This window comes from Eptesicus fuscus, chromosome 3 (genome assembly GCF_027574615.1).
Source record: "Eptesicus fuscus isolate TK198812 chromosome 3, DD_ASM_mEF_20220401, whole genome shotgun sequence".
Classification (NCBI taxonomy): Eukaryota; Metazoa; Chordata; class Mammalia; order Chiroptera; family Vespertilionidae; genus Eptesicus; species Eptesicus fuscus.
This window is the reverse complement of record NC_072475.1, coordinates 105,580,561-105,652,649: the sequence shown is the minus strand read 5'-3', so window position 1 is coordinate 105,652,649 and position 72,089 is coordinate 105,580,561. Positions and strand designations below refer to the sequence as shown.

The 72,089-nt window shown below is 42.0% G+C and overlaps 1 protein-coding gene and 1 pseudogene across 1 annotated transcript; one reads left to right on the top strand and one right to left on the bottom strand.

Annotated features, from left to right (window-relative positions):
* Positions 1-10,042: 10,042 nt before the first annotated feature.
* On the bottom strand, positions 10,043-16,384 carry LOC103302963 (zinc finger BED domain-containing protein 5-like). The gene is given in 5 exon segments (XM_028136981.2): positions 10,043-10,664; positions 10,666-10,920; positions 10,922-11,925; positions 13,831-13,867; positions 16,358-16,384. Coding segments are annotated over 5 exon segments (1,857 nt in total). The 3' UTR covers positions 10,043-10,130.
* A 44,199-nt stretch (positions 16,385-60,583) lies between these two features.
* On the top strand, positions 60,584-66,532 carry LOC103302965 (40S ribosomal protein S2-like; annotated as a pseudogene).
* The last annotated feature ends 5,557 nt before the right edge of the window (positions 66,533-72,089 follow it).

The window sequence follows — 72,089 nt, the reverse complement described above, 5'->3', positions numbered from 1 at the left end:
GGAGGGAAGCAGGGCAGGGAGATGTGGCGAGGACCCCTGCATTGGGACGTTCTTAGCTTCCAAACCTAAGTGGCCATTTCTCCTGCGAAGGGCTAGCCCCTGCCAGTAGCCTCAAGGCAGGTAATACAGCCTGCCACACCCTATCGTGTCTTTCTATGTTGTATTTTGTGCTATTTGGTCAGTGCCTCCACAACTAAATACACCCTGCCTGCATTTTGAGGTATACAGAGGAAACAAAGGCAGAGGCCAAGTTTATGGGTCTGAATTGGCCTAAAGAGCCCCCAGTGACTGGATTGGAAGAGGGGCCTGTCAGCCCTAATATTCTGGGACCCAGACTGATAAAAACTCCAGGTTGCTAGCCAACCTCATGGTCTCCATATAAGAATCTCTGACCAACCAAGGCAAAGTAATATTTTGGGCCACTTGCAGAGGAGTAGCTCTGGGTCAGGAAAAAAACACCCATCTTACTCCCTGAAAGCCAAACAGCACCAACCCCACCTAAAGCCCAGTCAGGAACAGACGCTTGATTGACAGCTGAGATTGACAGCTGGCAGACAGACAAAGAGGGCAGGTTGGCCTCGCCTGCTTGCAGCCAAAGCCTCTATAGACAGACACAAACAGAGGACCTGTGGATCGCTTGGAGCTTCAAGCAGGGTGCTAAAAGCCAAAAGACAGTGCCTAGCACCTAAGTACCTACCAGGAAGCCCAGCATTAGCAGACAGAACAAAAGTGTGGGGTCCTAAACCATCTCCCATGGAGCATTAAAAATTGGCTGAAGTGAAGGACACTTTACCTTTTAATTTTTTTAATTTTTATTATTTAAAAATTTTAATTATTCTTTTATTTTTAATTTTATTTTATTTTATTTTTTTTGCATCTTTTCTCCCTCACTTCTCTTTCTTTCCTCCCATTTTTCTTCTCCTATCCCCATTTTAGTTTTTCTATTTTCTTTCTTTTTTCTCCTTTTTGAAAATGGGTCTTCTTTATCTGCTTTATTGATGTATTCCTATTCTAGTCTCTATTGGTTTATTCATATGTCTAATTTTGTCTTCCCTGCTCCTACTCCATTTCCCCTTCTCTTTCCTTCCTCTCCACTACTCAATTTTTTTCTTTTCCCCCCTCTATTCTCTAGCTCTTTTCTTCTCCCAATTTTCTAACTTGTTTTAGTTCCTAAATATAGGCCTATCTGATCCCTCTTCTACTCTCCTTTTAAAAAAGAGAGAAGGAAAATGTCTTACTTTATTTTTACTTTTTCTTCTTGTCTTCTCATTTCTTTTCTCCCTCCTCTATTCTAAACCATGGTCCTTCTCCTATTCATCCAATTCCTCAACCTTATTTTATCTATTTAAGCTCTGAATCTACAGATTCTACACCCCCCCCTTTTTTTCTGGTTGTTTTTTGGTTTATTTGTTTATTTTGTTGTGTTTTTTCCCCATAGTCTTTATTTCTCTTTTTCTTTCTCACTATAATTCTTGTTCTCTTTTATATTTCCTAATTTTCTTTTCTCTGGTGGTCACTTTTATTGGGGTTACAGGTGTCTTGTGTACATTTCTGCTCTGTTAATTCTGTGTCGTGTCTTTCTATGTTGTATTTTGTGCTGTTTGGTCAGTGCCTCCACAACTATTTGGTTGGCACTACATGGTAGGGAGCAAGCCACATAATAAGACAACCTGAGAAGAGATTCTATTCATGAGAGGGGCAATAACATTCAAGACCCAACTACATCAGGAGAACACAAATATCTCAAGTAGGAGGCCTCCCTAGAACTCCCAGCCAGGAGAACTGAGAGACTACAACAATGGATCCCCCAAAAATCTACATAAAACCAATTAAAAACTCTCAGTGGCAGAGCAGTTTGATCTAATACATAGAAACAATTACAAAGAACAGCAAAAATGAAAAGACAAAGAAACAACCCCCAAATGAAAGAAAAGGAGGAATCACCAGAAAAAGAACTAAATGAAATGGAGGTGAGCGATTTGTCAGAGAAAGAATTCAGAGTAATGGTTATAAGAATGCTCAAATGTCTGGATCAGAAATTTGACATGTGTAAGAATCAAAAGGAAATGAAGAATGACATAGATGCAATAAAGAACACATTGGAAGGTTTCAACAGTAGACTAGAAGAAGCTAAGGACCGCATCAGCGAATTAGAAGACAAGGTAGAAAAAAACAAAAACAAAAACCCAAGCAGAGCAGCAACTGGAAAAAAATTTAAAAAGCAGGAGGAGAGTCTAAGGGAGCTTTGGGACAACGTGAAATGAATCAACATCTGCATAACAGGTTTGTCAGAGGTAGGAAGCTGAGAAAGGAATAGAAAGCATGTTTGAAGAAGTAATGACAGAAAACTTCCCTGACTTTGGGAATAATAAGTCACAAAAGTCCAAGAATCGAAGAGAGTCCCAAACAAGATGAGCCCCAAAAGACCCACACCAAGACACATCATAATTAAATTGGCAAACACCAATGACAGAGTAAGAATCTTAAAGGCTACCAGAGAGAGACAGAAAGTTACCTACAAGAGATCTCCCATTAGACTATCAACTGATTTCTCAACAGAAACACATCAGGCCAGAAGGGAATGGAACACAGTATGCAAAGTGATGCAAAGCAAGGCACTGAATTGAAGAATACTCTATTCTGCAAGGATATTATTCAAAATTGAAGGGGAAATCAGGTGCTTTGCAGACAAAAAAAAAGGTAAAGGAGCTTATTACCACCAAATCAGCAATGCAAGAAATGCTAAAGGAACTGTTGTAAATAGAAGAAATAGAAAAAGAAGAAAGAACACAGGCATAAAGAACAAACATGGCAACAAACAAGTACCTATAAATAATAACCTTAAATATAAATGGATTAAATGCTCAAATCAAAAGATATAAGGTGGATGAATGGATAAGAAAACATGACCCATATATATGCTGTCTACAAGAGACCCACCTCAGAACAAAGGACTCACACAGACGGAAAGTTAAGGTATGGAAAAAATTTTTTCAGGCAAATGGAAATGAAATAAAAGCTGGGGTAGCAATAGTTATATCTGACAAATAGACCTCAAAGTGAAGTCCATAACAAGAGCTAAGGAGGGCCGCTTTATAATACTAAAGGGATTGATACAACAAGAGCTAGGGCTCTTTACAGGAGCACCCAAATACATTAAAAAAACTTCTGGAGGATATTAAGGGAGAGATTGATAGCAACAGAATCAGAGTAGGGGACTTTAATACCCCACTGACATCACTGGATAAATCCATACAAAAATCAGCAAAGAAATAGTAATCCTAAACAACTCACTAGATCATATGGCAGTAATTGACAATCTTCATAACATTTCACCCCAAAGCTATGAAATACACTGACTGGCCAGATTATTATGATCTCTGAACGCATAATAATCTGGCCACTCAGTGTATATCCTATATAATAAAAGGCTAATATGCAAATTGTCCCCTTAACCAGGAGTTCGACGAGCAGGCAGGCCAGCCAACCGCCCATGTCCCCTCCCCCTGGCCAGGCTGGCCTGACCCCATATATATATACTGAGTGGCCAGATTATTATGCGTTCAGAGATCATAATAATCTGGCCACTCAGTGTATACACTCTTCTGAAGTGCACATGGGACATTTTCAAATATAGACCACACATTAGAACACAGGCTATGTCTCTTCAAATTCAAAAAGATTGAAATCATACCAAGCATCTTTTCAGATTATAATGGCATAAAATTATAACTCAACTACAATAAAAGCAATCAAAAACAACCAAACACATGGAGGCTAAGTAGCATGCTATTAAACAATGAATGGGTTACAAAAGAGATCAAGGAAGAAATAAAAAATTTCTGGAAACAAATGGAAATGAAAACACAGCAATCCAAAATCTATGGGACACAGTGAAAGCAATCTTGAGAGGGCAGTTCATAGCAATGCAGGACTACCTCAAAAAAACAACAACAAGAAAGCCCAGCTGGTGTAGTTCAGTGGTTGATCATCAACCTATGAACCAGGAGGTCATGATTCAATTCCTAGTCTGGGCACATGCCCAGGACCCAGGCCTCAGCCAGAGGCTTGGGGCCTTGGCAGGGGTGGAGCCAGCAATTGGAGGGAGCTGGGGGTCCCCTGCTCAGGCCCCAAGCTTAGGCCAGAGGCTTTGGGCCTGGGATGGGGCAGAGCCAGTGATCAGATGGAGCTGGGGGGCCCCTGCCCAGGCTCCAAGGCTTTAGGCCTTGACAGGGGTGGAGCCAGAGATCAGAGGTGATAGGTGTGAACTACAGAGGAAACACCTTTTCTGACCGCTCATTGCCTAAGCTCCCTGTATGCCACTGGTAATATTCTTAGCAACTTGGGTATAAGAATCCAAAAAGGTGATCTAGGGCTTTTCCACCATACTCCTGGAGAAAAAAAACAAAGGTCTGCTGCTGGAGGGCTAAGAAATGTCATATCCTGCCCTAGCCAGTTTGGCTCAGTGGATAGAGCTTTCATTAGATATAAAAATGAACATACGTATATATTTTAATTAACTCATAATTGAGGAACTAGGCAAATGTTATATAACCTGTTCAAGAGATCAGTAATATTGAAATGATGTACAAATATAGTCAAAACTAGTTTCTTTGACAGTGGGGAAGAGAAGTCAATTTAATCTCCACCAGACAAGACAGAATTTGGAAGTCTGCAGACAGAAATTATTTTTGCATTATTACCAGTTAGCTACATTTTGCAGAGTTGTAGAATAGCTCCCATGGAGTCAGAATCAGATAACCCAGAGGGGAGTGCTGTAGATAAAGCCCAGTTTTCCACAGAAGTACAAAATTTTCCCATATGTTATCCTTAATGAAATAATGAGACATTTGCTACTACAGATAAAAACCACACTAAATGAGGCATCTACATGGGCAGACTGACTCAGTTGGTTGAATTGTCACCTAAAATATATTGAACAGTGCTGCTTTCAGGTAGTTTCTGAAGTAGAGACCAACTCTTGGTAAATTTCCAAATAAAGTACACTTTTCTCTCCATTTTCACAGCACCTAAGCCCCTATTAATTCTTATTAAAACTATCTGAGAACACTTTGTATCTGTATGTATAATGGAGTTGGGTTCTAGGCTCAGATAATTGTAACTTTTTCAACCATATGAATATCTACCAGGCCATTCAAAAGCTGGGAGGGAGATGGCAAATCCTCTATTGGGGGGATTTTCCTGCACGTTGCAGGGGATCTACCACCCTGGCCCCACTGAATGTGGTACCCTCCAATCATGTGACAACCGGAACAGAAAGTCTCACAGGTTATCAACACACTCCCTAAGGATGGAGTTGCCTGGCCAGAGAAACACTATCACAGCTGACATGTGCCCTGGGACCCATCACTTCCTCCCCACCTTCAGCAGCACCTTTTGCTCAAACAGGCAACCATTGCAAAAGGCAGAGGAGAGGGCCTCAATGAACAGGGTTAGACCAGAAATAATTTTAATTTAGAGAATTGGCTCATCTCTAAATCCCTCTCTTCCAAGTTTAACTGTCCAACAAGCTGATAGACAAAGGTGGCCCCTAATTGAAAGTAAATACCCACTGGAGTTTGCCTCTGCCTTGCTGAAGAGTTCCTGCCTCAAGACCTGGGTGGGGTGGGGTGAGGTGGGATGGGGATGCAGACAGAAAATGGCACAAATGCCAAAAGGCTGGTTCCAGAATAAGTGAAGTGGTCCAGAAGTGGTGAGGTTGTGCCCACTTGTCACTGCAGGGGCAGTTGCCACTCAGACATAGCCCAGTGTTGCCAGATCGGATTTTGCTTTCAAAAGAAACAGAAAATTGTGCACTGACCAGTTTGCCTCAGTGGATAAAGCATCAGCCTGCAGATCGAAGGGTTCTGGATTCGATTCCGATCAAGGGCATATGCCCAGGCTCGATCCCAAGTAGAGGGTGTGCAGGAGGCAGCTGATCAATGATTCTCTTCTCATCATTGTTTCTACCTCTCCCTCTCCCTTCCTCTCTGAAATCAATAAAAATAAAAAACATAAAAAAGAGACAAAGGAAACAGCAAATCTAAAATTTTTGTATGCAATTTTTCAGTTTTAAATGTTGATCAGATATATGTATACTATTTGTGTAAATGGATAGATAGATACTTATATCATCATTTATATGCATGGCTCTTTATAGTTGGGCCCATAAATAATAGCAATTACACCTTAGGTACTGATTAGGTCCCTGCTTTGAGTAGGAATGAAACTGTTGGATATTTTTACTCCCATAGTAGAGATGAGGGAAAGGGGGCTCAGAGAAGTTAAGTGATTTGCCTAGAGTCACACAGTAAGTAGCCGAGCTGGGATTTTAATTAGGGCTCTTCTGCTCCTGAGACCAGGTTGCCACCCAGTCTGGGAGGTTGTTCTCTTCATCTTTAGTGACTCAAAGACAAAAACAAGCAACAGGAATAATTTCTGCTGGAGTTTGCATTTGTGCATTTATTTAATTTATTTAAGTAAAATCAACATTTCTTAATGCTTCTTGCTCTAAGTCCTTGTCAGGAGTGCGGGGAGCTTTCTGTAGAAGGAAGAATATCTGAGGTTTGAGAATGTTTGCAGTGAGATGAGTAAGTCATTTGCTATGTTAGCCTGCCATCCATCAGAGCCGGTCCCTGGGGGTTGCTTGTGAAAAAACGGTTAAAAGCTTTAATTGAAAGGATCTCCAACACAGGGCACAAGCAACTTTCTCATTGTGAATTTCTGTCTTGCCCCCAGATGCCCTGGGCCCCACCAAATGCCAGGTCCGGGTCATTCTGATATACTTAAGCTCCTGGCAGGGCCTTAGATGATGCTCAGCTTGGAGTCCTGCAGAGCCCCCAAGGGGAAGGACCCACTAGGAGCAATGTCATCTGTCAGGGTCTAACCTTTCTTCAATGAAAGTCTGCAAATTAAACCAGCCTTATGAAAAATGGGGACATTTAACATTTGAAATATCATATGACGAAACAGATAAGCTTGGGACTACATAGAGGGTATTATAACAAAGCCACCAGCATTCCATCAGAAGCTTTTCAGGAGTTTCATGAAAATCCTTTACCAGTTTCCTTTCCTTGTTTGTTTGCTCCTTCATTCATTCATTCATTCATTCATTACCCTAAGTTCAAAGTGTTACCCAGGCTTCCATTCTATTCAAATAGCAGAGGCATTTCTTTTTCCAGATCTGTTTCTGGGACTGTATCCATGGGTTTCCCCAGACTGCTGGCAGGGACCACAGAGCAAAAGTGGTTAAGAATTCCTGAATGAAATCCCTCCCACAGAAGCTTTTCAAACAAACAAAAAACAAACAAACAAACATTCTGCCCCAAAGGTTTTCACTACATCTATAAGGTATGCTTAGTAAAAACAAAGTAGGTAGAAAGAAAGATGAACAAAAACAAAAGTCTTGGTGATCCCACTTAACAGCGAGCGTTACTCAGGGTAAGTTGCAGAAGAAGACATCAGTAGTATCAATGAAATGTTTCTTGACTCTAAGGAGAAGTTAGGTGAGGCTGGCCCCCAAATTTGTTACACTCTCTTACTCTTACAGAATCTGGCACAAGATGATCACTCAGTTGCCTAATCTCCCTGTGGACAAAATGTCTTTTGTTGATAGATAAGACTGCTAAAACAGTTATTATCTGTATTTAGGATGATATATAGATAGTTTAACAATTACACACCAATATATACTCTGAACTTAAAATCCAAAGCAAAATTGCATATTGCATGTACAGTTATGTGGAGCCCTTAGTTTGCCTAGGGAGTGAGGCAGAGAATACAAATATGGAAATGAAATGCAGGGATGCACAATTGTGTAAAAGAGTTCTAGACTGTTTCTGGGAACATAATTTCATGAATAAAGATGATCTGGCATCTCTGAACTATGTATTTTAAGATTAATATTTCTCAATAGTACTTGTCAAAGTGAGTGGCAGTAGAATCCATAATAAGTACTTTACTGAATTACATTTAGTTTAAATGTAAATATAAAAAGGCACCATGAATTATCATGTCAAATTATGTCACCCGAAAGTTAATTAGTTTTGCCATGATTAAAAAATTATTTTTAATTTGGCAAAACACAGGTTTGTGTTTCTAACAATCCAATCATTACTTAATTAATAAAATTTATTTTTAGAGCAGTTTTAGGTTCACAGCAAAATTGAGCACAAGGCACAAAGAATTCCCATATACCCCCTGAACTCACACATGCACAGCCTCCCCCACTATTAATATCCCTCACCATGGTGGTACATTCAATACAATCAGTGAACATACATTGCACATAATTATCACCCAACATCTCTAGTTTACATTATGGTTCACTCTTGATGGACATTCTATGGGTTTTGGCAAATATGTACATCGATCCAGTCTGATAGCATCATTTGGAATAATGTCACTACTCTAAAACTCTCAGTGTTCTGCCTGTTCATTGTTCCTTCCCACACAACCAATGGTGATCATTGTTCTTTTTATTGTCTTCATAGTTTTGCCTTTTCCAGAATGTCATATAGTCAGAATTATACCATACATAGTCTTTTCAGATTGGCTTCTTTCACATAGTAATATGCATTTAAGTTTCCTCCATGTTGTTTCATGACTTGATAGCTCATGTCTTTTCAACACTGAATATTCCGTTGTCTGGATGCACCACAGTTTTATATCCACTCACCTACTGAAGGACATCTTGGTTGCTTCCAAATTTTGGCAACTATGAATAAAGCAGCTATAAACATCTTTGTGCAGGTTTTTGTGTGAATGCAAGTTTTTAATTCATTTCAGTAAATATCGAGTTCCTCACATGGTGGGCCAGGAACTGAAAGGCCTCCAAGACACTATATTTTTAAAGTTCTAGAAAACTACAGTACTGTGATCAACAGTTCTGTTGGTTCTATCACTCCCCTCTTCACCTCAAATTGAAGTCATAACAGACAAGCCCACTTTTAAGGCATTTTTCTTTCCATTTTTGAGCTGCTTTTTAGCATTCACTGAATATTATTTATCAGGCAAGGCAAGAAAATAGACTTTGGCCTCTGATTTTTTGAATCGAGTATCCACTTAGCTATTTTAATAGGTCGTTTTTCAAGAAAAAGAAAGAAAGAAATCAGCAGGTTGTGTTTCTACATTTCTGTTTCTCATTTCCTTTTATGTCTACTTCAAATTCAACTCCATCAACCTAGGATACAAAATGACACCAAAAAATTTTTCACCAAAATTATTCTCTGTCTCTACGATCTATAGAAAAAAGTGAACTCCCCCTTCTTACAAAATAAAAACCTGATCTGGTAAGCCCCAGCTGGCGTGGCTCAGCTGGCTGAGTGTTGTCCCATGCGCCGAGGGGTTGCCTGTTTGATTCCCATTCAGGGCGTATGCTGGGGTTGCAGGCTCGATCCCCTGTAGGAGGCCTGCAAGAGGCAGCTGATTGATGTTTCCCTCTCTCCTTCCCTCTCTCTCTCAAATCAATAAAAACATATTCTAAAAAACAATCTAATCTAATAAGAATCAAATGGTAGGTTTTGTATCAGTGGGTGATAAGTGTCAGTCAATATACTCATCAACGTCATTGTAATTATTTGTTTATTGCCTGTCTTTTCTGTGAGACTGTTAGTTCCCCAAGGTCAAGGACAAGGCCTGTCTGATTATTCTATGGCACATAGTCAGTATTTCAATAGATATTTGTTTAGTATCCTTGTAGCAAGCTGTCCTTGTCAAGTCATATCCCTTCAACCTCCACCTCCTCCCATTCTGGACAGTTCCCCTAGGGCAGTACTTCTCAATCTTCCTAATGCCGAGACCCTTTAATACAGTTCCTCATGTTGTGGTGACCCCCAACCATAAAATTATTTTTGTTGCTACTTCATAACTGTAATTTTGCTACTGTTATGAATCGTAATGTAAATATCTGATATGCAGGATGTATTTTCATTGTTACAAATTGAACATAATTAAAGCATAGTGATTAATCACAAAAACAATATGTAATTATATATTGTGAAATATTTATTTCTAATTACAAATAAATGAAATTTTGTCTTGAAGCATGGTGTAGCATGGGTAACAGTCTTAATATAACAACAGTAAACTACATTGCTACATTTTGCGACAGTATGCGTAAAAAGCCAACGTCAGTGTGAAGGTTGAGATTGCTTCTTTCTCACCAGATCAGAAATTCTCGGGGCAGTCTTTGCAAGAGCACAACGAAGATCATCTTCCACAACAAGTCTACTTCTGTATTTAGACTTGATAACCAACCAGCTGGAAAACCCTGTTTCACAAAGATATGTTGTTGGAAATGGAAGAAGAAGGCACAACACAGTCTCAGACAGAACAGGATATGACTGCAAACACTTGATCCAGAATTTTGTAACTGGCATTGTAGAGAAATCAGTTCTCGCTGCATCGCTGTTAATAAGTTCAATGAACTCCTCTTGTGCTGTCTCAGGAACATCTTCAACTTTGACTGTGAATGGGCTTCTGGCAAGTGCAAATGGGGTGTCAGGTAGATTTGGAAAGTACGATGAAATTTCGTCTGCAAGCATGTGCAAGTGTTCTTTCACAGAAATTATCATCGTAATCCTTTTGTCTGGTTCAATGTCATGTTCCTCAAAGAAAGCAGATAAGGTAGGCAACATGTAAATTTTATTTTCATCCAATTTTTTTTTGCCAAAGCTGAAGTTTCATTTGCAATGATCGGATCTTTTCAGACAAATCCAGGCATGTTGCATTTGGTCCTTGAACTGATAAATTTAACTCATTCAAGATGGCAAAGATGGCAACCAAGTAAGCTATTTTCTGCAGTTCACTTTTATCACTGAAAAGTGCTTCAAACTGCAGTCTTGCTTTCTGATTAAAAAACATTTTGAGTTCATCATAAAGCTCAAAAACACGTTTTAAAGCTTTTCCTCTTGAACGTTTTAAACCATCTCACTTCAGTGTGAAATAGCAGAGCATTGTTCAGCGCATCCAACTCGTTGCACAGTTGTGAAAACAGTCGACTGTTTAAAGTGCTTGCCTTTACAAAATTGACAGAACTTATGACACTTTTCATTACTTCTTGTAACTCTTGTGGCAGCGTCTTCGTTGCTAATATTTGCCAATGAATCATACAGTGAGTTCCGATGACTTTTGGTGACTCATTCAGTACCAAACGTTGAAATCCAGATCAACATCCTAGCATAGCTGGAGCACCATCTGTGCAAACACCACAAACCTTTTCCCAAGAGATCTTATGCTCTTTCAGAAATGAACCAACTGTGTCAAATACATCACGTGCAGTAGTTGTCATTTCAAGAGGTTTGCAAAAAAGAAACTCATCTTTAAAGTCGCCATCATTAATATACCTCACATAAACCAGTAACTGTGAACAGTTTGCAATGGCTGTAGATTCATCAAGCTGGATACTAAATATTGGAAGTGGAGCAGATTTAATTTCCTGGATTACCTGATCAAGAATATCAGCAGACATGTCATCTATTCTTCTGCGGACAGTGTCGTTAGATAAGGAAATTGCACTCAATTTCATAACAAATTCGTCTCCGATCATAACTCGAACAATGTCTTTGGCCGCTGGCAACAGTAAATCCTCAGCAATGGTGTGAGGTTTCATAGCTCTGGCGATTCTGAGTGCCACCAAATATGAAGCTTCAATGGCTGCTACGTTTTGTTTGTGGTTCTTGCCACCAGTGTCAAGTCTGGCTTTCTTGAGTCCATCAGCTTTGCTTCTAAAATAGTTGGTATTCTTGCCGGCAAAGCTTGGATGCTTGCTACCAAAATGGCGTTTTAGTTTGTTCGGCTTCATAGATTCGGCTGATAGAACTTCACAACAAATAACACATTGCGGTTTCTCAATTCCTGCTGTAATTATTGAGGTAAAACTATACTGTAAAAAATCCTCACTATATTTTCTTTTCTTAACGTTCTCTACACGATCCATTGTCATGGGATGGTTTGCTAATGAAAATAATATATAACAATAGCTTTAATAACACAAAAGATGATACATGGCATAGTTCAGTCAATACAGTTCATTAAAGTTTCCTATGATTTACCATTCTCTGTGTTGTTTTTTTACACGCCTGTTACTATCACAAGGGGGCAATAGTCACATCAACCACAGCTGAATATAAAAAGAACGATCAGCATCCAGATTAAGTTCCATGTTACAGATATTTTTTTTTTGCAGTAGTTGATGATTTTACAGTACATGATTTTACATTTACCCAGTAATTATAATTCATGAAGTGTCGTTTTACCTCCAATACTGCGGCTTTCAACACAGTAGCTGCTTTTAACAGAGTAGCTGCTTTCAACACAGCAGCTGCTCTCTACACATGTGTGACTGGTCCGCATAAGTACATTATGGCGCCAACCCTGTCACATGCACCTGTATTTGTACGGGGTGTATGTGATGGGGTTGGCGTGATGATGTCATCACGCCGGGTACTCGTATGTGGGCGTATCTGCATGTGGGCGGACCCGCCTGGAGACGGATAGAGGAGCGGTGTCTCGGTTCCTAAGACCATCGGAAATATGTGTTTTCCTTTGGTCTTAGGCGACCCCTGTGAAAGGGTCGTTGGACCCCCAAAGGGGTCGCGACCCACAGGTTGAGCATTGCTGCCCTAGGGGCTGTGGCTGCCAGCACCTCTGCACATGGAGCTGTTCTTTAGCCTTGGAGCAGCTCAGCAGTTGGAGGCAGATGGGCAGTGTCAGAGAATTGGCATCTGCAGAACAACTCACATCCAGTGAGGATGCCAGATGTTTGCCCTTTAGTAGGACACTTTTGAGCATGTGCCACCCGGACTCTCAGGAGGTCTCTGATGAGGTTGAGCTGAAATTGCTCACCACACTAAACTGCTCATTGAAACAACATTATTGGCTTTTCCTCTTTCTTGGCCTCACCCTACTCCCTCAAAGTGCTTCCTGGGGTCTCTTCCCAAATAACTTCTTAGACCCAACTCCCTTACTCCAGGTCTGATTTTTAGAAGCATGGACCCTGGAGTATAACAAGAGAGGCATGAAGTGAATGCCGTGGGAATGCACTGGGGTGGGGATTAATCCCAGCTGGCACAAGACTTGGCATTGTTCGAGTGGGGTCTGGGTTGGGGCGGTGAGTGCACCTGTAGGAAGAGTTGCTTCAGGAAGAGGAAGCAAAGGCACAGAGGTGCTGAAGAGCACAGATGCTCAGGCAGCTGTGGGCATTCAGCTCGGAGAGAATGTGCGTGGAAGAGCATCTCGGTTGGTCCTGGAGAGTACCCCAGACCAACAAAGAGGCAGGTCTCTTCTGCTCCTTTCATCCTAAACCTCAGCTCCAGCTGCTCACCCTTCTTATTCTGGTACTTTGAAATGTTGGTACCAGACATTGTTTTTTAGGTAGGAAGATTCAAACCTAGAAACACATAATCTGTAGAAGCAGCCTATGGTAACCTCTGGACAATCCATGGTCTTTTCTGAGCATGGACCTTTGAGCCTGAAGACTTTAACTCATGTTTGCTGAGTTCCTGTGACATAGTGAGCATTATGTGTTACATTTCCTGAAAGCTTACAGTTTAAAATAGTGTCTGTGTCTCAACCCAGACAGGGAATTTTCCTGCCTTCTGTTAGAGGCTAATATTAAACCTAAAAAAGAAAAAAGGAATAGTGTGTCATGTAGTCAAAGAAAATAAGCCAATCTAACTCCACTTTGAAATCCACTCTATTAGTTCCCAAGCAAGTACAATAAGTATGTATGTTCTACTCATTCTCTCTCCCCATGTCCTGGAAATGGTTTCCCTCGAATGAAATTTTCTGACAAGTCACTGCATCACTGGTACTCACTCAATTACAGACTCTCACCATGATCAACAGCTGCTAAATTGAATGGGAGCTAAAAACCAAAGAATAGAGGAATGGCAGGAGGAAGAAAGCAGAATAATTTGGTCATTTCCCCAGCGTAGGAAAGCCAGTTTAGGAAAGACAAAATGAGTACTTCTGGAACAGGTATACAATATTGGAAAATAACAGAGAAATTAAAGAAGTTATTAAAACTCGCAAGAGAATTTGATAAGAGAACACTACTCATTTAAGCTCAGCATGAGCTAGTTTACTTTATTATTATGCTTTGTCTATACTTAGCTTTGAAGAAAGCCACAAATTACAATGACTAAATAGAGCTTCTGAAAATGGAAAAGAGCAACTTTGCAAGTACAGAACGTGCTGGGTACAGCACCCTCCCTACCGTCCCCAAACTGGGATGGCTATGGAGAACTGCTGAAATAACTCTCTCTCTCTCCCACCCCCAGGAACTTCAGCCATGTCCTTCATGAATCCCCATTACTATTATATTGTTTGTGTAATAAATACTGCTTTGTTTTATTTTTAAACTGGATGCTTCAACCAAAGGTTGGGATAGAAAGAAAGCTGCTGGGGTACTTAAACCAGGTTAGGTAATATTTTGAGAAGAGATTAACTTAAGACTTATCTGAATCCAGAAGGGAATAATGATAATCACATTTACTGAGCTCTTTGTATGACCAAGGCACTGCTCTATAGCCATTACATGTCTTAACTAATTTATTCTCATAACCACTTTATGAAATAGATACTGTTCCTAACCCATTTTATAGATGAGGAGACTGGGGCATAGAAAGGCTAAATAATTTCCCCAAGGTCATGGCTGGTAAATGGCAGAACCAGGATTTAGTCTGTCCCAGGGCCTGTGTTCCTGATGACTGAGGAGATCATGCTATGGACGGAATGTCTGTGTCTCTCCCAAATTCATATGTTGAAGCCCTAACTCCCATTGTAATGGGATTTGAAGGTGAGACCTTTGGGAGGTAGTTAGGTTTAGATGTGGTCATGGGGGTGGAGCCCCCCAGATGGAACTATTACCCTTACTAGAGGCCCAGTGCATGAAATTCGTGCATGGGAGTGGGGGTCCCTCAGCCCGGCCTGCACCCTCTTGCAATCCAGGACCACTGGCTCCTAACCGCTCGCCTGCCTGCCTGCCTGATTGCCCCTGACCCCTCTGCCTGCCTGCCTGATCATCCCTAACCACTCACTTGCCTGCCTCATCACCCCTAACCACTCTGCCTACCTGCCTGATGCCCCTAACTGCTCACCTGCCTGCCTGATTGCCCCTAACCGGCTCTGCCTTGGGCCCTGCCACCAAGGCTTTGTCGCGAAGGACGTCTAGGAGGTCCTTTGGCTGTCTGGTCTAATTAGCATATTACACTTTTATTATTATAGATAAGAAGAGGAAAAGACACTAAGGCTTCGTCTCTCTACCATGTGAGGAGGACATGGGGAAAAGGCTGCTTTCTGCAAGCCAGGAAGAGGGCTCTCATGAGGAACTGAATCTGCTGATAGCTAGCTAGCTTAATTAGGAAGGTTTAGGGAATACAGAGGGTCCATGGGAGAGAAATGCATAGATAGGGACTTGAAGACACCAGAGTGCTTATCTTACTTGTACAGAGGATAGAGAAATGCCTTGGGAGGGAGCGGTTCAAGCAGATGGAAACATTTCTGGCCTGAGCAATTAAAGTGACCATATGTTAGATCAAAAGTAGCCCTGTCCAGGCCAGCACAATTGGAGAAAGCTATAAGATAAAATCAAAAGTGACTCCAACCTAAACAGATAAGATGACCAAATGGAGGAAAAGTGCGGACATGGGGGTCCTGGGAGCTGATTACAGGGCTAAGCTTCCACGCTAGAGAAGGAGGGTCTCCAGCCTACTTAATGCCTCGAGACAAAGAAAGCAGCGGTCATCATTCGTAGGGGCCCCTCTGTCCATCCAGGAGGGACAGACTCTTAGGATTAGGAACTTAGAGGACACTTTTCCTAGGTGACCCCTCTTAGCCCCCTGTGCCAAGGGGGACAGAGTCTTAGGCTTAGAATTTAGAAGTAAGGTTTTAGAGGTAGTATTTGCTTGCAATAAAGTTTCTGTACCCTTCACCTACCACCTCTTGTTTGTGGCTTCAGTCTTCTAATCCATCTGGACAAGAACCCGGGAAGGAAATCACCCTTGCGTCCTAAAACAACTCGAATCAGTTCCAAACTTCCAGGCTCCAGAACTGTGAGAAATAAATGTCTGTAGGTTAAGCCAGCCAGTCTTTGGTATTTTGTTATAGCAGCCCAAGCAGACTAAGACAGACCACCAAATGGTTACAACCAAGCTGTTGCCAGTGAGTCAGAGAAGTGTAGGCAGAAGAGTGTCTGCTCACATGAGGGGTTCGTTTCAGGTGCTTGTTGTGAGGACCATGCCTCCTGCAGAATGAGCCTGCCATACAGAGCCTGCTTGGCTCCAAGGTGATGTAGAGAGGGCCCAGACCAGGAGCCAGAATTCTGTAGAAAGCTGGGAAAACTCACTGTTGGTACCTTTCTGATGATCAACGGTGGCTCCATTCCTGAGTGAAACAGCAATTAAGAGCTAAATATGCAGGAATTTTTATGTGGAATCAGAATGAGGAGCAAACCAGTGGTGATCCCACCACCCTCTTTACTTGGGAGACAGTACAAATCAAGATCTGTGTTAAATAGGAAGAGAGCTATTTGAGGTGCCTCGGCATGTCCCTCTCAGCCTTTCAGAGAGTCCCAGTCACAACTGATTTGGCTCTTCTCAGTTCTCTTTATTGACTGCACATTCAATGACATAAATGTAGTAACTCTGTCTCACACATTCACTGCGAATTAAAAGACATTCACTTTGTTACTAAATTTTTGCCACAAAGAATAATGCTACTATAATATCCCTATACATATGCACTCTTGTGTATGGGTGATTTTATTTCTCTGCAATAGATACTGAGAAGTGGGGTTTTCAAGAGGAAGAGTATTTTAATTTGAGAGGTATTTTCAACCATCTCTCATTGACTCCTTCAAATGCAATCAATCATTCTTCTAGGCTTAATAAACACCATTATGATGTGCAAACACTCTCTAAGGCAGGTTTCTCAACCTCAGTACCATGCACATTTTAGGCTAGATAATTCTTTGTTGTGGGGTTGTCCTGCGTATTAGAATATCTTTAGCAGTATCTCTGGCCTCCATTCCTAGATCTTAGTAGTATCTTCCTCCCTACAGCTGTCTCCAGACATAGGTAGTCAAATGTTCCCTGAGGGACAAAATAGCCTTCCAATGTGAACTAGAGCTCTCAGGATACCAGGCACCATTTGTTCAACTTTTACAGCTTTGGGTTGAAAGTGTAAGTCTCAAAACAGACATCCCCAGGTAGAAAGATGGGAGGAAAGAGAATGCTTCTGTCTAAATAGTGATCTTGGATCTTTTAAGCCTCAGATCTTAACCTCACCAAGCCTTAGTTTTCTCATATGCAAAACAGGGATAATAACATTCAAAACTGCAGGGCAGATTAGAGAAAATGCACATAAAGTACTCAATACGTTACTTTTATTATTATTATTATTATTATTATTATTTTCAATAAGTTACTTTAATTGAACTAAAGATCTGCTTTCTTTAGTTTCTTTTGGCCAGTAACTAGTGGATGATCGAATCACATCATGCATAAAGAAAAACATGATGAAAGAGAGAAGCTGGAAATTCAGGTAGGTGGGAAGGATTAATAGCAGGAAGCTCTAAACATTCTGGGAGGCCCAAAAGAGCCTCATACTTCAGGAATGAGAACAAGTGTGACATTCAAACTGACAAGCTTATTGGCATTCTGCCTCTTATTTATTATTTTATAATTTCATGGTTTTATGAAGAAAAGAATAAAGAAAAAGTTATGCTTAAGGATCAGTTACAATCTTTAATATGATTACACACCAAACGTTAGATTTGGTGGGAGGAGGGCTGTGAGCTTCAATATCTATCAGCAATGGAATTAGGTGAATTGTCAATTGCTCACACTCTCCTTCTTCTTTATGAATTACTAGAGGCCTGGTGCACAAATTCGTGCACGGGTGGGGTCCCTCAGCTTGGCCAGCGATCGGGGCATCTCGCCCAGTCCCAAATGGGGCCAATCGGGGCCGGCTGGCCAGGGGGAGGGACCGTGGGAGGTTGGCTGTGGGAGTGCACTGACCACCAGGGAGCAGCTCCTGTGTTGAGCATCTGCCCCTGATGGTCAGTGCATGTCACAGCTACTGGCTGGTCATCCAGCTGTCCAGTCGTAACAGTTACTTAGGCTTTTATATATATAGATAATGCATTTTGATTTAGTATTTGACATATTTTGTTTGTCTACAAGATTCCTTCAAGTTCGAATAGCAAATCTAGAAAAAATATTTTCCTTCTACCATTTTTTGCTTACTTCTTACTCTGATACAACAATGCTGCTCCAGAAAATGCTTCTCAGAGAATTCCATCCAGTGTCATTGCCTGAGGCTCAAGGACTAAACCAAAGGGACAATGGAATTTCTGCTGGGAGGGTAGTGCACAGCAGCACTCTCTCCTCTAACTCCCTCTCTCCCTCCCTCCCTCCCTCCCGCTCTCCCTCTGTAATTCCCTCTCTCTCTACCTGGGACTACAGAGCTGCTTGTTCTCTTTCATCACTAGGAAGATGCTCCAAGTTGCAATCTTTTGCCACAGAGCTCGATTCTCCTACTTAGGTCTAAGGATGTCTACCTCCTGAAACTTAAACCTGAAATAGTATCAACCAAAAGACAAGCATTAAAATGTTCATTGTTAAAAACAGCTCAAACTTAGAAACTTCCCAAGTGTCCCTCACAATGGAATGGCTGGGTTGTGGTGACTACAGAGCAAATTGCCTCTTTATGCCAAGACGCGGATAAATCTACTGTTAAATGAAAGAGGGACAGCTCAAAAGACTATATCAGGTACTCTTCAGTGAAGTTAAAAAGCAGCCAAATTAATCACTGCAGTTAGAAGTCAGCCTAATAGAAGTCAGGATAGTGGTAACCCCCTGCTAGGGGGTGGTGGCAGGGAGGGTTTCTGGGTGCTGATTATGAGTGTGTTCACTTTGTGAAAGAAAATTCCCCCAGCTGTTCTCTTAGGACTTGTGCATCTTTCCATATGTAGATTACACTTCAATCAAGCACTCACTAAAGAAACAACAAAAATAAAAATAAAGAAATAACAAAGCCCTCACATTTCAAACACTTTAATCTCTTTGAAAAATCCTTTTTTTTTTTTTTTACTTCAGACCTGTCTCTCACAAGAAGATCTAGACTTACGACAAAATTGTTTAAGCTTTAGGAACACCTTTCAGAAACTAGAAGAGCCAAAAGACTTGGTTCTAGGTTCCACTTACTATTCCCATTGATTTCTGTGAACTGTGCATTAAGCACAGAATGTTATTGCTTTCATTTCTTACTACTTGAATTTCATCCTTGTCCATAGTAAGGAAACTGAGGCCTAGGAAATGAAGTGACTTACTCAGAGCAACATGTTTTATAGTAATAAAATTGACATTCAATTCCACACATAAGTGAAACCATGTGGTCCTTGTCTTTCTCTGAATGGCTTATTTCACTTAGCATAATGTTCTCTAGGTCCACCCATGTTGTCCCCTATGGTAAGATTTCCTTTTTTACAGCTGAGTAGTATTCCATTGTGTAAATCCACTCATCTACTGAGGGGCACTTGGGCTGCTTCAGATCTTGACTGTTATAAATAATGCTGCAATGAACATAGGGGTCCATATATATATTTTTTAATTAGTGTTTTGGGTTTCTTTGGATACATTCCCAGAAGTAGAATTGCTGGGTCAAAAAGCACTAACAAAGTCATGACAGACTAATGGATACAGAGAACAGACTGACAGCTGTTAGAGAGGAGGGGATTGGGAGCCCGGTGAGAAGGGTGAAGTGATTAAGCAAATAAAGAAAAAAAAAGAAAAACTGATGGACACAGATAACTGTATGGTGATTACTAGAAGGAAAGGGGGTGGAGAGAGGTAGAAGAGGGTAAAGGGGCAATAAATGGTGATGGGAGGAGATTTGACTTTGGGTGGTGAACACACAATACAATATACAGATGATGTATTATAGAATTGTACACCTGAAAACTATATAATTTTATTAAACAATGCCACCCCAATAAATTCAATAAAAAATAAGTTTAAAAAGATCTTATCGCAAGAGTGGGAAAAAAAAGGAATAAAATGAATAAAATTGGCCTTCAAATTCCACACATAAGTGAAATGATATGGTACTTGTCTTTCTCTGAATGGTTTATTTTGCTTAGCATAATGCTTCCCAGGTCCATCTATGTTGTTCCCAAAGGCAAGGTTTCCTTTTTTACAGCTGAGTAGTATTCCATTGTGTAAATGTACCACAGCTTTTTTATCCACTCACCTACTGATGCCCATCTCAGGCTGTTTCCAAATCTTGATTGTTGTAAATAATGCTGCAATGAACATAAGGGTAACAAAAAAATCTCAAAGTGAAAGTAACAATGGCAGTTTTTGTGGCCCAAAAGTCCCCATGATTTCTCCTTCTGTTTAATAATGAAGTTACTACAGAGAGGGAGAAGCAACTTGGTCAATAATTGTATAAATACAAAACTTTAATTAATTTGCTCCATTTAGATAAGAGATGATGCTCTCATTTGGTTATTGTGACTCCTAAACTCAATCCCCTTTTAATTGGCACTTATAAGATAGTTTCTACCGAGCCTTAAAAAAAAAAAAAGATGTAATAGGAGAGTGTAGGTTATGCTCCTATAACAAATAGCCCCCCAGTCTCGGTAATTTAAAACAGCTAAGGTTGACAATCATGCCATGTTTCTATCAATCATCAGCGGGAGCTTTGCTCCACTTCTTTATGGTTCTCTGTCTGGGCACCAGGCTGAAGGGAAAGCCACTCTTTAGACCGTGGCTGGTCATGAAGGCAAAGGGAAAATGAACAGGAAAAGAGAATGCGGTAATGCAACACTGGGTCTTAAACCTGTGTCTGAAGTGACACACACAACTTCCACTTCCATCTCCCTGTCACAGCAAGTCTTGTGACCACCCAGCCTTCGGTCGCAGGGAAGTACAACCCTGGAGTCTGGGAGGAGCGAGAGCTGGAATACAGTTAAGTCCTCACTTAAGCTGTGATAGGTTCTGCAACCATAAGCAAAATTATGTATAACAAAACCAGTTTTAACATAGGCCAATTGATGAAAACAAGAGTTAAGTTCTCTCAGTATCTCACCAATGTCATATTGAAAGGGTTGAACTAAAGCTGAATCCCATAGGAGTCCCATATTTCCTCATGCATTTGGCCACCATCACTGTGACCTACACTAGTTAAAGATATGATGGAGTGAAAATCAACTCTGCAGAAAGAAAAACAGCCATAAAAGGGAGCACTGACAGGTGTAAATAAAACTCTGTAACTATAATTGAAAGGATTTTTATGAAAGGCATGCAGTGGTTTCATCTGCCTTTCTGCAAACAGTTTAGTGGGTTGATTGATCAATATTCCTCTAAAGTGCCCAGGAACCATTTTGACCAAAGGTAACTAAATAAATGAATTGTCCTCCAGGGCTCTTTAAATGAAGGCAGCTTCCATGGATGCAAACAAAACACATCCCTTGTGTAAGCACTAAACATCAATGAGGACAGAGTGCTTTTAAGTAGGAAGGGAAATAAATCTATTTTGTTGGAGCTATGATATCTAATGTTAAATTGAAAAGAAAAAAATAATTCAACAGTTAATAGCTTGTTTTGCATGATTTTCTCCTTTTATTTTCTCTGCACATAAACCCAACCATAAAATCATCAATACTAATAAATTAAAGGAAGACTGTGTCAGGCCTCACTCCTCAGCCCCTCAAAACTGTCACTTTCTGCACTGGGTTTCAAAGAACGTTGTCTGGGCAAGTAGCAAATAAATATTTTATAAAACAGCATCTAATTAAAACACCAATTTAAATGGACACGGGTCAAAAAGCAAAACTGGAATAAAAGTAACACTCTATTGAAAACACACACATACAACACTACTTGGGTAGTTAGCAGGTGCCAGTGCATGGGTTTGGTCTGAAATTAAGTATCCTGTTTATGTGCTATCACATGTCAAATGACGCCAGGCTCAGAGACTTTCTTTACAACTTGAAATAACATTATTACCTGGAATACATCCTTCTGACATCTCTGTAAAAGGAATATTGTTGATGGGTGACCACCATGCAATTTGTTAGTTTCACTATTCTTGGGATAAGACCATATATGGACTATGATTACAATTGGACAAGTAATGCAATTGATCTAGGTTGTGAATTACCTTCCTATTTTTTAAAATTCTCAAAGCAAGAATTTTAGATAAAACTGTTGACTTCAATGTGGAATATAAAAGTGAAAAAGCAACATTCAGATATGATTCTGGAATATTAAATAAAGTTTCCATGCTAATGGCTTGTAATGAAGATGCAAATTTTGAGGACACACCAAGGATGTGGGCTCCTGGAAGAGAAATCCCGGTAGGGCAGACAGTCAGGGGCAGGTAGTGATTTAGTGGGCCAGGCAAAGGCTGGGGCGGCGTGAGCAGTGCTGGTGGTCAGGAGGGCTAGGAGAGGAGGAAGGGGCGGTTGTTAACTGAGGGCACTCCAGGGGAAAATCACTCTCACACCCTCTGGAGGGCTTTTGTCCTTCCCATCTTACTTGCATGCTATGGCCCCCAACAGAAATATTGTCCTTCTGGAACTGAATGTCAGCTTCATTCTAAGAGCTCTCTAGTTGGAGATAAAGGTCTTTGGCCTAACTGGGACCTTCAAGGGGATGTCTATATTCTCATTTGTTACCTCAGTGCTCCAGCTTGGCACATATAGGTGTTGAATAAATATTTGGTGAATAAATGAATGTTGAATAAAAAGTGTGAGCAGGATGGAAAGTGGAGCAAATGGTGATGGCACATCTCTCCCATCTGATGGCCCATCGTCAACAAACCTTTCACTCCTACGCTAGCACCAGGGCCATTATGGGAACCTCCTGAGCAAAGCTGGCACCTGCCAGCGTTGCAGAAGGTTCATTCTGTCCTTTGCTTGGGTGTCGTCCATATTGTGGGCCTCTGTTCTAATTTCACTTTTAGTTTTGTTGAAATAATTTCCTAGGCCCAAGACAGAGCTGCTCCTGCCAGGTTGCCACATTAGCAAACCAAAGCTGAGATAACTTTCATGTCCCTGGAAATGCTCTGCTTGACCAGAAACACAGTCTGCCACTCCCCAAACACCAAGCCAGCTCTGGGCCTTCTCACTGAAAGGTCGGCTATGTGGCCCCCGCTAATCTGATACTTTCTATTTTTCTTTCTTGTTCTTTATTCTACACTAGAGGCCCCGGTGCATGAAAATTCATGCACTGGAGGGGGGTCACTCAGCCCGGCCTGCCCCCTCTCACAGTCCAGGAGCCCTCAGGGGTGGGAGGCGACCCGGCGATCAGGGGAAGGCGAAGCCCCATCACAACTGACAGTCGGACATGCCTCTTGCAATGTTGTTGTTGCTGCTGCTGCTGCTGTTGCTCTGTGGCATCTCTCTGTACTGTGGTTCATACTCGCCACGCTGGGGTTGTGCCCCAGGTTCATGATGTTCAAGGCCTGGCCCTGGGGGTTCAGGCCTCCCATTGCCTGCTGCTGCACAGGGACAGCAGGTCGTGGCCTGCTGGCTTGCATGGTGTTCAGGTTCAGCAGGCTGGGCTAGAGCTGAAGGCCGGGCTGGCTGGCCACTTACTTGGCTGTGTGCTATTTGATGAGAGCTGCCATCAGCTGAGGGTTTGACTTGAGGGTGTTGAGCACGTGCTGCTGCTGGGGAGCTGGGAGACTTCAGGGTCCACAGCAGGTCCTGCAGGGCACCTGGAGAGATGCTCTGAGGTGGCTGCACCTTGGGTCTGCACAGACATCCCGGGTCTGGGCACGCCTCACATTGGCTGTTGCTGGGGGATGGGTGCCGACTGCCACTGCCGGGGGTAGGGGGGCAGAATAACAGGCCCACTGACCTGGTTGGGTCACATTCAGGCCCATGGGGGCCATCTGGCTCCTGGGGTCACTGTGCCTCAGGGGCATACCGTTGTTGGTGTTCACCCAGTACAGGTGCTGCTGCTGTTGCGCCTCACGTGCGATCTGCCCGGCGCCTCCAGGGGGGCGGTGGGGCTGGCACCTGGTTAGTGAGCTTCCCGGTGCAAACTGTGGTGGGGGGCTGAGTTCTGGCCACACTGGAGAAGCCGGCTAGTGACATGCTCACAGGCTGGGGCAGTCGGGGACTGTGGTGTCCAGGGTGTGCTGGGATGCAGTGTGGGGGGCTGGGGTGCTGCTGAAGGAGGGGAAGGCAGACTCTGCTGAGGCCTGGTGCGGGTGTTGATGATGGCATCCGCTGGCGCATAAGCTACGCGTGCTGCTGGGGGTGCTGTGTCTCCTGCTGGCGGAGCTTCTGCTTGATGTTGAGGCCGTAGGGAATGGGGCCTGTATTTTCTTGGCAGTGTGGTAGCAGCAAAGGGCCATGAACTGCTTGCACACTCCGCAACCTCCATTGGTCTTGTGCTGGCAGCCCTTGGTGTGCTGCACAACCCGCCTCATCTTCTGGCAGAACGGCTGCGGGCAGTTGGCGTCGCAGCACTGGCGGGCATGCCTCAGGGACTGGATGCAGCGCTGGATGGCCTGGCGCAGCCACTCCCAGAGGCTCCTGAACTGCGGCTCACCCACCGCCCTGTGGGAGCAGAGGCAGCCCCGTCTCTTCCGCTTCCGCTCCCCCATCTCCTCCACTCTGGCTCCCCCGCCTCCTTCGCTCTAGCTCCGCAGCGGCAGTTACCGTCTCCTCCCCAACGGCTCCCTTGGCAGCATCAGTGCTGTTTCCTGAGCAGCCAGCAGAAGAGCTCTCAGGACCCCCTCCTGCCGGACTCGCCAAGAAACAGGCTGTTTTGGAACCAACCTTTATTGTACCTGCTGCGGCGATGAAGCAAGCATTCCGCTAGGCCGCTCACACTGCCCACTCTCAGTGGCCGCCCCCGGGACTAGAGGACTCTGGTGGGGCTGAGAGGACTGGGCACTGCCATCTTGTGGCTATGGGTGCCGCCATCTTTGTGACGGAATGATGGTTAATTTGCATATTACCCTTTTATTAGATAGGATCCTATAAAGCTTCATACCTTCTGCCCCATTTTGCAGTTCGTTTAGTGTTAAAGTTTGTTTGAATAAAGAAGACAATCACCTAAATTGTCTTCTTTATTTACTTAACAGTTCTTACATAAGAACACAAAGCACCTTTGTTAACATTCATGTATGTTACAAGGTAGTTGGATTTAAAATGTCAACACTCTCATGACACAGAAGGAAGACTAAAGGTACAAGTATAATTTCATGGGGAGGAAGTGTGGAAGATTAGCAACCTCCTAAATTATATCAGTCTTACTGTTGATTAGTGAAGAGTGAAGTATCTAACTTTGTAAATGCCATAAGCAGCAAAAAGGCACCCATGTGTGACCTTTCAAATAAATTTGACAATGATTACATGTTGAAACTATTGTGACTCTGGCCTCAGTGACTGTGCTCACCTTCTAACACCCAGCTACAGTCTGGAGCAGATGGATGTTGCAGCTTGGGGTTGAACACGCTTAAGTTAATACTTTTTATTACCAAGAATATAATAACAAAAGGAACACTAATTTTTAAAATAGTTGTCAAATACTCCAGGCCCTAATATACACCTTTTCCCCCAAAGAACACATTAGAGACATCACAATCTAACATTAACATCTTCTTGCCTTATAAGCATCCTTGCAAGTTTATTATGAGAACATTACTTGAGAAGCAGTATTTTCAAAATGTGTTGTTCACCTCTAATGAAGCTCTTGTCCCTTTGCCCTCTGGCCAGCACTGCACATCTTTATGTTCTTGATGGGATTAATAGTGGGTGCAAACACAATACAAGACATTTCTGGGATGGAGAGAGTCTAGCAATGGGGTCAAACCAAACATCTCACCTCTAAAATTCCAGTTTCAAGAGGATTTTCCAAAGGTAGCAGCTGTTCTCACTTTGGCTATACATTAGAATAGTCTGTGAAGTGTTTTAAAAATATGGATACCCAGACCTCATGGAAGACCATTTGTAATCTTTGGGAGGCAGGGCCCTGGCATTTGCTTTATCAATACTCCTATGTGATTCTGACTGTCTGAATGTTTGTGTCCCCCACAAAACATACCATGAAATCCTAATGCTCAAAGTGCTGTTATGAGGTGGGGCCTCTGGGAGGTGATTAGGTCATGATTGGCAGAGCCTCGTGCATGAGATTAATACCCTTATTGGAGAGCCCAACAGAGCTCCCTTGCTCCTTCCACAATGTGAGGACACAATAAAAAGTCTGCAACCTGGAAGAGGACCTTCCCCCGACCATGCTGGCACCCTGCTCTTGAACTGCCAGACTCCAAAACTGTGAGAAATCACTTTTTATTGTTTACTAGACTCCCGGTGCATGGATTCAGGCACCGGTGGGGTCCCTCGACCTGGCCTGTGGGGATCGGGCTGAAACCGGCTCTCCGACATTCCCCAAGGCGTCCCGGATTGTGAGAGGGCATTTCTCGGGTAATGCACCCCGGAATCAGGCTCCCTCCTCTCTGGTTCCAGGTGCGTCACCGAGAACCACTGCTGCCAAGTGACCACAGCTCGGCAGCTCCTGCGTTCAGCGTCTGCCCCCTGGTGGTCAGTGCGCATCATAGCCATTGGCTGGTCGGTTGGTCGGCCGGTCGCTTAGGCTTTTATATATATAGACAAGCCACCCAGTCTGTAATGTTGTGTTATAGCAACCCAAACAGACTAAGATACCCATCTTGTTTTGAGAACTCATCAGGCTACAACCACAAAGAGTGAGCAGCTGATAATGTCTCTTAGACCCAACCTTCTGTATTTAGAAGGCCCAAATATCTCTTAGCCAAGAAGTAATAGCTTCGTGATATTTCTCAAACTTTTCATTTTCTCATCACCTTCATAAATTTTGCCACATTCAGGTATCATGTATTCTATTCTTTAATTTTTTTCTCTAAATTACATCTTAAACTAAAATATAAATAATTAAAAACAAAATTTCTTACCACAATGGTGACTAGAAAATCAATAACATTTGCTATCAAGAGACAGCAACTGAAGAAAAGGCATATTCAAATCAAGTGAGATAGTATTATTTTCCCAAAGGCATCTAGTCAGAGCCCTGCTCTCTTTTTTATAACAAGGGAATAAAGATCTTGTTTTAATCACACAGCACTGGGGGCAGGGACCAGATCTAATGCTTAGGGTTATTCTTGGCTATTGGGATTTCCAGAAAACGCCATGTGAGCCAGTTTGTGCTGACAAAAATGAGAGAAATTTCCTGGATGCTTTTGGGGGAAAAAAAGATTTTCTTTCTTTTGGGAGCCCCTGAAAGATAATGCATCTCTTCCTCTGGATGTTGACTGGGACCGATGTTGGGTGCAAATGCAAGACCCAGAGGTGTCTCACCATCAGAAGACCCCTTGCCAGCCCAAGAGTGAGGCCAGGATCCTAGAGGTCTCAGAGCCAGCTGAGTAGACCATGCAGAGCTCCTCCCTCCTGTCCTCTAGGCTGTTTCCATTAGTAACTGAGAACATTTTGAGTAGGGCTTTCTATTGTTAGCAACCAATCACATTCTAATATAGGGAAAGAAATTAGCGTGGAAAGACATACTAGCACCCAACAGAGATGTCCTCCTTGATATAATCAGGAGTGATATCCTTATTGATTCAAGGTCATTTAATGCTCTGTGTATCCATCAAATGAAATCATCTTAGTGGCACAAAACCCTCACTTGGGAAATATTTTTCTTAGGTTGGGAGAGATGATGGCTCAACAGAAGCAAAGCTGCAGTAAGCTGTGATTAGCTTACATTCACTTCTCAATAACTTTTCTCAATTAGGAAATCCAAAGTGCACTTTTCCAGCTGCTCTTGGACTTCTGCAGAAATCTTTGAAAGTGTGGGCTGGGAATGGGGAGACTAAGATCTTGAAATAATGTCTGTGCGTCTCCTTAAGTAGGAAGTTCTGAGCATTTCTGAGGTCACTGGGACTCCAAGTGGGACCAGCAGAATCCATAGAAGCTTGTTAAAAACGCAGTCTTAGGTCCCACTCAGAACTCCTGAATCAGAATCTGCATTTTAACCAGATGCTGTTTGATTTGTATTCTAGGTGCACATCATGGGCTTGGAGCTACGTAAACCACCAACAGCTGACTTGAGCCAAGCTTGGATTCTTAGGCATCTGCTTCCACTGGTAGAATGCCAGTTCCAACTCCAGCCCTGACTGTCTGCTGTGTTTTCTTTGTTTCCTCCACAACTAATAGGTCATTTCTACAAAAGCACCAGTTTCTGTCAATTCCTGGGGATTTCATTTAATACTAGCATATCTCAGTTCATCAACCAGAACTCTCACCTTGTATTTGTAGAAGGTATAGGTATTGAGCCAGATGAATGAACACCTTTAGTTTTCTTTTTGTTTGCTATTAAATTTCTTATATCCTAGAATTCATGCATTCATTCATTAACTCAAACTCCTTCTTTATGTCATTTTCTAAACCACATCTTCCAGATTTTTTATTTTTTATTTTTTTTTTTTTTTATTTTTTTTTTAATATTTTTTTATTGAGGTATTATCTGTGTACATATCTTACCATTACCCCCCCCACCCCACACCCACACATGCCCTCCCCCCCCCAGAGTTTTGCGTCCATTGTTTATGCTTATATGCATGCATACAAGTCCTTCATTTGATTTCATAACTCCCCCACCTCTCCCTAACTTTCCCCCTGTAATTTGAAAGTCTGTTTGATGCTTTACTGTCTCTGTATCTATCTTTTTGTTCGTCACTTTATACTGATCTTTACTATCCCTAAATGAGTGGGATCATGTGGTATTTTTCTTTCATTGACTGGCTTATTTCACTTAGCATAATGTTCTCCAATTCCATCCAGGTTGCTGCAAATGATGAGAATTCCTTCTTTTTTATGGCAGCATAGTATTCCATTGTGTAGATGTACCACAGTTTTCCGATCCAGTCATCTGCTGACGGGCACCTAGGCTGTTTCCAAATCTTAGCTATGGTGAATTGTGCTGCTATGAACATAGGGGTGCATATATCCTTTCTGATTGGTGTTTCTAGTTTCTTCGGATATATTCCCAGGAGTGGGATTACTGGGTCAAATGGGAGTTCCATTTTCAGTTTTTTGAGGAAGCTCCATACTGTTCTCCACAGTGGCTGCACCAGTCTGCATTCCCACCAGCAGTGCATGAGGGTTCCTTTTTCTCCGCATCCTCGCCAACACTTGTCGTTTGTTGATTTGTTGATGATAGCCATTCTGACAGGTGTGAGATGGTACCGCATTGTTGTTTTGATTTGCATCTCTCGGATAATTAGTGACGTTGAGCATGTTTTCATGTGTCTCTTGGCCTTCCTTCTGTCTTCTTTTGAAAAGCTTCTATTTAGGTCTGTTGCCCATTTCTTTATTGGATCATTTATCTTCCTTTTATTAAGTTGTATAAGCTGCATGTAGATGTTGGAGATCAAACCTTTATCAGTGATGCCATTTGCAAATATGTTCTCCCATGCAGTAGGCCTTCTTGTTGTTTTGTTAATGGTTTCTTTTGCTGTGAAAAAGCTTTTTATTTTGATGTAGTCCCATTTGTTAATTTTCTCTTTAGCTTCCATTGCCCTAGGTGCAGTGTCAGTGAAGAATTTCTTTTGGCATATGTCTGAGATTTTGCTACCTGTGGATTGCTCTAGTATTTTTATGGTTTCCCGTCTTATGTTTAAGTCCTGTATCCATTTTGAGTTTATTTTTGTGTATGGCGTAAGTTGGTGATCAAGCTTCATTTTTTTGCATGTATCTGTCCAATTTTCCCAACACCATTTATTGAAGAGACTGTCTTGACTCCATTGTATGTTCATGCCTCCTTTGTCAAATATTAATTGAGCATAGTGGTTTGGGTCAATATCTGGATTCTCTATTCTGTTCCACTGATCTATATGTCTGTTCTTGTGCCAGTACCAGGCTGTTTTGAGAACAGTGGCTTTGTAATACAGCTTGAAATCTGGTATTGAGATCCCTCCTACTTTATTCTTCTTTCGCAGGATTGCTGTGGCTATTCGGGGTCTTTTTTTATTCCAGATGAATTTTTGGAGAGTTCTTTCAAGGTCGGTGAAATATGCCATTGGTATTTTAATGGGGAGTGCATTGAATCTATAGATTGCTTTGGGTAGTATGGACATTTTAATGATGTTGATTCTACCAATCCATGAACATGGTATGTTCTTCCATCTGTTTACGTCTTCCTCTATCTCTTTTTTCAGTGTCCTGTAGTTTTCCGTGTATAGGTCTTTTACCTCCTTAGTTAAGTTTATTCCTAGGTATCTTAATTTTTTTGGTGCGATGGTAAATGGAATTGCCTTTTTAGTCTCTCTGTCTGTAAGTTCACTATTGGTGTATAAAAAGGCCATAGATTTCTTGGCGTTAATTTTGTATCCTGCTACATTGCCAAATTCATTTATTAAGTCTATTAGTTTTTTGACGGAGTCTTTCGGATTTTTTATGTACAATATCATGTCGTCTGCAAATAAAGACAGCTTTACTTGTTCTTTTCCAATTTGGATGCCTTTTATTTCTTCTTCTTGTCTAATTGCAATGGCTAATACTTCCAGTACTATGTCAAACAGGAGTGGTGAGAGTGGGCATCCCTGTCTTGTTCCTGTTCTTAGGGGAAATGTTTTTAGTTTTTGTCCATTGAGTATGATGTTTGCTGTGGGTTTATCATATATAGCTTTTATTATGTTGAGGTATGAGCCTTCTATTCCCACCTTGTTGAGAGTTTTTATCAAGAAAGGGTGTTGGATTTTGTCAAATGCTTTTTCTGCATCAATTGATATGACTATGTGATTTTTATCTCTCAATTTGTTTATGTGATGTATCACGTTTATTGATTTGCGGATATTATACCATCCTTGCATTCCTGGGATAAATCCTACTTGGTCATGGTGTATGATCTTTCTGATGTACTGCTGGAGCCGATTTGCTAGAATTTTGTTGAGAATTTTGGCATCTATGTTCATGAGGGATATTGGCCTGTAATTCTCTTTCATTGTGTTGTCTTTATCTGGTTTTGGTATTAGGGTGATGCTGGCTTCATAGAAGGAGCTTGGAAGTGTTCCTTCCTCTTGAATTTTTTGAAATAGTCTGAGGAGGATAGGTTTTAGTTCTTCCTTGAATGTTTGGTAAAACTCTCCTGTGAAGCCATCAGGCCCCGGGCTTTTGTTTGCCGGAAGCTTCTTGATGACTGCTTCAATTTCGTCCATAGTTATTGGCCTATTGAGCTCTTTAGATTCTTCTTGATTGATTTTAGGAAGGTTATATTTTTCTAGGAATATGTCCATTTCCTCCAGGTTGTCCAGTTTGTTGGAATAGAGTTGTTCGTAGTATTTTGTAACAATCCTTTGTATCTCAGCGGGGTCTGTTGTTATTTCACCTCTTTCATTTCTGATTTTGTTTATTTGGGTCCTCTCTCTTTGCTTCTTGGTGAGCCTGGCTAGAGGTCCATCAATCTTGTTTATCCTTTCAAAGAACCAGCTCTTGGTTTTGTTGATCTTTCGTATTGTTTCTTTGGTCTCTATGTCATTTATCTCCGCTCTGATCTTTGTTATTTCCTTCCTTCTGGTTACAGTGGGCTTTTCTTGCTGCTCTTTTTCTAGCTCTTTGAGTTGTAGGGTTAAGTAATTTATTACCATTGATTCTTGTTTTTTGCAATAGGCTTGTAGAGCTATGAACTTCCCTCTCAAGACTGCTTTCGCTGTATCCCAAAGATTTTGGATTGTTGTGTTTTCATTGTCATTTGTTGCCATGATGTTTTTTATTTCTTCCTTGATCTCTCTGGTGACCCAGTCATGGTTTAATAGCATGCTGTTTAGTCTCCAAGTGTTTGATTTCTTTGGATTGTATTTATTGTAATTGATTTCCAGTTTAATGCCACTGTGATCTGAGAAGACACTTGATATAATTTCTATCTTCTTGAATTTGAAGAGACTTTGCCTGTGACCCAGCATATGGTCTATCTTTGAAAATGACCCATGTGCACTTGAGAAGAATGTATATTCTGTGGCTTTGGGGTGAAATGTTCTAAAGATGTCAATTAATTCCATCTGGTCTAGTGATTCATTTAGGATTGCTGTTTCTTTGCTGATTTTTTGTTTAGAGGATTTGTCCAGTGGTGATAGTGGGGTATTAAAGTCTCCTACTATGATTGTATTGCTATTAATCTCTCCCTTGAAATCTTCCAGGAGTTTTTTTATGTATTTGGGTGCTCCTATATTGGGAGCATATATGTTTACCAGAATTATTTCTTCTTGTTGGATTTCTCCCTTTAGTATTATGAAGTGGCCTTCTTTATCTCTTGTTATGGCATTTACTTTGAGGTCTATTTTGTCAGATATAAGTATTGCTACCCCAGCTTTTTTTTCATTTCCATTTGCCTGAAAGATATTTTTCCATCCCTTCACTTTCAATCTGTGTGAGTCTCTTGTTCTGAGGTGGGTCTCTTGTAGACAGCATATATATGGGTCGTGTTTTTTAATCCATTCAGCTACTCGATATCTTTTGATTGGAGCATTTAGTCCATTTACATTTAAAGATATTACTGAAAGGTATTTGTTTGTGGTCATATCTATTTTTGTGTCTATATTCCTTCTTACCTGTTTATTTCTTCTTTTTACAGTATTCCCTTTAGCAATTCTTGCATTGCTGGTTTGGTGGTAATAAACTCCTTAAGCCTTTTTTTATCTGCAAAGCTCCTGATTTCCCCTTCAATTTTGATTGATAGTCTTGCTGGATATAGTATTCTTGGATTCAGTCCTTTGCTTTGCAACACTTTGTATACCTCCGTCCATTCACTTCTAGCTTGTTGTGTTTCTGTTGAGTAATCATTTGACAATCTGATGGGTGTTCCTTTGTAGGTAACTCTCTGTCTCTCTCTTGCCGCCTTTAAGATTCTCTCTTTATCATTTATATTTGCCATTGAAATTATGACATGTCTTGGTGTGTGTCTTTTGGGGTTGATCCTGCTTGGGACTCTCTGTACTTGCGTAACTTTTATCTTTCCCATATCCGGGAAGTTTTCTGTCATTATTTCTTCAAATAGATTTTCTAATCCCTGCTGCTCTTCTTGTCCTTCTGGCAGCCCTATTATACGCATGTTACTTCGTTTCATGTTGTCCCGAAGCTCCCTTAGGCTTTCCTCCTGCTTTTTAATTTTTTTCTCCAATTGCTGTTGAGATTGAGCTTGTTTCTGTACCTGATCTTCTAACTCACTAATTCGGTCCTCTGCTTCTTGTAGTCTACTGTTGAAACTTTCCATGGTGTTTTTGATTGTAGCTATATCACTTTTCATTTCTTCCTGATTCTTGCATAAGTTGTTGATTTTCTCATCCATCCGATGTATAAATTCCACGACCATTACTCTAAACTCCTTTTCGGTCATGTTGCAAGCTTCAGTTTCACTGATTTCCTTTCTTGGCGACTCCACATTTTCTTTCCTCTGTGAGTTATTTCGTTTCCCCATTCTGGCTATCACCAGAAAGCTCACGCTTCCGTTTGCGTGGACCTGGGCCGTGTGCTGTGGGGACTTCACTCCACCCGAGTTTCACTGAAGTGCTCTGACACTAGGACGTGTGGCTGCCTTTGGTTGGTGGGAACCAGACTTGCCCAGGGTCAGTGTCCCCAGTGTTCCGTGTGGTCTCGTGTGCACACTTAGATTCAGGGACCCTGTCTGCACCACACTGTTGGTATGTGCCGAAAATGAGATCCTTAGCAAGTGCCAGGAGTCAGAGTTTCCCTTTGTCTGCACCAGGACTAGAGTGTCAGAGTCTCTGTTGCCTTGTGCGGTTTCTCGTTGAGACTCAGGGTCCCTATGTGTGCATGCACCAACAATTGGGGTCGCTGGCTCTTAGTGTGAATGCGCTGTGAGTCAGGGATCCCAGGCAGCTGTGTCCGGCGTGCCAAATTCCCTGAAGTGGAGCTGCGACCTGTGTGTGCTCTCTCTACTGAGCCAAACCGGCTAGGGCGCACACTCTTGATTTCCTGAAGGTGAGCTGGCTCCGTGCACTCTACCGGAGTCCCGGAAGGGGGGCGGAGTCTGTCCTGCGCGCCAAATTCCCCCAAGGGAAAGCCCCTCTGTGCAAGCACTAAGATTCCCTGAAGGGAGAGCTGTGACCCGCAAGCCAAATTCCCCCAAATTCTCCGAAGGGGTGCCCTCTGTGCGCACTGACAGATTTCCCCAACAGGGAGCTGATTCTCTCCTGTGCGCTCTCGCGCGCGCGCGCGCCAAATTCCCTGAGGGGGAGCGAGTCCCTGCGCACAGTTAAAATGGCGCTGTCTGCGCGCCTGCGGGGAGGGGGTAGGCTCTTTGACTCACGGAATTCTGCCGGGACGTCTGGATTCTTGTTGTTTGTTGGTCTGAAGCTGTGATAGCAGTTCTCTGTCCCCAGTGGCTGCAGGGTCCTGGTTTGTGTCAGAAGCCAGGATCCGAGTCTCAGGCAGCTCTGTTTCTCAAGATGGCGTGGTCTCCGCGTCCGCAACAGCCGCGGAGATGTGTCCGCTTTGTGCGCGGGGCTCCGCTGTCTAGGACTGCCCGGTTAGGCAGCCCCTTGGAAGGCGTGCAGAGTCTAACTGACCCTAGCTTATACACACACACACCACACACGTCTACACTCTTCTCTATGGGTTCCTCACTCACACTCTCTCTCTCCCTACCTTCCTGCCGGTCGCCATCTTTTTCCCCTTCCAGATTTTTTATAAAAGTTATAATGGTATCAGCAATTCCCTGGACTTTCATAATCAGTGAATTCTGAACTATCCTGAAGGAATATTCAACCAAGAGTTCTGCCTCTATGAAGTTTTAGAAATTAATTTTTCTTAATATAACAGTCAATAGTCATGTAAGTTACATACCAATGGCCACTAAAGGGTAAGTGAACGCAGGCAATATGAGAGAGAGAGAGAGAGAGAGAGAGAGAGAGAGAGAGAGAGAACCCTTTCTTTCTTCTTTCTGGCTGGGATCTCTGTTCTCCATTTGCACCAGCTATTCAGGAATGGTCTATATAGTACCTTAGCGACTTTGAGTCTAACTCTTTGCACCTATGAAACAGGATCAATGGTCCTGAGGATTCCATGTGAGTTGACAGGAAGGTACCCAGCACATAGAAAGGGAAGATGATACCAAGTCTGTTTTCTCACCCCAGGGAAATATAAGTAACCAGAGACAAGAAAGGGAGAATAAAGGGAAGTGACTAGGGTTAAGATGCTGATGGTTCCTGGGAAGGGGAAGAGGCCAGGACCAAATGCTCTGGGGAGAAGAGGCTTTGCTCCATTTTGGCCCTTGGGATTAAATTAAAAGTTCATGGAGGAAGGGGACTTGAGAGAGGGAGTGCCTGTAGAAAACAATGAGGGAGGATTGAGCACAGGGATAGGGGGTTGGGGTAGGGTGAAGGCGGGGGTGGGGGAAGAGAAGAGGAGGGGACAAAGTCTCTGCCAGCCAAGGGGATTTCTGGAGAAAGGTTGCCCCTTACAGGAGTCCTGTGTGGGAAGAAATGGCAATCCCACTGTACTCAGTCACTGGCTGGGCTCTGCTAGGAAGAGTGTGGCCTCAGCTCAAAGACTGAGAAAGAGCCTGAAAGAGCAAATAGCTGGGCCAGTCAGCTAATTGCATTCTTACATCTGAATGGCAAGTTTCTTTCTTGAAAGGAGAGCCAAGCTGCACACTTTGTGGCTGGACAAGCTGGGAAGTCCCTCCAGATAAATTCAGAAAGATCCCAGATCAGGACAGGCTGTGCCTACAACATGGCCCATGAATGGCTGGGAGGTGTTGAGGCGGATGAACCTGTGGTAGCATCACAGCACCCTGCACATCCTGGCTGGTTCAGGGAAAATAGCTGAAAGTTTCTGAGCTTCTGGGAGGGAAACAACAGTGCAGATAAAGAGGAAAACTGGGAGAGACTTCCTGGCTGGGCTACGGGGAGGCAGAGTGTGTGGACCAATTGTCCAGGTCATGGGCCGTGGATGCAGCAGGGACACAGTGATTCCCAAGAGCAGGTGCAATAGTTACATCTCAGCCGAGGGCAGCAAGGCCAGAGATAACTATGGACCAGGGGTTTCACCTGGGCTAGATGCCACTCAGGAAGAGTCATAGAGAGGAACAAATAGCCCTAATTGATGGAGTTACTAAGAACAAATTACATTTTAAGCTAGAGAGATTAACTTACTTTGAAATGGTGTAATTAAGTTTTCTACTTATGAGTAGAAACAGAAGTGAGACTAATTAAGTTCAATTATAGAAAGTAATTTACAAATTGTACTTCTGAGTTATGTAGTTTATTAAATTTCATTTCTACTACACATGCAAATTTTCATACATAATCATTTCATTTTTGGGAATTCAACCTTAAAAGTAAAAAAAAAAAATATATTATGCACATTTAAAAAAATTATCTTATTATTTTACTAATAAAGTGACCTAAATGCCCAGCAGTAGGAGAAAAGTTAGGGAAATTATAGTACATCCACTTGATGGCATATTGAACTACTAATTAACAATGGCATTTCCATGAATATGCAATGGTATATAAACATTTTTTCTATTGAATTGGTCAGTCAAACAAACAGAAAGAAGTAATTTTGAAACCTTTCAATCACAACCCACTGAGAACCGTTCATATTACATCTTGACCCAGGACACCCACATATTTTTATTACTGACACAAGGTTGCAGGAACAGTGCTTGCCTGCACTGGGTGCAATGCATTTCAGCATTTTATATGAACTTCCTTTGGGTCTTTTTCAAAGCTAGAGACCCACCTCAGGGGTTCATCCCAATGATGGAAAAGAACAAATAACAAAAATGTCAGTCTAGAAAATGTTCCTGGGGGGATGTGCCACAGTATCACAGGGCTGGAATTCCAGGAGACTCGCTTATTTTCCGATTTGCCTCTCATACAAATATGCTACTTTTTATAATAGAAATAAAATTGCCATACTAATTTTTAAATCTTTTCCAAGGTTTCTCCAGGCTCAGCATTTCAGTTCCTTGCCATCTGGTGAATTCACTATTTACCACCTATAAACAGCTCTGCGGCATTAGCACCTCACGCCTATGGCCCCACCTAAGACACATCATAATTAAACTGTCAAAGGTTAAAGACAAAGAGAGAATCTTAAAAGCAGCAAGAGAAAAGCAGTTAATTATCTACAAGGGAGCACCCATACAACTCTCAGCTGATTTCTCAACAGAAACTGCAGGCCATAAGGGAGTGGCAAGAAATATTCAAAGTGATAAATAGCAAGGACCTACAACCAAGATTACTCTACCCAGCAAAGTTATCATTTAGAATTGAATGTCAGATAAAGAGCTTCACAGACAAGAAAAAGCCAAAGAAGTTCATTACCTCCAAACCAGTATTACATGAAATATTCAAGGGTCCTCTTTAAAAAAAATAACATTTTTATTGGTTTTAGAGGAAGGGAGAGAGAGATAGAAACATCAGTAATGAGAGAGACTCCTTGATTGGCTGCCTCCTGCATGCCCCCCACTGGGGATTTAGCCCGAAACCCAGGCATATGCCCTGACCAGAATAGAATCATGACTTCCTGGTTCATAGGTAAATGCTCAACCACTGAGCTATGCTGGCCAGGTGAAGAGTCTTCTTTAAAATGAGGTAGAAAGAGAAGAAGGAGGAGGAGGAGGAGGAGGAGGAGGAAAAGGAGGAGGAGAAAAAGGAGGAGAGGAAGAAGAAGAAGAAGAAGAAGAAGAAGAAGAAGAAGAAGAAGAAGAAGAAGAAGAAGAAGAAATAAAAAAATATGAACAATAAGATGGCAATAAATACATATCTATTATCAATTGAATCTAAAAATTAAAATAAACAAATAAGAAATCTAATGAACAAAATAAACTGATGAATGAAATTGAACCAGAGCATAGAAACATGGAACAGACATGAATCTCAGAGGGACAGGGTCGGGGGTGGGCTGGAAGAGATCAACCTAAGATCTTATATGCATATATGCATTACCTATGGACACAGACAATAGGGTGGTGAAGGCCTGGGGTGGGGCAGGAACTGGGTGGAGGGGGGCAATGGGAAGAAAAAAGGGGGACATCTATAATATTCTCAACAATAAAGATTAAAAAAAAAACAAGATGCCCATAGCCTAGGAAAGAAATAGTCAAGTAAACAGATGTGTCAGTGTGGGACTTACCTTGAGTCCCTCACCCACCTCCTGCCCAGCCAGAAAGTGGCTCCTCTGAGTAGCTTTTCATTGTTAGGGGTGAGGTGTTTGTCTCTCTCCTATCCGAGGACACCATGGAATTTGTCTGACTCCCATCTCTGTCCCTACTCCTTAAATTTCCACTCCCATTTGCCAAGAAAGAGAGAGAGAGAGAGAGAGAGAGAGAGAGAGAGAGAGAGGAAGAAGAAGAAGAAGAAGAAGAAGAAGAAGAAGAAGAAGAAGAAGAAGAAGAAGAAGAAGAAGAAGAAGAAGAAGAAGGAGAGGAAGAAGAAGGAGAGGAAGAAGAAGAAGAAACAGCTTGGAGGGAGATAGGCAGAGGAGGATAGAGATACTGAATGGCGTTTAGTCCAGCAGAGGCAGAGGTGCAGACTCCTAGGTGGGTAGGTACGACCTTGGCCACAGACATTTGACTGAGGTTAGTGTTGGGGTCCTGTGATGCGCAGACACCTTGTAAGTTTATACCTTTCTGAGCTTGACACTGTAACATGGAACTGGGTGATCCATCAGTGTTTATTTCCCTGGTTTCTAGGTGCAGTGTGAACAGCCTGGTCTGAGGAATGAGACCACAGGCTCCAGATTAGTCTGTATCAGTAGCTGCAGCCGATCTTTCTGATTATTTTCAGGCTTTCTTAGTTAATGAGTAATGTCTAATGGTAGCTTCTATTCAGGATACTAACTTCTAATTCTGGGACTTCCCCAAAGAGGTTAAAAACAAGTTGACAGACACCGGCTGGATAAATCCCTGGGGAAAACGGCACAGTACTCCTCAATTTTTGCTTTGGAGGCCGCTGCCGCTAGGGAACAACTAAATTATCACCATCTTGTTGAAGGAAGTCTCCGTTTGTCTTTCAGTCATGGGTGGCCTGTCAAAATTTAATACTAGGTGTACCGGTTAATAATGGCAGATTTTGTAATTAAAGAAAACATGATAATTTCAAGAGAAACATTATTCAAAGTAATGTCCATCACAAGCTACACATTTCCCCCATCTTTCAGGTAATTTGTGGATACCGTCCCAATAGAACTTTTCTTGTTTTGAGGCAAACAATTCAGAGACCCAATTTTCCACTTCTTCGTTTGTTTTGAAGTGCTGCTCAGAAAGTGCATGTGCCATCGATCGGAACAAGTGGTAATCTGAAGGAGCAAGGTCTGGTGAATACAGTGAGTGGGTTAATACTTCCCAGGCAAGATCTTTTAACGTGTCTTTAACTGGTTTTGAAGTGTGTGATGGTGCGTCATCATGAAGCAAAATTACTTTGCTGTGTCTTCTGGAACATTCTGGTCGTTTCACAATCAAAATGTGGTTCAAATTGATTATTTGTTGTCAGTAGCGATAAGTATTAATGGTTTCACCTGGTTTTAGAAGCTCATAATTACCACTTTCCTGATCCCACCAAATGCAGAGCATTGTCTTCTTTCTGAAGCGATTTGGCCTTGCAGTCTATGTTGATGGTTGACCTGAATCAACCCATGATTTTGTGCATTTGGGATTATCAAAATAAATCCACTTTTCATTGCCAGTCACAATTTGATGCAAAAAAGACTTTCTTTCGTGCCTTTGAAGCAATATTTTACTAATGACTTTTTAGTTTTCCATTTGTCTTTCGTTCAGTTGATGTGGCACCCATTTTCCTTCCTTTAAAATCTTTCCCATTGCTTGTAAACTATCAGAAATTGTTTGCTGAGCAATGTTTAATCTTTCTGCAAGTTGTTTTTGAGTTTGACATGCAACTTTATCCAATAATGCTTGTAATTATTGGTCTTCAAACTTTTTTGGTTGACCTGGACGTTCTTTGTCTTTCACATCAAGATCATCACTTTTAAAGTGTTTAAACCAGCATTCACAAGTATCTTGAGATGGAGCATGTTCCTCATAAGCTTCCTGAAGTATAAAGTAACTTTTTCTTCAAAATAATGAATTAAAACTTCCCATAAATGCTCTTTTTTTTTTGGCATGAAATTCAACATTTTTAAGTGTAAAAATATCTATGATGTTAACACCTTCAGCAAATTTGACATCTGAAGTTTTGAAGCTTGCTGTCAATACAACAAAATAGCATACATATCAAATCGCATATATATCAACATATGTGTAACTCCATCTATTGAAACAAATCTGCATTATTAACTGGTACAACTAGTACAATGCTAGGGGCAACTACAGTTGGCCAAGGGCATTCTAACTCAGCAGTTCCTGGACCTCTTGGATTGTTGTCTTCTGCTACAATCAATAAAATTTCCCCTCAGCATATTCATTTAATAATCCCTTGGACACTGTGGTAGATTCTGGCCAACCATCTCAGATGCCACCTGAGCTTTCACTCAGCATGTGTCTCCTTCCAGGACCCCTGTTCCCTGACACGTGCTCTCCCCAGACTTGTGGGCTGTGCAGGATGACAGGTGTTAGCAGCCTGGTGAGCACATTCCTCTCCAGTGCCTCTTTTGTTTGCACCTCATGACAAATGTTCCTTTGGCAGTTTTATAAACAGACTGCTAAAACATCACCTTTTTAGAAGTGTGAGCAACTGGTTGAAGAGGACTGCTTAGAGTCAGGCAGCCTGGCCTGCTCTAAGCTGGCAACTCCACAGCAAGCAGGTCATTTGTCTGCAGAGTTGGCCCGGACTGGAAAAGTTCAAGGTGCAAAAAAAAAAAAAAAAAAAAAAAAAAAAAGAAAAAAAAAAAGAAAGAAAAAAGAAAGAAAAGATGACATTGCTGACACTATGGACTTCAAACCTGGGGTTTCCATGTGCATTCCAGTCTCTGTAAATGCTTCTCAGTCCTATTTGTGAGTAGCTGGGAAGAAGGCTCAACACAGGATGCAAATATAGTCTTAGACCTTGGAACAGGAGGAGCCATCTGGTCTAGAGTGGGAGCGATCTTCATTGCCTGCCTCCAGCCGTGTCTCTCTTAGGAGTAATGAGCTCTAGCTCATGGAATGAAACAGACTCAGATAAAATTGGACATCTACCAGCCAAAACAGCTAGTTTTCAGAGCGAGAATGAATTAGGTCATCTTGAACATGCAACTGGGATCCCAAGAAGCAAAAGAAGACATTTGTTTGTTTACTTTTTAATTTTTATTTATCTTAGAGAGAAAGAAAGGGAGGAAGAAAAACATTATTTGTTGTTCCACTTATTTACCTATTCATTGGTTGATTCTCTTTTTTAAAAATTCTGTTTTACATTTGTTGATTCTTGTATGTGCCCTGGTCAGGGATCAAACCCACAACCTTGTCGAATCGGGACATGCTCTAGTTATCTGGCTAGGGCCTTAGGAAGACATGATTTGAATGCATGTGTGTGCAATTAATGCCGAAATTAGATTTAACTGGGTTCAGGCCCATCCACCCCCCCCCCCCCGCAAAAAAGATGACATTGCTGACCCTATGAAATTCAAACCTGGGGTTTCCGTGTGCATTCCACTCTGCTTTGCTCATCACACCACCAATGGAATTCCACCTAAATTCCAGAAATTCTGAGGCTCATAAATATATCTTCATTACCACACAGGACATGTTGGAAAGCAGGAAAAATAAAATCTTAATTTGCGCAGTGAGGAAAAACACTAGATGCCCCGGGAAAGGAAAATACCCAGGACTCAGAATTAATGGGCGCTGGTCTTTCTGCCAGAAAGCCTGTTTCCATTCAGTAGCCCCAAGGCCTACTATTGTCCAGCAGGTCCAGAGTTTCTCAGCTAAATAAAACAATTATTGTTGACAAACCTACCTGCTTTGTATCTGAATGGTTCAGATAAACCTTTTTTTTTTTTTTAACCTGAAGCTTACAGATTACCATCACAACCCTTTGCTTCGCTTTGGTAGTGAAGGATTGGAGAACTGTACTATTCAGTACAGTTACCACTGACCATATTAAACACTTGAAGTGTAGTGAGTCCCAGCTGACATGCGCCAGAAAAATACGGTACACACTGTGCTTCAAAGACTTGGAACACACACAGAATGTCACGTATCACAGCGGTTTTTATATTGATTACGTGTGGAAATGATCGTATTTCGGATAAAGTGAGTTAATAAAGTATATTATTAACATCAGTTTCACTTGTTTCTTTTTATCCTTTTTAACAAGACTGGTAGAAAATTTAAAGTTACGTATGTGTATTTATAACAGCACTGTGTTAGAGTTTTCCTTTCAAGTGTGAAAAAGTCTCTAGCTTCCTTTCCTACATCCCTTCAAAAATCTTTTCTTCTGGTCTAATTCTAAAGTCCTTTTCATGAGACACCAAGCCTTTTGTTGTTGCCACAATTAGGAACAACTTTCAAAATCCAATGATTATTTTTAAATGGACAATGGCTCCCCAGAAGCTATGCACCGAGGCAGTCAGGCAGGAAGCATTGGTCAAAGGGACAGTCTCACAAAGATACTTTCAGTTCAAACATTATATTTTCTTCCTCAACTTCTTCCCATTTCTTCCACCTCCCATCACCTCAGCAATGTGCAAACGAAGGCCTGTCTGAACCCCACTGCACTGGACTGACACAAATAAATCATTGTCTAAGAGTTAGGTTACCTAATTTTACACGCCAGCGGAGCTGGGTTCCTACCAGACATAAAAACCTGTGGGCGAAAGGAGCACAGGAATTAGTGAGGGGTGTGAAGTCCATCACGTCAGTGCCCAGCCACTCTCAGCTGTCTCTCTCTCTCTAAGATCTTGTCGACTCCCAAGAAAGGCCAGATTCCAAAATTTCTGCCTACACTAATTTATTTCAATGTTCCTCACACAATAGACATAGACATGATTGCTGTTGGGTTTCTCTGTCACTGACAGTCTGCAACTTTAGTTTGTTAATAGCCTCAAATTAATATCATTCCTTATACTCAACTACACTAAGGTGCAAATGACTGATACTGGATCCTTTCTTGAGATCAGGTATGCACTCCCCTTTTCCCCCACTATTTGACTGATGTATGTAACCAAAACATCATAAAAATACAAACTTAACATTTTAAAATAATAGCACCACCATCCTAAGATAGCTCTTAGTTTCATTGTTTCTCTTGCCAAGATTATAACTAACAGGAGTAACTAGGCAGAAGGTAGTGTCCCTTGCTGAGAAAGAGAACAGCGGGAAATAAGTAAGTACGTGGGAAGGGGAAGCACTAGTTTGCTCTATTTTGGACATTGAGTCATGCAGGTGGAGGTGTTGGGTAGACAGGGATATATCGGATATATGGATGTGGAGCTCAGAGAGAGGACTAGGCTGAGGGCTTGTATCTGGCAGGTGGTGTGGGTATTAGATGGTAATGACCCTGCTGGAGTTACCTGGGGAGGGAATGCAATGTGAGAAGAGAATGGGGCCTGAAAACAATTTCTGAGAAGTGACAAAACATGGTGAGAGAAGATGAAAGCTCCTGGCAAAGAGGTTGGAAAGAAATCTTGGAAAGGTGGAAAGAAGAGCTGGAGAGAGTGGCCTCATGGAAATCATGAGCATTCCTGACCATGTGCCATTCCCTAATAGGAGGGGAGAACCCCCTCTTCACTAAAATTAAATTAATTTCACCTTTTTATCCTTCTTATGCTCTTTTCCATGTTCTGCTTTCCTTCATGTACTATACTGAGATGAGTATTTATGTAATTGAGTGATTCATATGTTCATTGAATATTTAATGAGCACCTACTATGTACCAGACTATTCTATGATGCAGATATAGCCGGTATAAGACAGTCAAGGCTTTTGTTTTCATAACATTTATTTTGTAGTGGAAATAATAAGGCAGGAGGCAGAGAAAGGAGTGGTCAAGTGTCAAATGCTTCTGAGAAGTTAATGATAATGAGGGACTGGATTTAACTACATGGAGCTCAGTGGAGACAGTGGTGTAGTGGGGACACAAACCAGATCAGTAAGGGCAAAGGAAGAAGTGATGAACCAATTGAGAAAGGAGATGTAGACAACCCTTGTGGGAAGAATGAGCAAGAAGGGAGGGAATATAACAATGACTATATGTATCTTCATGCAGGGAAAAATTAAGTTAAGAATGATTGGAACACAGTTAACACATGACAAGAAAGACCCAGTTGCTAAAATAAAACTGAAAAAAAAAGTGAATAAGGGCTGATACTGGGTAGCATGATGTTTCTTAGTAGAGGGGGGAGGGGGAAACCAGGACTCATTTGGTGAGAATTGCCATTGAGAGCTGACGGGGCTTCCTCCATCATATTAGGGCGGCAGGGATGTGAGGAGAATGATGAGGTTTAAATAGCAGTGACAGGAAATGTGTTTTGGATATGAAATATGTATAATTTTTATTCACTGCTATTGACTGAGGAGCATTCTTTTTCCCAGGAAGAAAGTGAAGGGTAGGTGAAACCAAAAAGGAGCATTCAAGCAAAGACAGTGGAAGGAGAGGAGGCTGAGGGCCAGATAAGGATAAGTGAATTGATAAATACAAAACACTTGTAAGCAGGCATGGCTAAGGTTGAGTATAGGGCCATGGTCGGCAAACTGAGGCTGGCGAGCCAGATGCGGCTCTTTGGCCCCTTGAGTGTGGCTCTTCCACAAAATACCACAGCCTGGGAGAGTCTATTTTGAAGAAGTGGTGTTAGAAGAAGTTTAAGTTTAAAAAATTTGGCTCTCCAAAAAGAAATTTCAATTGTTGTGCTGTTGATATTTGGCTCTGTTGACTAATGAGTTTGCCGACCACTGCCCTACTATAGGGGAAAGGCCATTGGAAATGCAGGAAGCACTGGATGTTCCTCCAGGGTGATGCTTGTGTTGCCAGGAAGATAAGAAGATGGAGTGGGGAGGATGGCTGGCTTCACCCAGGGACTGAAAGGGGAAGGGGTGGATCCCTGAACAAAAGTCTTGGCAGTCAGAAGGTGTAATATATGCTGAGAGGCAAGTCACCAATACTGGCCATGGGTTGCTGACAGTGCTCCCAGTAGAGGTTCTATATGAGACCAGCCTGCTCAGCCCTGCAGTTGGGGCCAGGGCTTCAGCTGTCCTCTTCTACCTTAAACCCCGCAGTTTACATTTCCATGGCACTCCGAAGTTCACCTTAAAGCCAGAAGCCTGGGTGTTGTGTCAACAGTGACTTTGGTCTTTAGGCAAAAGCCACCTGTCTCCAGCAGTGTCTGGGGCAGGTCCGGCATGTGTTTCTTTATGCTGCAGGTGGAAGGATATTGCTCTTTTATGTAGAGCAGTGCTTTAGCATACACCAGAACCACCTGGAGAGCTTGTGAAAACAGACCGCCAGGCCCTACCCCCAGAATTTCTAATTCTTAGGGCTGGGGTGCAGTTAGAGAATTTGCATTTCTAAAAAGTTTCCAGGTGATGGTGATGCTGCTGGTCTGGGACCACATTTTGACTCCCACTGCTTTAGAGCATGGTTTCTAAATTCTAGCCCCACCTTGGGATCACCTGGGCCTGGGGAATTAAAGCCCCACCTGGTATGGAGGCTTGACCATCCGGTGATTGTCACGCACAGTGAGGGCTGAGAGCCTCTGAGCTAGTGTTGGGTCCCACTCGAGAAAAGCACACGGGACAATTGATTTTTTCCATTTTCAAGGAGCAGGAGATTTTTACTTAATCTATTTGGACATTCAGTTCTCAAGAGATAGTTAATTATATACGGTTTACCAATGATATCTGTGATACATTCCCTTATTTGCCTTTGCGATTATTTCTCCAGATTGTCATAGAGTGTGCTTTCCTAGTCCCGAAGGAATTGTGGTGTTTATTTAGCCAAATAACAACAACAATAAAACCTGCCCATTTAGACAAATTTTCAATTTAAAGGGACATTTGGAAATGCGGCATATTTAATGTCCTTAATGAAAGTGACAAGGTTCATTAAGCCCCACCAGTAAGTTTCAAGTTGAAAAACTTTATAACTTCCCAGTCAGGCTTGGAGGCGTGGGGAGGGGGGCGGGGGGTGGGGATCTTTGTAATTGAAAAACACATTTCACTTTTTAAGAGTTTATATTTTGGACTGCACAGAATTTGCTTCTAAGTTGTCGACATTAGGGACCTAATAGCCACCAAGACTAAAATGTTCTGCAGTGCTTTTTGCATCCAGGAAGCCATAGTTTATTTCTGGTATCTCAGTTGATTTATACTTTGCTAATTACTGCTCTACTGTTGACCCGATATAGCTCCTTCTCTATAATTTTGCTCTTAACTATTCCTATAACCCATTTACACTAAGGAATCTTCAAGGGATATCCCCAGAATACTCCCAACTTTTTTCTTTTCTTTCTTTTTTAAAAATCTTCAATGTAACATAATAAAACCTGTTTGTGGTTCTATTAGAGAATATGGATTTTGGAGTCTGAACCGGGGTTTAACTCCCAGTTAAAGCACTTTACTTTTAGAGGAAATTATATAACTTTCCTGAGCTTTCATTTCTCATCTGTACAATTGGAATATTAAATCACCTGGTTTAACTACTTCACAAGTGGTATCAAAAGACACGTGTGTGAATGCTTTCTGTAAACTGTTAAAATGCTAATTGATTGATTGCTACCACAGTGCTTACAGAATATTCATAAAATTCTGGAAATGAATTTTTATGGATAATTGAGGCTTCAAGTAAATATTTTCATTTCAATTAGAATGGAGACAAAGGTACTTTTTTCCTGTGTTTAACAATCCTGGGAACAAACCAAATAATTTACCTACTTACTCCAGGGAATACTTGCTCCTGGAGGGTCAGACTGAGAACCAGTTAAAATGACTTATCAGGAGTAACAGCTTACCATCAAGACTAGCTCTAAGACTCTCTCCTCCTCCCAGCGCCTAACAACCACAGCTATTGTGTTATAAACTCTGCCCAGTCCAAGCCTTGCCTTAAAGCCATTCATCCAGGTCCTAAAATTCTCTACTAGTAAATAGCCTCCTTCAACTTTCCTTCTTTGAGACACAGCCGATGTCAAGGTGATGTTCTCTCTTATTACAGTAAGGCTAACAGTTGTGCTTTTCTAGTGCTGTCTTTTGGGAAATTGACACAATTATGTTGAAAATCTTTGCAAAATATAGTATTCCAACTTTCTTCCATGGTTGGGATGGCTTAGATGAAGAATATAAAGGAATTTTATCTATTTCCATATATTATTCAATGCCTTATGTGACCTTACAGATCTTTAGAAAATATCTTTTATTGATTTTCATTGAAATACATAGTCCACAAAACAATTACAGTTGACTCTTGAACAATGCAGGGTTATGGTTGCCAACCAACAGGCAGAACAATTCCAGTATAACTTTTGACTGACCCAAAACTTCAGTCATCCCTTGGTATCCTCAGGGTGATTGGCTGCCCCTATACCAAAATCCACAGATAATTGGGTTCTTTATATAAAATAGCATAGAAAAATGCACAGTTGGCCATCCACATCCTAGGATTCCTAACTGCAGATTAAAAATATGTACTGTTTTTGATCTGTGGTTTATTAAATTATCAGATGTGAAACCATGGATATGGAGGACTGATTGTATATATTTTGTAAAAAAAAAAAAATGCACATATAAATGGACTCATACAGTTCAAACCTGTGTTATTCAAGGGTCAAATGTATTCCAAATCCCTGGATAGTGAGCCTTGGTTAATTGAGAGTAGAAAACAGTACTTCAAGGCTGACTGCCTTAGAATCTCTCAGGGAGGGGCACAAGGAATGGGATAATTCAAGTTCCCTGGAGGCTTCTGATGTTTAGCCAGGACTGAGATCCTCTGGTATAATGTATCATTAATTATGGAGAGTTGAGGTTCTCAAGCCCTAATGTGCATAGAAATCTTCTGAAGAGCTCATTAAAAATTCAGATTCTAGAGCCCCAGGGACTCTAATTCATAGGGATAGGGTGGGGCCCCAGAATCCGTTTGTTAACCAAGCATCTGCAGTCTTCTACAACCACATTTTGAGAAGTGTTGATTAATGTAGAAATAAGATCCTTATAGCTGAAGGAAACTGGTTATGATTAAAATCTTTAAGATAGTATCAAATACTGAGGTATTCCTTCCTGAAATAATACTTTTATAAAATTCTGGGCTTTAGTTTCCTCATTTACCAAATGCAATTACTAATGTTAATTCACCATTAAAGATGCCCCACTTTTTTTTTTTTTTTTCCTGTGTCAGGAGCCTGAGTAGAATGTGCATAAATAAAGAACAATTGACCATTTTAATAATTCAGATCCTGTTGCTAAACTTATTTAATGTTGCTAAACTTCTTTAAATTCAATGTGTTGTCTTGAATAGAAACCAATTCTCTAAGAACAAGTCAAAGTATGTATAGGTTTCTCAAATATAGTATTTGATTTTTGCTCATCTTGGAATTTGAGCTTAACCAATATTTCCATGTTTACAAATATAATCAGCACACCAAGTATCAAGTTACAAATAAACAATTGAACTTTTTAAAATGCCAGATACTATAAGATATGAGCAGAGGATATGTGACAGGTAATAATAATAATAATAAAGGCCAACTGTAATAAGTAAACAAAAAAAGTTATGGGTCCAAAGGGTAGGTGACAAATCTATATGAAGATGACAGTTTTAAAGAGTGATATTTATGGCATGTGAATTATATCTTAATAAATCTGTTCTTTAAAATAGACATTTTGACAGCAATTCCACTAATGTGCATATATCTGAAGGAATTGAAATCAGGATCTTAAAGAGATCTGTACTCCCATGTTCATTGCAGCACTATTCACAAGATATGAAAATAACCCAAATGTCTTCAACAGATGAATAGCTACAGAAAAAAGTATGTATTTGTATAATGGAATATTATTCCTTTTAAAAAAAAGAAGGAAATCCTGTCACATATGATAACATAGATAAACCTGGAGTACACGGTATGCCATGTGATGTAAGCCAAAAGGACAAATACTGCATAATTACGCTTAAATGAGATATCTAAAATAACCAAACTTGTAGAAGAGAGAATAGAATGGTGATTGGTAGGAGTTGAGGGGGTGGGTGGGGGTGGGGAGTTGTTCAGTTGGTATAAAGTTTCATTTATGAAAGATAAATACGTTGTAGAGATCTGCTGTACAACATAGTGCCTATAGTTAACAGTACCATATTGTGCACTTAGAATTTGTTGAGAATAGATCTCATACTAAAGACAACAATGAGTTACAAGGAGATTCTTGGAGATGATGGACATGTCGTTTACCTTGATTGCAGTGATGGTTTCAGAAATGTAGGCATATGTCCAAACTCATCAGATTGTGTGTGTTGTATTAAATATGGAGTTTTCTTTATATCAATTATACCTCAGTAAAGCTGTTAAAACACATATTTAGAAAAGTTCCATAAAACAAAATGATAAAAACAGAAATTTACTTCTTTTCTATATAAAAGAAGTCCCAAGATAGTCAATGTATGACTGAACTGATGTGCTCTACAGTCAGAGAAGCAGATGCAGTCAGCCATATGGCTTTCTTTTATCGTTCAATATTGCTACTTGAGTTTCAGCCACCATGTCTGCATCCCAGCCAGCAGGAAATAGGAGGGGTCTTTCCCTAGGGTACTTCCCAGAAGTTGCATGAATCACTTCTGGCAGAATTAACCTTTTGCACTCAGATGTCGAGTGTGACGGTTATTGAATGTATAAATAATTTGAAATATAAAACAATCCAAATAAATAAGTTTGTATGAAAAGAAACTCCAGTTTTTTATTCTACTGCTGCACTTTGTAAAATCTGGGGTATTTAAAAAATTAAATCCCGAGTAGAATAAAGGAATCGAGAAAAAAGCAAGCGAGTGCAAAGGGTTAAGTCACATGGACACACGTAACTAAAAGGAAGGCTGGGAAATGCAGTTCTTATTCAGAGTAGTCATATGTCTGGCTAACTTTCAGTAGGAAAAGAGTGTCTCTTATTGTTAATGGAGAAGAGAGGGCTTTGTCTCCCATGATTGCTCATGGAAGTGCTGCTGGAATAAGGATTTTCGGAGGCCCCTCATGTGAGAATGAGATATTGTAGAAAGCTTTATTTCCATGGAATTACAGCCCTGCATTCCCAAAATCCCATTTCCCTTTGCCCAGTCATAGAAGTGTAGCTGGAGTTTCAGCAGAGCTAAAATCAGAGCCAGTGTCCAAGAGTTTCCATTCCATGTCTACATAGACCAATACAGCATCAGGCTAGCTATAGTCCACCAGTCCATTGAATGTGGGTCCCACATGGCTGTGGGCCATAGGGGCAAATGCAAGGAAGCAGGAGCAAAAGAGTCCCTTTTAAGCCAAGAGTCGAGCACAACAAGAGAGTGAACTCCTTTATTTAGGAGACTATGTTTTCCCAAATTTTCACATGCTTGCAGTGGCCACGCCCATTCCCACCAATGATTTCTGTTCCTAGGTGTGACTGACAGACAATTAACTTCCCTATGTCATTCCAACTTTAGTGGGCATGCATCTATCTTCCCCTTGTCCAGTCCCTTCCCCCAGTTTTTGCTGGGAAAGTATGGTGGTTCCCTGGGGAGTGCAAATTTGTAGCTTCCTGGTGAAGCTGCCCAAATGGCACGCCTATAATGTCTGACCTTTCCTTTGCTCCTTTCCTATCTAATCTAATAATAGACAAATATGCAAATTGACCACACCTTCGCTACACCTAAGCCACGCCCACCAGCCAAGCCACGCCCACCAACCAATCAGAATGAGTATGCAAATTGCCCCAACAAAGATGGCGGCTAATTTGCATATCAAGACAGCGTCCAAAGAAGCCAACAGCTGCAGAAGGGAGTAAAGCTTCGAAGAAGCAAGCAAGGGGGGGGGGGGGCGGGGGCGGAGGCGGGGCTGGGGGGAAGGGCGGGGCAGAAGCGGGGCCGGGGGGAAGGATAAGGGCGGGGTGGAGGCGGGGCCAGGGGAGAAGGGAAACGCGGGTGGGCTGGAGGAGAAGGCGGGGCGGGTGACAAGGGCGGGGCGGAGGCGGGGCCAGGGGTGAAGGAAAACAAGGAAGGGCTGGAAGAGAAGGCGGGGCGGGCGGAGCGGAGGTGGGGCGGGGGGAGAAGGGAAACGTGGGCGGGCTGGAGGAGAAGGTGAGGCGGGCGAACAAGGGAGGAACAGAGGCAGGGTAGAGTGCAGCAGGAAATCCCATTGCAGGAATTTTTCCTGCAACGGGAAAGCTAGTTTTTAATAACTAGCTAATTTGCCCTAACCATTTTGGCTCAGTGGCTAGTGCGTCGGCCTGTGGACTGAGAGGGCCCGGGTTCGATTCTGGTCAGGGGCATGTACCTTGGTTCCGGGCACATCCCCAGTAGGAGGTGTGCAGGAGGCAGCTGATCAATGTTTCTAACTCTCTATCCTTCTCCCCTCCTCTCTGTAAATAATCAATAAAATAACTAGTTTCATTTTTAAGGAGGAAAGAGGGAACAAACTAGCAGTCTGCTACATGGACATTCTGCTTAGGACCTTAAAAATGTTGTTAGAATAGTTTGGACTTAATTCATCAAGCAATTTGGAGACAGCAGATTATTTTGAGGCAAATGTGACATTATTTAGGAACACAATAAATCTTTGTCAGTGATGGGTTGAAATGAAGACAAACTAGAAGCAGGGAGGCCCAATCTAACCTAATAATAGACAAATATGCAAATTGACCGCACCTTTGCTACACCTAAACCACGCCCACCAGCCAAGCCACGCCCACCAACCAATCAGGACGAGTATGCAAATTACCCCAACAAAGATGGCAGCTAATTTGCATATCAAGACAGCGTCCAAAGAAGCCAAGAGCTGCAGAAGGGAGTAAAGCTTCGAAGCAAGCAAGGGGGGGGGGAGAAGGGGGGGCGGGTGACAAGGGCGGGGCAGAGGTGGGGCCGGGGCCGAAGGGAAACGCAGGCGGGCTGGAGGAGAAGGCGGGGCGGGCGACAAGGGAGGAACGGAGGCGGGGTAGAGTGCAGCAGGAAATCCTATTGCAGGATTTTTCCTGCAACAGGAAAGCTAGTAAGTGATTATAATAGACAAAGCAAGAAGTAATGTGGAGAAAATTTAGGGCAGCAGCAGGAGGACTAGAGAGGGGACAACTGTTTGAAAGACTAGAACCAAAAAACTTGGCAACTAAATTTGCTGTGTGGATGGGCAAGGAGGTGAAAGAGATTGCCACGATTTTATCATGACTTTCCAGAATTGGGGTTCATAAGATCAAATGTCTACAGGGAGTCAAGGAGTCCTGCAGAAAAGTAATTGAGCAAAATGGAATCCCACCTCCTCAACAAAAAAACAAAGGAGGGTACTCTTCTGGGTGCCTCATGTCAGGAAAGCTGCCCAGACCCCTGGAAACATGCAGCTCAGACTCTGAACACCGTTGGGCAGGCTGAGGGGAGAACAACACTCCTTTTGAATCTCCTATAGCAGGAGATAAAAACATTTATCAATATCCCACATTTTAAAACTCTCAAATTACTCTGTATGTAATCAGGTCTCCTTCAGCCCCCAAGATGGATAATGATCAAATAATAAAGCCAGCATTTCTAAATGCCCTGACAATAACGAGCTAACATTATGTAATGTTTTGTGGCTTTTTAAAAATATACATTTTTATTGATTTTAGAGAGAGGAAGCGAGAGGGAGAGAAGATACAAACATCGATGAGAGAGAAACATCATTGAATGGCTGCCTCCTGCACACCTCCTACTGGGGATGGAGCCTGAAACTCAGGCATGTGCACTGACAGGGAACCGAACCTGTGATCTTTTGGTGCATGGGTCAACACTCAACTACTGAGCCACACCGGCCGGGCTGTTCTTTGGCTTTTAAAGTATTATTTTTAAATCTATTTAATCATTTTTTTGCACTTCTCTACTAAGTTATTTGATCCTTTGTTAAGATTCCCATTTCATGTTAGAAGACTGAGAAATAGTCACATTAAGTAGCAGTCTTACTGGTGAGAAGGGAGAGGCTGAGATCCTAATTGAGGTCTTCCTGACTCCTAATCCCAAGGCCTCTCACTCTACTGCATGCATGAGCAGGAAAATGGACATTCTGGATGTGTGTGTATGTGTATATGTGCTGTGCATTTTGGTTATTGGAATAACCTAAGATGCCCCAAGTGATCTGAGAATCCTGATCAACTTGTCATCTTCAGAAAAACTGCCCCTGTGTGGGAAGCTAGTCAATGTTCCCTGTGACAAGAGAGCTGTCTTTGCAGGTGGAATGTTGAGACCTGGTGATGTTTCCAGCTTCCTATATCACTTGTACATATTCTTTTGGTTGATGAGGAAACTTACTCCTCTTGTTACTACTGATCTATGCAGGCCTTTCATGTTCCCTGAATTTACTGAGACTTCTGGGTGGCCTCATGGCCCATCTACATTTCCTTAAACTATCCCTACCTAAACTCAAAGATTGTAGCCATGCTTTGAGCCTCCTAAAGAGAATTCAAACTTTGCTAAACTAGAATAAAATATATCTGGTAAGTAAAGATGAAGTGTACTGTACTTATTGATAACATGAGAAATTGGAGAATAGTCCAATTATCTCATAATAATACCTAATATATCCTATTTATTTATCATCATGAGCAATTTATGATAGAGACCTACTCAATGGAATGTTATTTATTCATTGAAAAATAATAGTTATAATGACTACATAGCCACACTAAACAATAAGGGGGAGGAGGCAGTTAAGAAATTGAATGTACTCTTATCATGTGAAGGGGACCCAAGTATGCCACCCAAAGTAAGCCATTTGGGCATAATAATTGTTTTGAGTGGAAGACAATTAAGAAGCAGCAAACACAGAAAGAGCTCTCTGCCCACTCTCTGTCTATAAGCAAGATACAAGTTTTTCTTCTCAAAGGAGTTCCTCCTCCCCTCTCCTGGACTAGCAGCAGAACAGCCCTTGTCATTGGAGACAGAAAGTGGCAGTGAGATAAGTCTACACAAACAAATCTTACTGAAATAACTATTCTATCCCATTTGCTTCCCCATATATTTATCTTCCCACAGTTTACCACCCCCAGGAGCCCGAACCTCTTTTCCTTTGTTTTGCACTTCTCTACAAGTTTATCTGATCCTTTGTTAAGATGGTATATTAGCCCCAAATTCTAATCACCTCTTTAAGGCACTCATTACTGAGTTCTCCAGTTTGTATGTACATTGCATACATAAAGAAACTTTCATTCTCTTATTAATCTGTCCTTTGTTAGTCTAAATTGCTGAGCCTCTAGCACTGAATCTAGGAATATAGAAGAGAAAGTCTTTCCTCCTCTATACATGTTAATATTTTTTTAAAGTGAGGAAAGGAAATATACCAACATGCTATCATTTGTTATGTACCATGTAGCATATTCAAACATAAAACAATAAGTTGTGTCAAAGCAGCATTTTGTAAACACTGCACATTAATTGAACATCAGCCTTTCAACAGTTACAAACAAATTTGGTTCAAGTGTTACTGAATAATAATTAAAGGGGTATGTTAATTTACTACTTGATAAGGAGAGAAAAACTTGAGAATGACTGAACCCATGCTTTGAAGGAGGAAATATACACAGTTTTATAAGAGAGTTAACAAAAGCATGATAAAGAGCCAGGTACTGGAGTCAGATTATTTACTATTCGCAAGACTTTGGGCAAGTTATGTAAACTTTTTGTGCCTCAATTTTCTCTTCTTTATAATGAGAATAACAGTAACTACCTGCTGTGGTTATTGAGGATTAAGTAATACTGCCTGCATATAGTAAGTACTCAATGAAAGTTATGAAGCCTTCTTAAAAACACATTTTAAAGAAAAGTTATAAAGCATCCTGATAACAATTCTTTTTTTTTCCTTGTTAAGAGAATGTTGGTAATCATTAGCCACATGTAGCAAAAGAATGGCTATATCAAAAGCTTGGAGACTTTATTGGCCCCTCCATCTGTTTGATTACTTCAAGTTTCTCCCTGGGTAGTGTAGCCCTGATCTGGGAGCTCTGTGGTATCTCCTTTGGGTGGAAAATTAACACCATATTTGGGGTCTGAAATGAAATTGATTTCCACAAGAGGACAGAAAAATGGACACTATGATATTTCCTATGAAACTGTCATATATCGTCTTTCCTACTCTGTAGCACACCTGAGGTTCCCGACTCTTCCGACATGCAACCGGCAGCCCTTCAGGCACAGTGGGTAGGATGGAAGGGCTATGGGTGAGTCAGCTGCAAGAGGCAGGGAGTGTCATCATAAGGGCAACAGAATAGAACAATGGACTAGCAGTCTTTCTCTGCCACAAATGAACTTTGTGGCCTCGGGTAAAGGGGTTCACTCTGACCCTTAGTTCCTCCCCAGGTAAAATGAAGGGGCACAGCTGGGTAGATTCCTTCCAACACCAACATTCCATACCCTATGTCCCCTCCCAGTGACTACTTCCTCTGACAAGACAGAGGAAACTGCGGATCCTCATATCGGCTACTGGCTCATGTGATCCCAGGCAGCTTACAGTGTCCTCCAATGTCCTTCAACGTAAAGTCTGACTAATACTCAAGACTGCATTAGGCTGGACTCGGGGTGGGGGAGCTTGCTCCCTGCTTGTGCAGGGTGGGGATCTGTGTGTACTGGTTCTCATCAACGCATCATTTTTGAGAAGCCTTTGTGCTGTTCCCCCGGCCTTGTTCTTTCTCCCAGCACCCTTCTGGATTGTGCTGCTGATCCCCCCTTTCCTTTTCAGTTCAGTTTACTTCTGGCTTTAACTTGGAATTTTGGTGATGAGAGGAAGGAGATCATATTTCTTCTAGTCAAAACTATATTTTCAGGGCACAGTTGCCTAGACCCATTAGAAATAAAACAAAAAGAGATATGAGGTCATGGGCAAATCTTCCTCCTAGCCTAAGAAGAACCCAATGAAAGTTTAGTTTCTGGAAGCTTGAGCCCAAACAGGCAGGTAGATGCTGCCTGCTGGTTTCTTATTAGCTGATGGGTAAAGGCTGAGCTCTTTCCTGGGTGCTGAATGGAGCTGCCTCCAATTCTTGTGCTACTCCCAAGTTGTCATGTCTACCTGAGGGCTGGAAGAGGCCTTAATCTTTCACTCATGGAATATTGAAACTAGAGGGTCTCTGAGAGCTGCTGTGCAGTGGTGACACTGAGCCCTTTTGGTGCTGCTCTGGAAAGCTATGACACAGGTATCTGTGCGGAACACACAATGGGAGACTTTGTAGGTGGATTAGAGACTTCGTCATTTATATTTGTGTGTGAGAACACACACACACACACACACACACACACACACACACACACACAGACTCACATGCAAAACAGATGACTGGAGAATGGATGTCCTGTTTTCCAAGGCATTTACAATTATTCACTCCAGGACAGAAAATAGCAGTAAGTATGAGTCTGATGGTCTGGCAATAATAGCTTTGTGTACATAGTATTTATTGAGATCTTAAGGTATGCCAGACACTTAACAAGGATTCTACCATTTAATATTCACTATTATCTTATCAGGACGGAGCCACTTTTATCCACATTTTATGAATGGGAAAATAAAGGCTTAGAAAATTTAAATAACTTTTCCAAACTCACAAAGCTACCAAGTGGTGAAAACAGAGTTTAAATAGAAGTAGTCAGATTATGGAGCCTGTGCACCTATCCAGAAAATGGAAGTACTTCTGCACGTTAACACCATTTATTCTATGATGAAATTTATTCATTAATAAGGGCCCAGTGCATGAATTCGTGCACCTTGAGAGGAACTGTGGGCCATGAGGCTGCAGTAGGCACAGGGACAGGTCTCGGTCCATCCTCCCCTGCCTGGCCCCTCCCGCCGCGGTTTCCTGTGTGCTGGCAGCCCCACGCTGATGGCATAGGCCCTGCTCGCACCCGCTGACAGCGTGGAGCGATTGGGTCTGGCGCCAGCAGCGGGTGCGAGTGGGGCCAGCGCTGTCAGCAGGTGCGAGTGGCAGCTGTCAGCCCCAATCGCCCCTCAGGAGCAGGGGGAGGTGGAGAAGCCCTGATGGGTGATCAGGGCCATCAGCTACTGCTCGCACCTGCTGATGATGCAGAGAGATCAGGGCTGGTGCTAGATGCTGGCAGCAGGTGTGAGCGCTGGGTGGGACCATGCCAGAAGCCAATTCCAGCATGTCAGCAGGGCTGAATCATTTGGAGATAGCTGAGGGCATTTCCCCAAACGTGAAAAGGATGCATAAAATAATTGCTTGCTGCCAGACAGCTCAGGGCATCTTAATCTGCATGTTATTGCCTCCTACTGGCCAAACACCTGAATAGCCATAGGCAATTCCCCAATCTGACAATGGATTCTGTACCTAACCCTGGCCTTTGATGTGTATATCTACCTCGCCTTAGGACAAATTGTGTTAATAAAAAGCAAGGGGTCCTGAGACTAGAAGAACTTAGTTCCTTTAGCTAAGTCTTCTCTGACTCCCTATGATACCTTCCAAAATTATGTTTCGTCTCTGGACTCTTGATTAATTTATGCACAGCACCTTCTCCAGGTTCCTGAATCCTTCTAGATGCTCGATTAAGACCACTGGCATTAGGACCACAGCGTGTGGGAACAAAGAATTTTCAGTAACCATTAGAGACCAGCACCCTGCATTGGTCTGGCACCCCTGCTCACCTGCTCCACCATCCCACCATGACCGACACCTGCCATGTTCCTGCCTCTGCCGCCTACTGCCGAGGCCAGCCATGTTCCACGTGTGCCCTCTGGTGGTCAGCGCACATCATAGCGACCAGTTGTTCAATTGTTCCACCATTCGGTCTATTTGCACATTAGATTTTGGAGCCTTACTGCCTGAGTTCAAATCCCAGTTGAACATCTGAGCTCCTTTCTACTGATGTTGTAATCTTTGGCAGGTTACCAAACCTCTGAGCCTTAGTTTCTTTGCCCACGAAATGTGGATAATAATAATACCAAGCTCATGGATTGTTATAGGATTAAGTGAGATAACACATGTAAAGTTCTTAGAACATAATAAACACTAGCCCCTCTTGTAATGTTAGCTATTATTAATGACAGACATTTATTGATTGCCTACTGTATGCCAGCTACTAGGTTCTAGATGTAGGCAGAGGAAAGGGACAGAAACTTGTGGTTAAAAAGATAAGTTATAGGGAGGGGGAGATAGGTATTTAAACCAATTACGAAGTGTTATACCCGTAATGGATCACTAAGAAAGGAGTTACAGGCAGGAGGTAAAGCAGCAGAGGAAGGTTTGGGGCCAGACTCCGCAGGACAAGAAAATCCTAGGTGCTAAGGGGTTGAGACTTCATTCTGTGTAAGCAACCAAGGAACTGGGGCATTTTAAAAACAGGGGTGGCACAATAATTTCAGAGCTTTCCTAACCTTTACCTCAGCCCTATTTAACCAGAGGCAAGCTTAAGAAAATATCCAACAGAAGAGGAATAGTTCTTATAAAACTTTTTTGCCATATTTTTAAAAATTCTGTTTGGAAGCTGATCTGTAGATTTTATGCAATATATGAAAATTCATTGTCCAAAAAAAGTACACTTCAAATCACTTTATATCCTGATCTATATGCATCCTGCAAGCTGCTCTCATTGACTCAATACATTTGGCTCTCTCTAGCATGTATGAAACATGTTCTATACATAGTAACATGGCCCATGCTGCCAGGGGCTCCCTCCTCCTGACTCAGGCAAACATGACAGTGTATTCTCTTAGAGTATGAGATAATGCATGAGGCCCTTCCCTCTTTAGGTATGCCAGAGAATGTCTCTGCTGGGGGCATAATCTCTAGGAAACAGGAATAACTTTAAGAGTCCAAGATAGGGTTGGTTTGTTTTTAAGGCAGTAAACCCAACCTGTTTTACCAGTTCTGATCTGCATGGCTGATTAAATGACCAACGTGACCAGCCAGGTGTTCTCTGCTATGTGTCCAGTTCCAACACAGAGAGCTAAAGGAAGTGGAAAAACCCAGGCTAAAATGGAATAGCCATGGATGTGCCCCAAGATTTAGCATAAAATGTTCATCACGGTGTTGATTATGGTAGTAAGAATGCCCAATAATTGGTAAAGTGTTTTAAAAATATTATAACACATCTTAACATTCAGTACTACATAGTTATCGAAAATGATGATATGGAAGAGTACGTAATGACAACCCAAGTGGGTTGTACTCTATCATTATGTTAATTTTAAAAAACCTTCAAAATGATGTGCACAATAAAATTTTAGTTTTGTAAAAGAAATAAAAGGCTCGCCCTAACCGGTTTGGCTCAGTGGATAGAGCGTCAGCCTGCGGACTGAAAGGTCCTAGGTTCGATTCCAGTCAAGGGCATGTACCTTGGTTGCGGGCACATCCCCAGTAGGAGGTGTGCAAGAGGCAGCTGATTGATGTTTCTCACTCTCTATCCCTCTTCCTTCCTCTCTGTAAAAAAATCAATAAAATATATTTTAAAAAAGGAATAAAAGGCTCATTTTAATAGCTATTACCTCTAGATTGTAAGATTATAGGTGATTTTTATTTTGCTCTTTTGCTTATATGTACTATATAATTTATCTATTAATTCTGTGTCCATGGTTATTTAAAAACAAACAAACAAACAAAATCACCATCCTTTCTCTCTTCCTGGGTGTGGCCTGCAGAGGTGGTAGCCATCTCCTATTTGGCACCATGGCTTCCTTCAGACCCTTCCTGAAGTGCAAGGTCATAAAAAATGGACGAGGAAGGTCACTCAACACCAGTCAGACCGATTTGTCAACCTTCAGTGTAACTGGCAGAAGCTAGAGGCATTGACAACAGAGCGCAGAAGAGATTCAGGGACCAGATGGTGATGCCCATCATGGGTTATGGGAGCAACAAGAAAACCAAGCTCATGTTGCCCAGTGGCTCTGGAAGTTCCTGCTCCACAACCTAACAGAGCTGGAAGTGCTACTGATGTGCACCACTGTGCTGAGATTGCTCACCAGTCTCCTCCCAGAGCCACGAAGTTGTCATGGAAATGTAGCCCAGCTGGCCACCAGGGTCACCAATCTCACCGCTAGTCTAGTCAGGGAGGAAAAGGAATAGACAGCTCACGTGTACTTTTCACTTGTGGTAACTAAAACCATGAATACTACCGTCTGGCATTGTCCTCCTCAAAAGCAGAAACAAAAGCTGAGAAAATCTAGATAAAGGGGAATTAAAATAACATTTGTAGGTTGCTCATTTAGACCTCACAGAAATTCTAAGAGATGGTTGTGGTTGAAACCAACAGTGTTCTACCACTGAATATGTGTGTTTCACGGCATTTCCCAACCTCCCTTGAAGTCGAGGTGATCATTTTCTGGCAGATGGAATATGGGAAGAAGTTATGTTTCCCCCTGCCAACCTCCCACAGTCCTTTTTTGCTCTCTCTTCACCGACACAATTTGTGCCCAATGGAAGGAGTCCAGATGTTCAGAGAGAGCTGCTCAGGAAAGCCATCCATTTCCATCCACCAATGGAACAAGAAATAAACTTTTACTTCTTCTCCCAGAAAACACCAAATGGCAGGTGACATGGGTGCTGCAGGAGGGTGAGGGGGAAGGTGGGAGGCTGCAGGGGCTTCCGTGGAGGATGGGCAGCAGCATGCATCCGGGGCCAGAGCTGGGGACTGGTAAGGAGCTCAAAGCTGAGGACAAGGAGTGGATCCCTGTCACCAAGCTGGGCCTCTGGTCAAGGACATGAAGATCAAGTCCCTGAAGGAGATCTGTCTCTTCTCCCTGCCCATCAAGAACTCTGTGGTCGCCCTGGCTGGTTTGGCTCAGTGGAAAGAGCATCAGCCCGTGGACTGAAGGGTCCCAGGTTCGATTCCGGTCGAGGGCACATGACTGGGTTGCAGGCTCGATCACCAGTAGGGGGCGTGCAGGAGGCAGACAATTGATGATTTGTGGGATTCCCTTTCCACGTCCCGCGTGGTTCAGGGTTCCGGTTCAGGGTTTGAGTTCTGGAGAAGGGCTGCACACAAATGAAAAGAGACTTGAAGAAATTTAATTTGGCGATATGGGGGGCCAGGCGGTAGTCCAACTCTAGTGGGAGAACTACTCCCTGCTCTGGCCCTGCCATCCCTTATATTGAGGCTATGGGGAAAACACCTTAGGCAGGAAATAACAGAAATTTACTCATAGCCTGTAGGCAGGAAATAACAGAAATTTACATAGGACAAACAGAGGTGGAGGCTGCTTCAGCTAACAATGTCTCAACTAAAGGGTAAGTGGTTAGAGCAATTAATGTTGTTGACAGCCTTCCTGGCTTTCTGTCCACATCTCTCTATTAGTGAAACAGTAATTGGTTTCCGGCATCTCCCCCGTTTTCTTTCCCTAAAAAATCTTGCATCTGCAGACTAGAAATAAACATATAAGAACAAAAAATGAGACAAGCAACAATGGTTATGCTGAGAGTCAAATGAAATCAGTCTGTAGTAAGTTTCTTTCTGGGCCAACAGTTTTTTGAGTCCCAGTTTCAATGTCCAACAGTTTTTTGAGTACATGTCAGCAATGGTATCTGTATGGTGGACAAATGGTGGCAATGCAGGTCCGACCCTCTCTGGTTTGGTCCTGGGCAACCTGCAGCAATGCACAGCTGCTGACTGCTAGCATGGCAAGGCATCATCAGCATCTTCCATCTCTGGACTGTTTTTCCTCTTGTCTTCATGGCTGGAGCATTCCTGTCAATTCCTCTCTGTTGCAGGAATCTACATGGTCTTGGAGTTGTTTTCTGAAAATATACAAACATATTCTCGACCAAAAGTTAATAAAGGAATATTTTCTATAAATTTGACTTGGGATCCTTTTTTATTTTTTGCCCAAATGATTTTCCTTTGGCTTATTTTGATATCATGTGTGTTTTTCGTTCTGCTGTTAGCATTACAAATGAAAATTAATTTTCAAAGAAAAAAAATTTTTCTGGATATTTTTCCTTACATAATATTTTTCCCACTCTTTTTTCCCCCCCCCTATTTTAATGTTTTAAAAATATATTTTAATATTTATTGATTTTTTACAGAGAGGAAGAGAGAGGGATAGAGAGTTAGAAACATCGATCAGCTGCCTCTTGCACACCCCCTAATGGGGATGTGCCCGCAACCAAGGTACATGCCCTTGACCGGAATCAAACCTGGGACCCTTGAGTCCACAGGCCGACGCTCTATCCACTGAGCCAAACCGGTTTCGGCCCCCCACCCCCTTTTTTTAAATTTAATTATTTAGGAGGCTTTTGGAAAATTTCTATAATGCAGTCTTGATCACTTTAAATTTTAATTTTTTGCACAAAAATATGACTGCTTTAAGGTTCATTACATGTTAAGCAATTTTACCATGAAATGAACTACCAATAGAAATTTTAGTTAATACTTTAGAAACAGCTTTTTGTCCAGTATAATTAAATTTTCTTGAATATTCACTTATTTCAATTAGCCAATTTAAATTAATCTGAAAACTTGACTACTATTTTACTGTCAAATTTAATACTCTAACAACAATCTTAGTTTACCCTAAACCGGTTTGGCTCAGTGGATAGAGCATCGGCCTGTGGACTCAAAGGTCCCGGGTTCGATTCCGGTCAAGGGCATGTACCTTGGTTGCGGGCACGTCCCCAGAAGGGGGTGTGCAGGAGGCAGCTGGTCGATGTTTCTAACTCTCTATCCCTCTCTCTTCCTCTCTGTAAAAAATCAATAAAATATATTTAAAAAAAAAAAAAACAATCTTAATTTACCCTGTAAATATTAATGCAAAGGATTATTTGCATTCTTGAGAAGGCCCTGAGCATTCCTGGTATTAGGCTGGATTTAGATATAGGGCAGCTGCTGTCAGCCAAGTCTCTGTTGCCTGGGTCCCGATCTGAGCTGGACAAGTCTCTGTCAGTCACCTGGGTCCCGATCTGAGCTGGACAAGTCTCTGTCGGTCACCTGGGTCCCGATCTGAGCTGGGCATGGGAAGCGTGAAGCAGCCATGGGGGCAGGAGACCTCCCTCAGAAGGGGCTAAGGTTCAGGCCCCTGCAATGTTGGGGGAGTGAGGGTCTGTGCCCCACCTCTGTTGATCCCCAAGTTCTCTCCTGATGGCCCCTCTGTGACTGTGCCTGTCTTAGGTTGTTCCTTCCTTGAGGAATCTTACCCGTCTCTGGCTAACCAGCCATCCTCCGGGGCCAAGCAGGGTGATGTGAGGTTTAGTTTTGTCTCCTTGGTAGCCTATGCCCCCGTGGCCTCCATGTCCAGTACCTGTCTTGGGATCCCCTCGCCTCCTGGCGGGGCCCCGGCACTGATCACATATCTTGGGGAACCCAGGTTTCTTCTCCAGGGAGGGCCCAGCTCACGCAATTGTGTGAGAGACAGATCCATGGTACCAGCCACCACGAGGCTTCAACCTCAGCAGGAATAGAGAGCTCATGCAACAGCTGTGGGCAATTGGATTGTGAGAAGAAGGTCCCTCTTGACAAAAAGAGCAAGAAGGGCCAATATAGAATGCTCAGGTGCCTTCCCAGGGGGCCTTCCACACAGTGGAAGGGATTAAATCCTTTCATGTGTTTTTATTTATTTTTTTTAATATATTTTATTGATTTTTTTACAGAGAGGAAGAGAGAGGGATAGAGTTAGAAACATCGATGAGAGAGAAACATCGATCAGCTGCCTCCTGCACACCCACTACTGGGAATCAGCTGCCTCTTGCACACCCACTACTGGGGATGTGCCCGCAACCAAGGCACATGCCCCTGACTGGAATCGAACCCGGGACCTTTGAGTCCGCAGGCCGACGCTCTATCCACTGAGCCAAACTGGTTTTGGCTTTCCTGTGTTTTTAAATTGCTGCCAAACATTCAAAGAATTAGTTTGTAAGTTTGTTTGGGATAAATGTACAATATGCTGTTGTAAAATATCAAAAACTATAATGACATTGTAGAATAATGTCATGTAAGGATATTCTTTGCTCTAGGCCATGGCAATTCAATTTTAAACTGGAAGAAATATTTAGTTACTTCATTTTGCCCTTTTTGGGGCCAAAAACCTTCATAACATTTAAAGTATATTTATTAATTTTTATTTGATAAGGCTTTCCATGCAATTTCAAGTATATTAGATCTGTTTTTAAAAGATTTCCTTTAAGAAGAGAGAATAAATTTCTTGTATTACTCCGGGCCCTTAGAGCTTTCCAAGAATCATCTCTGTTAAGGCCTTGAAATTTTAACATGGTAAAAAAACAATCAAATATATATATATATCCATATATGATTTAAAGATTATAATATTTTTTATAATTATCTTAAGATATCAAATTTAAACTTTTAGAGCTGGACAAATATTTAGCATTTTGTCATTTCAAAATATCTAAACCTTTAATTTTAAAAAATATATATTTTATTGATTTATTACAGTGAGGAAGAGAGAGGGATAGAGAGTTAGAAACATCGATGAGAGAGAAACATCGATCAGCTGCCTCTTACACACCCCCTACTGGGGATGTGCCCGCAACTAAGGTACATGCCCTTGACCAGAATCGAACCTGGGACCTTTCAGTCTGCAGGCCGACGCTCTATCCATTGAGCCAAACCGGTCTTGGCTAAACCTTTAACTTTATTATTGATATAATTAAGCAAACTCCCAAAAAAGAAAGTTTTGCTGCCAAACGAATTTGGAGGAAGTTTGTAGCCATTCAAATGCAAATTACCACATTCCTTAGCACACTGGGAGAGTGGGCTTCCATATTGGATCTCCACGTGTCTCCCTTTCCCCACATCCTGCTTGCTCTGGAGAAGCATCAGCAACAGATCTGGCCGAATTTCTTTTCATGCTTAAAAGATAGACAGATCTTAAATTTTTTATTTCTTTTTCACTTTCTGAAGTAATAACTAACACCCAATTTGGCCAAGATTTGAATTTCTCTGCAAGTTCTTTTATAATTTTTAAACAAAGCATTGAGTAATCTCATTGTGGGAGAGCAGATAGCCTTGCCCTCTCCTGCCACCTTTGAATTTCTCCGCACCAGAGGCGGCTTCCATATTGGAGTTCTACTTCTTATTACAGATTTTAAATTCCAAATACAAACTAAGATTTTAATTTGAACAAGAAACAACATTCTTTAAGCATGCAAACCAAAACTCTATAATAAAGTTTACTTTGTATTTATAACCTAATTCTTCCCCATTAGCCTGGCTGAAAAAGATGTTCCCACTCTACTTACAGTTTGCGACTCTGAAGCTGGCCATGGGCTTTTGCATGTGGTGAACTTCCCTCACCTTTTTCCGGTGAATTTTCCACACCTTTTCTAGGTGTAATTTTTTTCCTTCCTTCACTCTTAGGCGAAAAATATCTTCTCCTCCAGAAGCCCCATGTTGGGCACCAGATGTGGAATCCCCTTTCCACGTCCCGCGTGGTTCAGGGTTCCGGTTCAGGGTTCGAGTTCTGGAGAAGGGCCGCACACAAATGAAAAGAAACTTGAAGAAATTTAATTTGGCGATATGGGGGGCCAGGCGGTAGTCCAACTCTAGTGGGAGAACTACTCCCTGCTCTGGCCCTGCTATCACTTTTATTGAGGCTATGGGGAAAACACCTTAGGCAGGAAATAACAGAAATTTACACATAGCCCTTAGGCAGGAAATAACAGAAACTTACATGGGACAAACAGAGGTGGAGGCTGCTTCAGCTAACAATGTCTCAACTAAAGGGTGAGTGGTTAGAGCAATTAATGTTGTTGACAGCCTTCCTGGCTTCCTGTCCACATCTCTCTATTAGTGAAACAGTAATTGGTTTCTGGCAATGATTCTCATCATTGATGTTTCTGTCTCTCTCCCTCTCTCTTCCTCTCTGAAATCAATAAAAATATACTTTAAAAAATATTTTTTTAAAAAAAGAACTCTGAGGTCATTGAGTTTTTCCTGGGGGCATCCTTAAGGATGAGGTTTTGAAGATTATGCGGAGTCAAAAGCTGACCTGCACTGGCCAGAGGACCCAGTTCAAGGCATTTGTTGTCCTTGGGGACTACAATGGACATGTTGGTATGGGTGTTAAGTGCTCAAAGGGGGTAGCCACTGCCATCTGTGGGCCATGATCCTGGTCAAGCTCTTTATTGTCCCTTTGCAAGGAGGCTTCCAACTGAGGGAACAAGATCCACAAGTCCCACACTGTCCCTTGGGAGGTGACCGCCACTGTGGCTCTGTGCTGGTGGCCTCATCCCAGCCTCAGGCATCCTGGCATAGTCTCAGCCCCTGTGCCCAAGAAGCTGCTGATGACGGCCAGTATCCACAACTGCTACACCCTGGCCAGAGACTGCCTTGCCACCCTGGGCAACTTCACCAAGGCCACATTTGATGTCATCTCCAAAACCTACAGCTCTCTCACCCCCAACCTCCGGAAAGAGACTGTGTTCACCAAGTTTCCCTATCAAGGACTCACTGACCATTTGTAAAGACCCACCCCAGAGTTTCTGTGCAGAGAACCCAGGCTCCATCAAGAAAAATAAAGTGAATGAAGCTTGTTTTTAAAAAATAAACTTTTACTATTTTGAGTCGTCAAGACTTTGGGCTGTTACAACAGCATAGCCTGTCCTATCTCAACTAATTCAGGCTCATTCTACTGTCATCCCATTTTACAGATGAAGCAAGTAAGGCTCAGAGAGATGAAGTAACTTTTTAAATCACAAACCTATACAGGGCATAACTGGGATTCAAACCAATGCTTCTTACACTCCAGAGTCACAGACTGCACAACCTCCTTATAGGGACTTACACCTTTTTCTTTGGCTACCTGGGTGGAAATGCAAAAATGATTCCAGCACATGCCGACTTTTAGAGCTATACCTCTGAACTGATTGGGGCATATAGTAAAGCTTGAGGTACAAGCTTGGGATGCTGGTTTTAAAAGTCCACTTCCAGGACCTCATTCTCATAGATTCTGATTTAGTAGCTCAGAGGAAGTGGACATGCAATCTCATTCTAACAAGCACTAATGAATAAACGCAGCACCACAGTTGGGGCTTATGAGGTGGTTGCTCTCAGTGGTAGGTAAGTGCCATCCTTCTGGACCCCCAGCCTATGGCCTCCTCTAATCCCTGGAGAAATTCCTCTTCCTTTTGGGTCAATGTGTCAGAGAGCCCACCACCCACCGTAGATGCTTCAAATGACCATCACTACTTTCCTAGATCTCAGTGTATGATCTGGACTCAGATACACCTACCCCAGACTGGAAACCAAAGTTTGTGAAGAAGGAGTACTGAGAAGAACCCCAAGATAAAGCTTGTGAGACCTGAGGTGAGGTTTTAGTATAGTTTTAAATATATAGTAACCCCAAGCGCAGCTCTCCTGCTTCTTGCAATTTCTGTGAGCTCCTCAAGTCCCTTTTAATAGATGTCATTTCAGCTTAAGTCACTAGAGTGATGGCTTGCTGTTGCTTACTATTGAGAACTTTGGCTGCTATATCATTGTGATCCAACAGTGGTACAATCCCAACCATCTCAAAGTTTTAAAAATACTGGTATCTGCAGTTTTTACTATTTAAACGTAGTAAAGGCTATAACTAGACTGTAGCAATAATTTTTAAAGCTGCCTTTTTCTCTCCATCCACTTGCTTCATACCTTTCACACCTGCTAGCGGCCCCCCTCATCCCCCCGCCCCCACACATACACCAAAGTCCTTCCCTAGGACTCAATGAGATCCCATCTTTCTCTCCATTCCCTTTGCCTCTCCGTTCTGCTGCAGAAAGCCTCTGGAGACCCTCTCTGGCAAAGGCAGATCTCTCAAGGGGGGTACTCCACGGTTAATGCTGACCAGGGAAAGCAGATCCCCTTTAATAAGCTTAGGAGAGGAAATCCAGAAATTCTTATGTTGGTGCATTTTTGTCTCCACGTATCCTAAACATGAGCAAGACCACCTCATCCATTCTTCTCTGCCTTACTGTGTCTTAGAGTGGGATTTTGCACAGAGAAAACCAGAGTTTCCAGCTGATTTTGTTGTGCTGCTTATGAGAGTCTGATAGGCAGAGGGTTAGAATATACCCAAACCAAAAGCTTGCCCTCCAGCGAAGCATAAGGTATACAGACCTCAGGACATACCCACTTATGCAAGAAACGCAACTTTCTTTGTATTTCTTTAACTGTATTCATATGTTAGCTTTCATCCTGTCTGGTGGCAGAAACTTAATTTCAATTAATTCAGGGTCGCCCTTCTCTTGGAGGTTGAGTCTCAGTTCCAGGAGGCTTTGGGAGGGGACAGCTGGTTCTTGGTAGCAATGCAATAGGCTGCTAAGACTCACAACACTTCCTCTCCTCCATGGTGCTCAGTTGTGCTGGTTCTCAGTCCCACTCAGAGTGTGGGGCCTTTCAAAGTGCACTCTTTTGCTTCTCTCTGGCCACTTTTGGGCCACTTTTCGTTGCATTTCCCTTCTCTGCTTGGAGGTGTGTGGGAATTCTATGAGGTTGCCACAGCCCATCAGCCCAGACAGCCCACTTAACCATTTTCAGTTATTGCTCCGCTTCCCGCTCAGTGCAGGATACATTGGGGAGGCTCATAACTCCTCAGGTTCCAATTGGAAAGTAAGAATAGACACCTTTGTCCTTGGACCCCTCAAATCTATCTGCACTCTATCATCTCCCGACCTCCACTCCCAGGATGCAGCCCAGTGAGTCAGGTGCAGGGTACCTCTTTCTTTCTTTCTTTCTTTCTTTCTTTCTTTCTTTCTTTCTTTCTTTCTTTCTTTCTTTCTTTCTTTCTTTCTTTCTTTTTCCTTTCTTTCTTTCTTTTCTTTTCTTCTTCCTTCCTTTCTTTCTTCTTTCTTTCTTTCTTTCTTTCTTTCTTTCTTTCTTTCTTTCTTTCTTTCTTTCTTTCTTTCTTTTCTGATTTGGCTAGTCTCAGATGGAGCCTGAGAATATGCATTTTATTTATTTTTTCTTTATTGATTAAGGTATTACATATGTGTCCTTATTGCCCCATTATCCCAACCCCCCACTCATGCTCTCACCCCCCAGGTGTCTGTGTCCACTGATTAGGCTTATATGCATTCATACAAATCCTTTGGTTGATCTCTCCTCCTTACCCCCACCCTCCCCTACCTTCCCTCTGAGGTTTGATGGTGTGATCAATGCTTCTCTGTCTCTGGATCTGTTTTTGTTCATCAGTTTATGTTGTTCATTATATTCCACAAATGAGTGAGATCATGTGATATTTATCTTTCTCTGACTGATTTATTTAGCTTAGCATAATGCTCTCCAGTTCCATCCATGTTGTTGCAAATGGTAAGAATTCCTTCTTTTTTACCACAACGTAGTATTCCATTGTGTAGATGTACCACAGTTTTCTAATCCACTCATCTGCTGATGGGCACTTAGTCTGTTTCCAAATCTTAGCTATGGTAAATTGTCCCACTATGAACATAGGGGTGCATATATCCTTTCTGACTGGTGTTTTTAGTTTCTTGGGATATATTCCTAGAAGTGGGATCACTGGGTCAAATGGGAGTTCCATTTTTATACTTAATAATTTAATTCGACAATGTAGCAGGATACAAAATTAATGCCAAGAAATCTATGGCATTTCTATACACCAATAGTGAACTTACAGAAAGAGAGACTAAAAAAGCAATCCCATTTACCATCGCACCAAAAAAATTAAGATACCTAGCAATAAACTTAAAAAAAAGACCCCAAATAGCTGCAGCAATCCTGAGAAAGAAGAACAAAGTAGGAGGGATCTCAATACCAGATATCAAACTGTTTTACAAAGCCACTGTTCTCAAAACTGCCTGGTACTGGCATAAGAACAGACATATAGATCAATGGAATAGAATAGAGAACACAGAAATCAACCCAAACCACTATGCTCAATTAATATTTGACAAAGGAGGCAAGAACATAAAATGGAGACAAGACAGTCTCTTCAATAAATGGTGTTGGGAAAATTGGAAAGATACATGCAAAAAAAATGAAACTAGACCACCAACTTACACCATACACAAAAATAAACTCAAAATGGATACAGGACTTAAACATAAGACGGGAAACCATAAAAATACTAGAGGAATCCACAGGCAGCAAAATCTCAGACATATGCCAAAGCAATTTCTTCACCGATACTGCTCCTAAGGCAATGGAAACTAAAGAGAAAATAAACAAATGGGACTACATCAAAATAAAAAGCTTCTGCAGAGCAAAGGAGACCATCAACAAACAACAAGAAAGCCCACTGTATGGGAGAACATATTTGCCAATGTTATCAACGATAAAGGTTTAATCTCCAACATTTACAGGGAACTCATACAACTTAACAAAAGGAAGATAAACAACCCAATCAAAAAATGGGCAATGGACCTAAAAAGATGCTTTTTGAAAGAGGACATAAGGAAGGCCAAGAGACATAAGAAAACATGCTCAAAGTCACTAATCATCTGAGAGATGCAAATCAAAACAACAATGAGGTACCATCTCACAACTGTCAGAATGGCTATCATCAACAAATCAACAAATGACAAGTGCTGGCAAGGATGTGGAGAAAAAGGAACCCTCCTTCACTGCTGGTGGGAATGCAGACTGGTACAGCCACTGTTAAGAACAGTATGGGGTGTCCTCAATAAATAAATAAATAAATAAATAAATAAATAAATAAACAACTAAAAATGGAACTCCCAGGCCCAGCTTTATACCACCCCCTTTTCGCCCCCCAGTCCTCTGCTCCTGTCACTCCCAGGAATCTTGTAAAGCTGGTTTTGAGGGTGGGAAAAACTGGCTTGGAGTCAGTAAGGAATCCTTTGTCCTGTGCCCTGTGCTCTTTCTGGTCTCCCTGTGTGTGAGGCTTTCAGAACTATAAAGGCTCCTTTTGCTCTGGCTGTGTCACTCCTGCCAGAGGCAAAGTACACTGAGCTTGAGTGGGAGGAAGGTCCTTGGGAAAATCCTGGGGCTGGCTGGGCCCCAGTGGTTACTACCTTACAATATTATTCCACCACAAGGATCTGATATGCAATGTTTGATGAGTGCTGAGGGCTTTTTATGAATTTCTAAGAACATCATGCTCCTATTCAGCCTCCCCCATTAGATAGTGATTAGATTATAAGGCATTATGTTCAGATGGTCAGTATAACTGATTCCTTTGATCATGTCCACTTATTTAAAGACTAGAGGCCTGGTGCATGAAATTCGTGCACTAGAGGGGGTCCCTCAGCCCGGCCTGCACCCTCTTGCAATCCAGGACTGCTGGCTCCTAATCGCTCACCTGCCTGCCTGCCTGATTGCCCTTAACCACTCTGTCTGCCTGCCTCATTGCCTCTAACTGCTTGCCTGCCTGCCTGATCACCCCTAACCACTCGCCTGCTTGCCTGATCACCCCTAACTGCCTCTGCCTTGGCCCCCGCCACTGTGGCTTCGTCCGGAAGGACATCTGTAATGATGTCCAGAAGGTCATTCGACTGTTCAGTCTAATTAGCATATTAGACTTTTATTATTATAGATTATTTTTATCTTTATGTACCATACAAGTGCAACTTTTGTGTCCATTTGAGATTAATGGCTATAAAATGAAGTACACCATTTCCTCTTCTTGAATGTCACATAAATGGAATCATATACAGTGTATACATTTTGGGTGTGTGTATTCTTTTGCTCAGCTAATATTTGTGAGATTATTTGTCTGTGTCTTTTTAAAATTACTATTTAGTATTCTATTGTATGAATAGGCCAGAATTTATTTACCTATAATTTTGTTAATGGGTATTTGTGTTGTTCCCAATTTGGGGTTATTATGAAAATAAAAAAAAAAGCTGCTATGAACATTCTTGTGCATGTCTTCTTGCAGGCTCAGGCTTCATTCTTCTTGGGTATATAGAGTGGGTATATAACTAATATACAATCATTATATTTTTAGCTTTAGTATAAAGTGTGAAATAGCTTTGTAGGAGTTGTAGGAATTTATACTCTCACCACCAATATTTGAGAATTCCAGTTGCTTCACATCCTAATCAGTAATAATTTGTATCATCAAACTTTGAATTTAGCCACCCATTCTAACTGGTTATCTCATTGTGGTCTAATTTGCATTTGCC